The 72,089-nt window shown below is 43.5% G+C and overlaps 1 protein-coding gene across 1 annotated transcript; it reads left to right on the forward strand.

Moving 5' to 3' along the window:
* The first annotated feature begins 853 nt into the window (after positions 1 to 853).
* Sqor (sulfide quinone oxidoreductase) lies at positions 854 to 40,910 on the forward strand. The gene is made up of 10 exons (XM_051144526.1): positions 854 to 999; positions 19,990 to 20,240; positions 21,958 to 22,128; positions 26,796 to 26,849; positions 29,773 to 29,967; positions 31,107 to 31,316; positions 35,569 to 35,752; positions 38,832 to 38,899; positions 39,281 to 39,459; positions 40,605 to 40,910. Exons 2-10 carry the CDS (start codon positions 20,007 to 20,009, stop codon positions 40,660 to 40,662), a joined length of 1,353 nt encoding a protein of 450 aa, XP_051000483.1. The 5' UTR covers positions 854 to 999; positions 19,990 to 20,006; the 3' UTR covers positions 40,663 to 40,910.
* Positions 40,911 to 72,089: the final 31,179 nt, after the last annotated feature.

Raw genomic sequence — 72,089 nt, forward strand, 5'->3', positions numbered from 1 at the left:
CCACACAACAGTTAACTGTCTGTCCCAAGGCCTGAGTAAGTTTTCTGGTGACCTGCCCCTTGCTTCAACATTTCTTGGTAAAATCAATTCAGGTTTAGATAAGACCATGGCAAACTTTAAGGACCGTTCCACATTTTCAGCAACAGATGGATCAACGAAATGCAGACCACATTTTGTTTTGTTTCCAGGTTCTCTTTGCTAGACTTACCCCTCACTACAGAAAGTCAGTCACAGAGGAGGCAGTACTTCAGAGGCAGATGCCAGCATCTGGCATTACCATCAAACCCATAGTCTTTGTGGTCATGTGACCAGATGATTTTTACCAAAGATCCTTCAGAGTGAAGATAGAAAATTTGACATAAGAGACAAAAACAAAACAAAACAAAACAAAACCCAAAAATTAATAAAATGAACAAAGCTAAAACAAGTGCAACAGAAACATAGTTACACTTTTGATTTTTTTTTCCCCTTTAAGCTGGAGGCATTTGTGTGTTCTCTGAAGTTTTTAAAGCTGAGACCTTAGCAACTTTAGAGACCATATTTGTTTTAACACATGGGGCCGTGATACCTTTAGCGTGTCGACTGTAGAAGGGGCGGAACCGGTCCCTCTTGGCGCCGCTGAAAGTACAACTCCTGGGACCAGCGAGTTCCAGGGGAAAGTCGCCACGCGGCTCTGATTTGGGTTGGCCTAAGTGGAACAGCGTCTGGGCCACATCTGGGTCACGGTCCCGTGACAGGGGAGCAGCTGAGGCCCAGTAGTAAGGGCCACCCATGCCTCAGACGTCCGTGCCTACTCCCGGGTGCACGTTCCCTGCTGGGTTCCGGGTTGGGCAGCGTTTGGGGCGGCCTTTCCTGGGCGGGAGGTAGAGGGGTGGCTGTCCCCGCCCCTGCCCCCCCCCCAACCCCCGACGGCCGGGCGGGGCCCAGAGAGGCCGGAGCTCCAGAGCCACTCTAGTTTCTGCTGCGCCAGCGCTGGGGCCCACGGTGTCGCTCAGCTGGGTAAGATGCATCTCACTGATCTTGGCCTTGAGCCGCTGTCAATCCCTACAGCTCCTTTGCTGTCCCTGCTTGGTCCCTGCGCTTAAGGCTGCCTCTCTTCTTTCCCAACCCTGGCTCCGCATGGGGTCTGGAGCTCAGTTGGTGGACTCTGGAGGTTTCTCGGGAGTGGCCTGAGCCTCAGCGATGCGGAAAGGACGGCCCTGGCACTCTCCCCACCCACACCGCCAGGACCTGTGGTCTCAGTGCGTGGGAATTTCAGGCGCGCAGTTCCACTTGTTGGGCTGTCACTCAACACCGAGTGGAGCCTGACAGGGTTGAGATTGGCCATGGTCAGAGAGTCTGGGGAGGAGCCCAGGGTGCTGAGGGGTCAGTGGAGGAGCACAGGCCAGGCTGATTGGTAACTGGTACAAGATAGAAAAAGCTCTTTGGTGGAACTTTTTCATCTTTCCTTTATTTATCCGTGTTGTGTTCCACCCCAGCTTCTAGGGCTCACAGACTCAAGCTGAGACAGCGAGTTTGCCTGTGCTATAAACGCAGGGTTCTGACCCATTGTGTGTGTGTGTGTATGTGTGTGTGTGTGTGTTATCTTTGGCAGTTCTGAGTTTGGGGAGCAGCGGGGCTAAGGACTCTTCCTCAGAGATTTTTCTTTTTTTCTTTAAACTTTATTATTTTATTTCATGTGTATGGTTATTTTGCTTGCATGTATGTCTGTGCCCATGTGCGTGCCTAATGCCCACGAGACCCCTGAAACTGGAATTATAGATGGCTGTGGGCTGTCATTTGCGTGCTGGGCGTTGGAGCCCAGCCCTCTGGAAGCAAGTCCTCTGTAAGAGCTCTTAACCACAGATCCATTTCTCCAGCCCTTATCAGAAGGCTTTTAAAAGGATATATTTAAATGTAGACTATGATGAAAGAAAACAGCCACTGAAGTATTAAAAGACTATCATGTAATGTATGTTTTTTAAAGAGCAATAATCATTATAATTTTGAGATATTAGAGGATATAGAATTCAAGATAGAGGTACAGCCTGAAGTGTAAGAAAACATTTAAAAAAGTCACTAATGCTGCTAATACTGCTGTGGGTGGTTGCTTACATAATACTTATTAGAAATGTTAAATTTCAAGTAGATGTCAGTGAAGGTAAAGGCTTTTTTCTTTCATTCAAGTGAATGGGTCCTAATTTAGATAGGTACCCTGTTAGCAGAAAGAGTGCTGCCTTCAAAGTTAGGCAACTTAGCTTCTGGGGTGTAACTTCCTTGAACTACCATTGTGCCCTCTATCCTGGGCTTTTTTGGGCATCTGCTTCTCCTAAGGAGGAGAAAAAGGTCAATACCTTCCCACACGCTAAAGCACCTAACCTGTACTTGATGCAGAAGGATGCAGTATCATTTTTAGGTCTGGTCTGTTCCAATATTCACTTCCCAATATTGACCATCACCCCTGAGTCCCTAAGTCTGGCACGTCAAAGGCTTGCTAGATGACTTGGAGGTGGTCGCTTGTGATGGCATCAAGGAGACAGCTGGGGGCTTGGGAAATGACTGTTTAAAATGAATTGCTTCTTTTGAATCTGGTGGGGGCAAATCCATAAGAACATCAGGACTTGGGAGTGTGACATGCCCATGAGGGCCCTTGGGTCTGTGGTGCTTCTGGTGCCTCACCATAGAAAAGAAACCACCTTGATAAGAGAGTATAATTCCAGAAGCTTCTTTTGCCCATGTGCAGGCTTGTTAAACAGATGTGTTGTAATGCAGGAAATGTCTTGTAAAGAATGAAGACAGAACCTAGTATAAAGTGTTTCTAGGTGTGCAGTTCTTTTCCCTCTTTCCTTTTCCTCCCTGTTCCTCACCTGTCACAAAACTCCTGGACTCTGGAGACTTGGTAAACAGGAGAATGGTGGGTAATTTACGAAAAGCTGCCCAGACCAGGCCTAAAGCCAACTAAATCCCCATTATAGCCGATGGGGACTTAACGTGGAAGTGTTGGCCTTGTACTTGGTCTGTGCTTCTGTGCACATGTGTGTGTGTGACACTCGAGGTGGATGAAGGCCACCCTATTCTTCCGCTGTCTAAGCTTGGATGATTACCAGGAGACTTTTCCAATCCCTCAGATCCAAGCTCATTTTAAATCACAGAGAAAGGCCTGTAAGTACCTTTCTCTGTAAGAGAAAGAGAATTCACATCCATTTCTCTTATATTCAAATCAAATGTCTACAATCAAAGTGACCTACCCATTGTCATGTATAGCCTCTATTTTCTTGCTTATAAAATGGGGTCAATAATGCCCTTTTCAGTGATTGTTATGAGAAATGACATAAAGCATACACTACAATATCTCCCACATAGTGAACCCTCCACAAATGATTCCCCATCCCCCATGCTGTAAACCTTCCACAGATGATTCACCCTCTCCCACCCCACCGCCCGCATGCTTTTCTTGTTCTTTGGACCGTGCACTTAACTTTAGCTGCTTTCCAGAGAATCATAGTGCATAATGGTTCAGGAAATGGGATGTCCAGTTTTCATTCTGGTTATGTTGCAGGCCTAAGTGCCTGACCTTGCTCTTCTTTGCCACAGAAATTCTGAGGAGTCAGTAGACAAATATCCCTGCTGGATGTCTGCTGTGAACACCCACCTCTCCTTCCTCCTCAGTGAGAAGTGAATGCAGCGTTAGGAAGCAAGGCTCTTTTTTATTTTTATTTTTATTTTTATTTTATTTTCAAGACAGGGTTTCTTTGTGTTATCCTGGCTGTCCTGGACTTGCTTTGTAGACCAGGCTGGCCTCAAACTCACAGCGATCCACCTGCCTCCGCCTCCCGAGTGCTGGGATTAAAAGCGTGCACCACCAACACCTGGTGGAAGCAAGGGACCTTTAATCCATCTAACCCACTGCTTTTTCCTGGAGAGAAGAAAGCATGACCCATAATGGTTAAAGATGAGCCTTACCTGATGCTACCTGAAGTGTGGACCTGGGTGTCCTGTCTCCTGGCATGCCTTCAGACAAAGCTTCATTGCAAATAGGTAACTGTGCCATCAGGTCAGACACAGGAAAGATGTGAGCTGTTAAAGAACCTGACCCACCTGCTACCTGTGTGTATCTCTCATTGTGTCCTCACCATCAAAGGATTGAGTTAAGCGTCTAGACTCAAGCAACACATACATAATTTGTAACCAAAGAGACTTTTCTCACTGAGACCTTGTATGCTGGATTCCAGGCAAGGGCAAGCCAAAGTAATTGACCAGTTTGTTTACGGCGAGACTCCGCCCTTCATAGCTTTCTTGCATGTATGTTTGAACCCCAGTGTACTTTGGTCTGATGAGTAATTTTATTGTGATCCTTTTAGTGATTCAGGAAGCCAGGCGTGGTGCCTTAAACACCTATAATCCCAACATTTGGGAGATGGAGGCAGAAGGATTAGGAGTTGAATCTTTACTTTTGTATCACATTAGAAGCTTTCCTGGGCTACATGACAGCTGCCTCCTCAACCATCCATCCATCCATCCATCCATCCATCCATCGAAACAAATACCAGATTCAGGAAATTGGGGCCTAAGCTGATCCTTGCTGTGTGACTGTTAATTCACAGGAGACTTCCATTTCCAGAGAGTCTGTAGCTGGGCCATACAGGTTTGTACACACCTTGACAGGAAACCTGGCCAGAGGGCTGTTGTGCACAACGTAGCAGAAGGAGAGTCACTTGTTTTTTATTTATAGTGCACTCGACTATGAGGAGTCAAGTTCCCCTGGTAATTTAGAAACTGAGAGCAAGCTGAAAACAGGGCTTGTTTATTTTTTGTGTGTGAGCAGTCCAAACCCTTAACTTTCAGTTAGAGCCATCCAGTTCACTGATGTGCAGTTTCAGTTTTTTTTAAGGCAAAAATCTTTTCTTATGTAATTATAATTTTTGTTCTCTGCTTGGTGAAATAATCAGTTTTATCATTATAATGCCTGTTTTGATTATAAAATATCACTAAGTACTTAAGTTTGGAGGGAATTCCTCAGCAGCACAGGGGGGGTCACTGCTTCATTGCAAAGTCCTCATTAGTAATTTTTTTTTCATTTCCCCTTTTATTTTAGAGATTATAATTACACCATTTTGCCCTTTCCTTTCCTACCTCAAGCCCTTCCTTATAGCCTCAGGGCCTCTTTTGTTGCTCGTTCACTTACACACACCCACCCACCCACCCACTCACTCACATATGTGTTTGTGTGGGTGAGTGTGTGTATACATATACATAAACACTTTATATATGGTACTTTGTTTAGCTCGTGCATAGGCAGTCAGGTTGCTGAGACTTTATGAGTGTAGTTTCTGACATTGCTAGAAGACACAGTCTTACAGCAAACTCCCTGACCCTTTGACTCCTACAATCTTTCTACCTACTCTTCTGAAATGGTCTCTGAGGCTTAGGTTAGGTAGTGTTTTGTAGATGTATCCATTAGGACCCGGATCTACAACTTTGCATTTTGATTGGATGTGATTTTTTTTTTTTCTGTAGTGGTCTTCATCTGTTGCTAACAAATGATTCCTTGAGGAGGGCTGAAGACTATAATTATCTGTGGGTATAAGGACAAATGTTTAGATTATTAGGGATTATGTTGGTTTAGTAAAGTAGAGGTTATAGGTTCTCCTTTCAGACCTGACTTCACTACCAGGGAGAAGTTGGCTAAGTTGTTACAGGCTCTCTGAAGAGTTAAGGAACCCGGTGTGGCTGCAGGCCCTATAAAGAGCTGTATGAAACTGGTCCTGTTTTTATTTTTCATTATTTTGGACAGCTTAGTTTTGCTCCACAACTGGAGCTTAATATTCGTGGGTTAATATTCAAGCAAATGCTCAGATTGATTGGACCCCAAATGTAAGCCGAGCGTGACTTGCAGAACTGAGTGAAGATTGCTTCATTTCCTTTATTTGTTAACAATATAGTAATCCAGTTCCTGGATATGCAGGCAGGTGCGGCCAGCCCCACATTACTCAAGAGGAGGCGAGCCAAAAGCAGGGGCGAGGCCTGTGTGATCCCTTCTGTTTTCAAGGGGCATTGTTTCCTTCTCACACCATACCTGGGACCTTTGTTTCTCTCTGAGTGATCTCATAGGGTTGCTTCTGTCTTCTCCATTATGACCAACTGACCAAGTGGGCATAATGTCAGGGTTTGGATTCTTCCTTCCTTCTTTATTCTCCCGTATCTAGTTGTTTTCCTCCCACATCTGTCTCACATTCACATTCTTTTTTTTTTTTGTTTTTTTTTGTTTTGTTTATTTGTTTGTTTGTTTGTTTTTCTAGACAGGGTCTCTCTCTGTGTTGCCTTGGCTGTCCTGGACTCACTTTGTAGACCAAGCTGGCCTCGAACTCACATCGATCCACCTGCCTCTGCCTCCCAAGTGCTGGGATTAAAGGTGTGCGCCACCACACCCCGCTCACATTTGTTCTTTTCTTCCTGCAGTTCTGAGAGAGCCACCCAATGGATCATCACATTCCTGACTTTTGCTGTAAAAACAGACTGGCTCTTTACTCTTTCTCTGTGCCTAGCACAATGCCCGGCATAAAGTAAACACTCGAAAGTGCTGAAGTTACTAACGCATGCCAATCCATTCTCCCAGCTTCTCTGTCTAAATTCCACCCCATTAAGAACGTTCAGGGCTCTCACTGCCATTAGCAGGTCACAGAAGCTGAACTCTAAGCCAGGGCAGAGCAGATAACTAACTTGACTCACCCGGGCTGGGTGGGGCCATCGACAAGAACCTTCTGGAGGCTGGAAATGGCCACTGACTACATAGCAGCAACCAAATGTTTCCATGTGTGAATGTGGGCTTCCTGTGGTCAATAAGACCATAAGGTCACTTTTAGGAGCTACCTCTAAAATTTTCCACATTGGCAAGTAATTCGGGATTGAAGAAAACACTGTAAACTAAACAAAACAGCCTACTACAAGCATGGGCTTTGGTTGCTGCTTTGTGAACACTGGATGGCTGACAGTGGCTCTGGATTGAGCTTTGCATTAGCCAGTGTTCTATAGGGTAGCGGAACTTATAGAATATACACACACACACACACACACACACACACACACACACACACATATATGTATATTAGGCTCACTTATAGGCTAATGTCCAACTAATTCAACAATGTCGGGCTATGAATGGAAAGTCTAAGAATCCAGAAGTTGCTCAGTCCACAAGGCTGGCTGTCTCAGCTGGTCTTCCTTAGATGTTGGAATCCTGAAGAAGTCAGCTCTGCAGCCAGTGAAGGAATGGACTTGCTAGTGAGGTGACGGAGAGCAAGCAGGCAGGGAGCGAAAGCTTCCTTCTTCTAGGCCCAGCAGAAGGTGTGGCCCAGATAAAAGGTGTGTTTTCCTGCCTCAAGATCTGGATCAAAGGTGTGTGACTTTCTGCCTAAAAAGTCTAGACTGGAAGTGGATTCACCCACTTCAAACCAAGCCAAAAACAAAACAAAAACAAACAAACAAACAAAACACAAAAAACAAAAAAACAAAACAAAACAAAAAAACCAAAACCAAACCCAAAACCAAACCCAAAACCAAACCAAACCAAAACAACCCAAAAAACCAAAAGAAACCAAAAATCTCTTGCAGGTGTGCCCTCCATTTCGGGATTGTAGCTCACTCCATATATAGTCAACTTTATAGCCAAGAATAGCCAAGAACAGCCAAGAATAACCCTCAATCCTGAATGTCAGAAACATAGGCCTGCCAAGTTTCTCTCTCTCCTCCCAATGCACTCTCCCCAGGGCTGCCCTCCTTTTCATCCACAGCCGGGTGACTCCCATTCTTAGTGAGTCTCCTTTCCAATCCTCAACCTCACGTGTCTAAAACTAGCTCCAGGAGGCCCTTGATATAGCCTCTCTGTTCTGTTTCCGTAATTCCTTTCTCCTCGCTCAGCTCCCTTGTCTACTCTGAGGCCCTTTCCACTTCTCACCTACTCACTCTCTGTTTTAGCCTCGTATTTATTAGCGTTTCAGTCCCTTGTCACACACATTCATCAAACGCAGCAGACTCTTAACAGACCGGCAGGGCTGTAGCCGGGTTTCTTGTTTCCTCTGACTAATTTACCCCTTCTTGTTTGATATAGAAAAATGCTTAGTAAAACTACTCACCATGAGCAAACAAGCAAATTGTAACAGGTATTGCTACAAATGTTTCCCGAGCTCCTTTATTGTAACAGGTGTCGCTAGTCACTGGGACCAATGTCATGGGTATAACAGAGCTTATGGGAAGTGAAGCACAGTACATGTCAGCTCCCCAGCTCCCTTCTCTCCCTCAAGACAGTCCCACTTTCCTTCCACTGGAGTCTCACTACCTACCTGGCACTACCTGGGGCTTGCTTGTGGGCACTTCATTTTTTTTTTCCTTTGACACATTGATGCATCTCTTCTCTCCAGAGAAAGTGAACTTTTTGTGTGGTTTCAGATTCTGGCCTTATGTTCCAGTCTGTCACCGCTGATGTGGAGTAACTGGGCTCTTCCTGCTGTTCCCTAGGGCACTCTGCATGGTTAGGTCGACAGGCACAAAATCTGTGCTTCCTACCAAGAGAGTTAACACCAGCCTGTTCAGCTGTGTCCTTGGGAATAATTGTCAGGAAATGTTTTTACTTTAGAGAACATCTCTCCTAGACTGGTGGAAAGAGTAATGAGATGCCAGGTGGTGGTGGCGCACGCCTTTGATCCCAGCACTCGGGAGGCAGAGGCAGGTGGATCCTTGTGAGTTCGAGGCCAGCCTGGTCTATAAAGTGAGTCCAGGACAGCCAAGCCTACACAGAGAAACCCTGTCTAGAACCACCCCCCCCAAAGTAATGAGATTAGCTTCCAAAGGAAATCTAGGCCCATATCCCATCATAGACCTAACCAGGGTGCCATTTGACTTCTTTTGAAGCATAGCACTGGTGTCTGGAAATGGAAATGACAACATTTGCCTCTAGGTGAGCTGTTGTGGAGATAAGATGAGGTGTGTCGTAGTCTCCTGAAGCTGCTATAGCAAACCACAGGCTCCATGGCTGCAGGTGAACTCCACGTCTGTGTACGTGAGGTAATCGCCATGCCAATCAGCTATGGCCTCAACCCCAACGCCGGAATTTATTCTCTTACAATATGCTCTACTTCAAAAGTCCAGTACAGCTCTTACTAGGCTTAAAATCAAGGTCCCAGCAGGGCCATGTACTTTCTGGGAATCCTAAAGGAGATTCTGTTTTCTTCTCTCTTCAGCTGCTTTACATTGTCCACATCCTTGGTTTAGCATCCTTGCCCTCCTTCTCCAAAGCCAGCGACCATTTGTTCTTGTGACCAGCCTCCCATAACCACAGCTCCCTCACTGCTGGGAAAGCTGCTCCATTTTTTTTTTTTTTTTTTTTTTTTGGCTTTTTTTTGAGACAAGGTTTCTCTGTGTAGCCTTGGCTGTCCTGGACTCACTTTGTAGACCAGGCTGGCCTCGAACTCACAGAGATCCGCCTGCCTCTGCCTGGTCAGCCTGGTTTACAAAGTGAGTTCAAGACAGCCAAGGCTAGACAGAGAAACCCTGTTTCAAAAAACCAAAACCAACCAACCAATCAACCAAACAACCAAACGAAAACGAAAACAAAAACAAAACCAAACAAACCAAAAACCTGAGTGTTGGGAAGATGGTAGGTGTGTAGAATAACTAGCAAAAAGGTTTTTAAAAAGTAGTAAAACCATTAATATTTTATTTGACTCATGTATTTTGATGTTTTGTTATAAAAGTTTCTATCTTGCTAAGAATGACATAAATGTCTACCTAAATTTCCTTCCAGGACGTTTATGGACTTACTTTCAATACTTAACAATCAAACGAAACTATCTAATATTAACAAGAGAAAGCCTTTCCCCCAAGGCTGGGCCCACCTTTCTCCTGGCCGGAATTATCAGCAGCGGCCAAGCTCTTCAAGTTGATAAACTGGGGGTGAGGCCAGGACTGGGAAAAGCATCTTCCTGCCCAGCTCAGAGCCTCACTAGGTGCTCAGTGAATACTCCTGGGGCATTCGTCAGTAGCAGAGTAAGCATGACAGGGCACATTTCATGTAAGTCTGCTATTCATCACGATACTCTCAGGCACTTAGCTAAGTAAAGTGTTACTTAATGTATATGCTTTTATGCAGAGGATGGATGGCGTAAGTTACAATGTTGATTATATTTCCTCATTTCCATGGTTGAAAACGCAGCTATTGCATGATGAAGATGAGCAGAGGCTAGGTAAGAATTCCGCTGAATTCACCCATAATCTTACACCTTGCAGAGAACTCGGTCCTTAAACGTCTTTAATGAACACATCTGGATGGTGCCACTTCTTTGTCAAGGTTAAATGGAGCAAAGAGACATGAAGATTTTCCTTGGTGGAGAAGACACTGCCAAGTTAAGTTCAATAGACAAGGGAAGCGACGCCAGGTGGCATATTCTTCCAGATTAACTGTTGCTTCAAAAAGTCAAACTGTAGCTATGTTACGGAGCTGCAAAAATTTGGCCCAATCACCCATGTAATTACAACATTCTTCAGTAATATGTAATTAAATTGCCTTTTAAATGCCACCTGACAGTTCCACAGATATGTAAGGAGAAGAAGCCTAAGAAATTTTTGTTCAACATGTAAAATCTTTCATCTGACTGAGCAGTTGGCACATGCATTTTAATGTGGGTATATTAAAATGCACCCAGAGTTTGTTTTTATCAAGTGTGGCAGGCACCACAGATCGTGAGAGGACCGCTGCAAAGGAAGACATTTTTCACTCATAGTTCTCAAGAGTCCAGAGGCACGGCATGCCATGAAGGGCCGGGCGGGAAGCACCTGGGGTTTATGGAAGGCAGGAATGCAAAGAAAAAGTCTGAGTAAAAGCCTGTGTGGTGAGGGAGGCAGAAAGGCTGACTGGGTGAGGCCAGAGCACCTGTGACCGTCTTCCTTCCAAGTACTAAGCAGGCTCGACCCTGTTTAGCTTCGGAGATGAGACAGATCCGACGCGGTCAGGGTGGTAAGGCAGTAGACGAGCTGTGACTCCTTCCGTGCACTCTGGGTGCAGACTGCTTCCGGTTGTCAGGTTTCTGGTGCCCAAGCGATCGTATGGATATTGTTGACTCATGGGATGTAAAAGCCAGGCAGACAAGGTGGCTTATGGACTTACAATCTAAAGGTATGTGGGCAGGCCAGACATTCACCGTCTGACGTTAGCTGGCCTGGAATAGATGGTCTCTGCAGGAGCTAGCCAGGTCTCAAAATGTCAGTTTACCATAAACACAGAAAAAATACTGTCGCTAATACAGTAGGACTCGGAATATCTCCAGGAAGGGGAAGCAGCCAGCTGCCTTGTTTGTATCACGCCTATTGCTATGAATATCACTGCATGTGTTTTTCTATGGTACTTCAGTCAGCAAGCCAAAGACCTGGTTGACCTCTGACCTATGATGAAGTTCTAATCCAAAGACCCATCCAGGAAGCAGGAAAAGCCAGTTTCAGATGAGTCTCAGGGGCAGAAGAGCGTTCTGGTGCAGAACACTCAGGTAGCAAGTCTGTCCTGTTCACAGGTGGGTCAGCCTTTTGCTTAGACCAGCCCCTCTGACACAGGGAAGGGCAATCTATCTTACCTAGTAACCAAGTTAACTGTTCATTTCATCCACAAATGCCTTCACAGTCACCCACAGAATACAGTTTGACCAAATATCTAGGGACTCTATGGTCTGGTAAAGTGGACAAATTAAAATGACTATCACCACACCCGATGGAAAAGAAGGACGCCTTGTTGGAGGTTCTGGTGGCGTGTGTACGGTTCACCCTTGTTCATTCAAATGGTGATTTCTCCACCCCACTCTCTGGTTTCAATCAGGACACCACTTCCCAGTCCATAGGTGGCAGTGCCATTTGTGAGGTTGAGGAGGCGTGCCCTTGGTGGAGACAATGTTATCACTGGGCGCGGGTGTTGGGAGTATATAGCCTTCCCCAACTCCAATTTGCTCTCTCTGCTTCATGTTTGTACTCGAAGACCTGAGCTCTCCGCTTCCTGCTTTGGCAACCATAACTGTCTGCTGCCATGCCTTCTGTCATGATGGGCTCTCATCCCTCTGGAATTAGAAGCTCGGATAAAGTCCTTTCCAAAAACTTCCTTGGTCACAGTGTTTTATCCCAGCAGCAGAGAAGCACCTAACACAGTACTTTGTCATATGACCTAATCCCCAGGGCCCCCAGGTGATTAGGGGGGTGTGGTACACTTTGTTTTGGTTTCCTCCCTCACTGATTTGAAAAATCTTCTCTCTATGAATGTTGGTCTTGTCCTGAACTGGCTGTGTGACCTTGAGGATAGAACCACTTTCCTTTAGCCTCAGTTTTCCCAGCTAGAAAATGGGCACCATGCCCACTAGAGCACCCATCATTGTATCTGGCACATAGGAGTCTTATCTAGGGCTGTTCTGAGTCCTGGAAAAGTTTCAGGCTGGGGTGTTTCTCTTTCTGGATTGGACTGCTGGCTGCTGTGGGTGGCTGCACAGCTGCTGCAGAGGACATTCAGGAAGAGTTAGTTTTCATAGTTTTATAAAAAGAATTCATCCTAGACCTGGCCCCACTGCTTACACTGTGTGACTTTTGAAAGATTACTGCCCTCTCTGAGCCTCTATTTCTCCATTAGTTCAATGTTTTCAAAACTCCAGTGTTGACTGAGCTGTAGACTTTGCGATGAAGGATTCTGTGTTGCTAGGACTCGCATTAATATTCTCTTGCAGTTGAAACATGCCCAGAGCTTAATATTCAATGATAAAAGCCTGCCAAGACCTTACATAGTTTTGGACAACACTCTGGAACGTGAAGGTGGAGTTACTACATACAGATGAACAGGGAGGCAGGGTTACTATGTACAGTGCAACTAGGAGGCAGGAGCATTCTCTGTAGGGGAGCAGTCTTTGGTCTGTACACATCCTCGGGAATAAAGCTTCGGTGGGCATTTTCTGCACACACTCTCAACATTCGCACCCAGATCTGAAGAAGGACATCATCACTAGGGTCTCACTGGGGAAGACTGCCATTCCTACAGGGCAGAGGCATAGGCCTTCGACGTGACCATGCACGTGTCAAACAGCACACGTTCGACCAGGACTTCACTGGATCCCTACAAGAAGCCAGTGTCTGCTCTAACACACTCTTTTCTGTTTTTGTTTTGTTTTTTACCTATTCATTCAACTTTTTATTGCCAGCTTTCAAACACATACAATAAACAGGCACGTGACCACAAGGAGCACCCATGTGTATCCCTTTACTGTCTTCAAATTCTCAGCTCAAGGGCCTTCTTGTTTTATCCTGATACCCATCAATTCTTATCTCCTGTAGCATTTTCAAGGGAATTCCAGGCCATTTCAATTGTAATAATTTCAATACTATTTCTAAGAGAGAGATGCTTAGAAACTATATCAATATTTTTAATGCACCTTGTGCCAACATCTAAAGCTTGGATTTTCTTTTTTCTTTTTTTTAACACATTTTTATTGAAAGATAAAATAATTCATATTACATCTCATTTTCTATCCCATCCCATACATCCTCCCATTCCTCCCTCCCTCCCACTTTCACCCCAATCCCCATTCCCTATGACTGTGACCAAGGGAGACCTCCTCCCCCTGAATATGGTGCTAGGGTATCAAGTCTCTTCTTGGTAGTCTGCTATCCTTCCTCCGAGTGCCGGATTTTCTTCTTTTCAATGTACTTAGTAAGTTCAACTTTCACATCACATATCACTTCAGTATTTGAAACATAATCTAGGTACTTTCTATGAAAACAAAATTCTGCCATTGGGCATTTTTTTCCCCTGAATCACTGAGGAGTCAGTTTGAATGAAATCTTGCTTCTTCTTTTTTTTTTTTAATATTTATTTATTTATTATGTATACAGTGCTCTCTGCCGCAAACCTGCACACCAGAAGAGGGCATTAGATCATATTATAGATGGTTGTGAGCCACCATGTAGTTGCTGGGAATTGAACTTGGGACCTCTGGAAGAGCAGTCAGGGCTCTTAACCACTGAGCCATCTCTCTTGTTTCTTAACGAGTGGTACGGCTACCTTTGTTTGTGTTTCTGTAACAGGATACACAAGGTGGGGTAGTCTATAAAGAGCAGATTCATTTCTTAGGGTTCTGGAATCCGGGGATAGTAAGACCCGTGGGCCCAAGTATGAAGAGCACCTGCTTGTTGTACAGTGCAGAAGGCATTACGTGAGACGAACGAGCCAGAGAAGGCACACCCACTACCAGTACAAGCCTCTTCTTCTCTGTGATGGTCCCTTCATGATCTAATTGCCTATGGATGGTCCTGCTTCTCAGCTCTGTTGGACTAGGGATTAAGTTTTCAACATTTAAATCTGAGGAGCCATAGTTATATAATCACATAGAAGTGACTTTAGGCAAATTCTCTTATTGATCTGGAATCCTCAATATTCTCATTAGCAAATTGTTTACAGTGCTGTAAACCAGTAACACAAATGTCACTACCCAAATTAATTAATTAATTAATTAATTAATGTATTTATTCTTTTTACAGCCTTATTCTAGCCTCCTTTCACCTTTCCTCCCAGTCTCACCCTTATGCCCTTCCTGCCACTTTCCCCTCTCCTTTTCCTCAGAGAAGGGGGTATCAACCCACTCTGGCACCTCAAGTTACAGCAAGACTAAGCACATCCTCTCCCACTGGGGCCTGGCAAGGCAGCTCAGCTAGGGGGAAGGGAGCCAGTGGCAGGGAACAGAGTCAGGGACAGCTCTACTCCCACTGTTAGGGGACCCACATGTTAGGGACTACCAGAGGCTAGCAGCCATCATGGACCAGCCGCATCCCTCTGGGCAAACCCAGCAGTGGTGTGGTTGGCCCTGTGCCCTCCATGCACCGTTTCCTGGGCCCTAGCTCTTCCTGAAATGCTAGGGTGGGCAGCCAGCATGGACTACCAGAGTTACTGATTTTTATAAGCACTTCTGTGTTTTCCTACTAAATTCTGTCTGGAGGAAATTCTGTAGTCAAGAGATGTCCATAGCTTTAGGACTGATTTAACTATGTTCTAGAGTTTCATCACATGGACACTACATCAAGCCCTGTTGTGCTGTACCATTGTGAGTCATGTATGTGCCTTGGAACCCAGAAGTCAAGTGTCTTAGAACCTGGAACTCATGAGGATCCGGGCTACAAAGCAGTTCAGAGTAGGTTTAGCAAGTGGATAGCAAGTGCTATTTGCTCTTGTTTTCATGTTTCGTTTGGAAGCATTCAGCAAAGATGATCAGCTAAGGTTGGCCATGTGCTTATTGAAGCCCAAAGCAACGTGGGTCAGCCCAGGAAGGCTTGAGAAATTACTCAGAGTCACACAATGAACCATATATTTTTTTCCTCAAAAGCTGAAAGAGCCCAGGGTTGACTCCAAGTTTGAAGGGTTGGTGGGACTCATATCACTAATGCTGTAGATACCACTTGCTGAGATACCAGCTCAGTTTGAACTCGGCTAGGCACTCTGGCTGCTCACAACCCAGGGAGAGGCAAGCCAAGTGACGTAATACTAAAGACCTTTGGCCACAGGCAGTCTGTATTGTTTATCTAGAAAGGGCCAGCTGTGAAGAAGTTGTTGCCAGTAAGTGATGTAAGTAGAGATGTCCAGGCTGTTGACCCCTCTGCCAGGAGGGCTTTTACTGTGTCCATGTGTCTATTTCCACCTTCTGAAGGAGGCACTCAATTGATTTAGGACCAACCGAGGGATTTTTATCTAGCTTAAAAGCCATGGTACCATTTAATTGTAAGCTATATTGAATGTGCCACTTGCAAATGGAAGCTAACTTAGTCTTATTTATTGATTTGTTAAAGCGTGTGCTTTACTTTATAGGAATGCAGAGGTAAAGTGGCTGCTTCGTTCTGTAACATTGATAGTCAAGACATTTGAACTAACAGGCGCATAGGTTCCAAACTGGTATCTGGGGAGATGGAGAAGTTGTGTTAGTGTAATGCTCCGTTCTTGTCTTGTTGGCAGTGTTTTCCATTTCCCCTCTGGCGACCTCAGGGTCAGGTTTGGCTTTCCTTCCTTCCCCTTTTCTGTCTCCTAGTTAGGTCCGTGTGGCTGCCACTTCCATGACTTGTCTGGTTTAGGTCAGTATCAGAAATGCCTGTTGCCTCCTCAGTTGCGTTTCTAACACCAGACGTCTCCTTTTGCTCACAAACACCAACCCATTATTTAATACCAATGGAATATTTCAACAAATTAATTAAATATTTGTGTTAATATTAAGACTTCCCACAGACCATCTTCACAAGTGATGCCCTAGGTAACCCACGTGGTCTGATTGATTGATACCAATTCAAAACTTCCTGTGATCACCCTGCAGGGTGGATTATTGCCTAGAACTTGCCCCAGGGCTCAGAAAACTGCTCACCTGGCATTTACTGGTTTACTACAAAGGCTCAAACACAAGAGTGCCTGAATGGAAGGTATTGGGAGCACAGTGCCTCTACGTGTCTCTGGACATGCCACTGTCCTCGAGCCTTTGTGTTTGTCCCCACAGGGAAGTTCTTGGGAGTTTATCCAGAGTTTTTACTGGAGCTCACTCCCCAGCCCCATTGCTGCTCCTTCCTCCTTGTGAGTCAGGGTGGGGCCCAGAGCCTTAACCCTCTAACTGCCATCATGCTTGGCTTTTCTGGTCCCGAGTTGAGTAGGGGCACTACTGTGAATCACCCCACTGCTGCAATGCCAGAAAATGTTAAGGTTGAAGGAAGGAGCTTTGAGCTCGGAACATGGAATAAAGTCACACGTGCATGCATGTGCACACGTGTGTTCACACGTACTAGCATGCTACAGTTCTAAAATGAGATATTAAATATCTTGTTTATGGATCTTTCCACTGGCTTCTTCCTAGTCTTTGGCACTGTTTCCAGGCCTCATCTTCTTCATTCACAACGTTTGGGTGATAGTTCTGGATTTTTTGGTCCGATGTTGTGATGCTAGAATGAAAAGGATGTGGAGATTTAAAGCAGTGTTAGGGTATCAGACGTTTCCCCCTAACACATTTGTGGTTTTGGAATTGTGTATTTTAAAAGTAGAATATGGCTTTAATAGCTGGCACACTCTGCTGTTCATTAATGAAGGAAAAACAAACAAACAAACAACAACAACAACAAAAAACAACCAACAAGCTTGGGAGGGGTTGTGCTTAGATAGATTGAATCCAGAAATGTAATACAGATAAGCACTGAAAGAAAGCAGAAAGAGCTTTCTTGGCTAAGTGAGAGAAACACCTGTGCAAATTTCAAAGAACTGAGGTCAAGTCATTTAAACTGAAGTGTGTGCAAACCGAACCTTAGCTCCGACTTCTTTTGGGTTGCCTTAAAAAATAGCAAATTAAATGAAATAAAACTCTTCCCACAGAATAAAATCAGTCATCCATTATTTTAAAACCCAGAGAAAGTACTTACTGAATGTAACATTTTGGTTTTTTTTTTTTCTTTTTTAAGACAGAGTTTATCTGTGTAATAGCCCTGGCTGTCCTGGAACTCTCTTTGTAGATCAGGCTGGCCTCAAACTCACAGAGATCCGGCTACCACTGCCTCCCTAGTGCTGGGATTAAAGGCGTGTGCCACCATGCCCAGCTAGGCTATACATCATATATTTTTAATTTAAAATACATTCTCTCTTACATTGTTGGGATAACATATATTTAACATGCTATGATATAATATGTTTATTTGTATCCCAACCTTAAGCATTTGATATCGTCTTTGTACACATTAAGATTTTAAAAGATTTCATGAGTCATCGTTGTAATCGTATTTTATCCAAGCTTTTCTCAATATTTGACATTCAGAACACTCTCTGGGAGTGGTGGCACATGTCTTTAATCCCAGCACTCGGGAGGCAGAGGCAGGTGGATAGCTGTGAGTTAGAGGCCAGCCTGGTCTACAAAGTGAGTCCAGAACAGCCAAGACTGCACAGAGAAACCCTGTCTTGAAAAACTAAAAGCAAAACAAAACGAAAACAAAAACAGAACACTCTCTGTTTCTTTATATAGACCGAAGCGATCAGAAATTAACCTCTGTGGAAATAGTCAAGGACCAGGACGGCCCCGCCTGAGTGGAGTCTGTTGTTTGTCCTAGTATGGTTATCAGTATGACCCACGGACTGTTATCAGAGGGCTGGCCATTTTATGAACACATACGCTAGAGAAGTCTTTGTAATACCTTTCTCTTCTTCCGTATTAGCACTTGCTTCCTTACACACAGAAACGGAAGCGCAGGGCAGAGGCGCGCCAGGTGTTACTTCATAGAGCAGTGGAGCTGCTGCTTTTAGACCCGAGGCAATACTGTATGATCCTGCTCCACTTTCTGCGTCCCTCCGATTCGGAAGTTTGAGGAATGCCTGGCTTCACCGAAGCTCTGCAACTGAGTTAATACTTATTAAAACTGGCATCTGCTCTGTCCCCTCCCCCACCTCCTCCCCGCCCCGTCCTTCCCCATCATTTTCTCCTCTGGGATTTTCCCTTCCCCTTCTTCCTACTGGTCAGCTCAGCATTCTCTAGCACCCACCCCCCACCCCACCCTCCATCCCCACACCCACATCCTTTGTTTTTTCCAGTGTGTGGCGTGTTTGGTATAATTAAGTCATCCGCATCCAGAAGTTAGTGATGTTAGGGGCTAGGAATCTTACTCCTCAAGAGAGTGTTTGTCTTTCCATAAAGTGTTCTTGGACCCTCATTGAGCTCACAGGGCTGAAACTGATAGGGACGTTTGGGGCATCCATCCTGGTACCTAAAGTCTGGACCTATAAAGTCATCCAAGACACTGATGTCCTTCGCTCAGGCCAGTGCTATGCTTGGTGGGCACAAAGGGCAGCTCTCAAGAAGGCCCACTGGCCTCTCTCTGTGGAGGAGCTGATTGCTCAGAGTGGATGCTCAGCTTCCTAAGGGAAGAGTGTCTCTGGGAAGCACTTAAGGTGGAATTGTTTGTGAAGCCGATACAATGAAAGACTGGTTAGCAGCATGACCAGCTCCTTCATATAAAGTACAACTTTATGATGCCAGGCAGGGCTCCTTTTATAGCTTGTATTAATCATCTGCTTGAAATTGCCCAGTGTACTGAAGGCCTTTGCTTGCACAGCTAATGAGTTTGATTTAACTGTTTTTCCCTGGGTAAACAGAGCCAGGGACTTCTTCCTGCGGAGGTGGGGGTGGGGGGGTGGGAGGTGGGGTGGGGGTGGGGTGGGCTGAGGCCCTGATTGCCATGGTCAGAATGAAGAAGTCTGGGTGGCAGAAAGTCAGGCTGTCTTTCAACCGTTATTCTTACAGCAAGGTCACAGGTGCTCCTTGCAGTACGGAGTTTCACAGGTCTCCAGTTGCAGACCCATAAGCTCACCTTAGTCAGCTTAAAAGCCAAAGAAGCATTGGGATGTGCCCAAGAGAATAGAAGGCATCTGGGAGAAACAAACGGTGCCCTAGATGGACAAGGATGGGTACAGACAGATGTTTAGTGAGAGTGTGAAGGGGGAGGGGGCGCTGAGGGCTGGCTCAGTGGTTGAGCGCACCTCCTGCTTTTGTTGAGGACAGAGTTTAGTGCCCAGTGCCCATATAAAAGCTCATAACCACCCATAAAAGACTGGTAAGATGACTCAACAGGCAAAGACACTTGCTACCAAGACCTGAATAGATCCCTGGGACTCACAAGGTGGAAGGACAGAACTGACTCCGGCAAGATGTTCTCTGCCTCCACATGGGCACACAGACATGCACAAATAAATATAAGAGGGGGGAGATATGTCTTTAAAGAGCCCTAGATGGCCTGATAGCAGGTGGAAAGAAAGGGAAAGGTTAGCCATTAGGCAGCCATCAACTCACAGTTCTCAGGAAGCTGGCTTCCTGGAAGGACGACGGACTTTAGCAAAAGACAGAGGGTACCAAATGGAGCCGATCTGATGCCAGCCTCCCCTTCCTAGGGTCACAGAGTGATCTTTCCTTGGCACTCACAGTCTCCTCTGCTTCTTTTTAGCCTGCTCTAGCCTGGTGATGGCCCCTCTGGTCGCTGTTGCATCTACTCCACGTGCCCGGCTCTTTGGCTGTTTCCTTAGGCTGGGCACTCAGCAGGCTGGACCCCTCCAACTGCACACGGGAGCCTGCTGCACAGCCAAGAGCCACTATGAGGTGCTGGTACTGGGCGGGGGAAGTGGGGGAATCACCATGGCCACTCGCATGAAGAGGAAAGTGGGAGCTGCGAATGTGGCCATTGTTGAACCCAGTGAGGTAAGTGTCCCTTGGCATGGGTGAGAGTATGTATGCGCATGTATTGGGTTTTTTTAATGTCTTGTGTTTAATGCTTTTCATGGGCATAAAAACAGGAGGTAGCAAGGATCTGGGAGGAGTTTGGAGAGGGGAAAGAATATGATCAAAATATATTGTATGAAGTTCTTTTAAAATAATAACAATAAAAGCACTGGGAGAGAGTGGAGAGGGCCTGAAGTGAGGCCAGACCTCTAAGCTTTTGTGTCTCTGTAGCTCTAGCTCATTGGGGATGCCACAACAAATTACTGCAATGTGAGTAGCTTAAAACAGCAAACACATATTCTCTCTCATTCTTTTTTTTTGAGGCTACCAGTCCCAAACTACTGACAGTGTCATGCTCCCTCTGAAGGGTGGATGTGGTTTTTCTCTGCCTCCCATCCTAGGCAATAGCAGCTAGGAGCAATCCTTGTCAAGCCACGTTTGCAAGAGCATCTGCGTTCGTGGGCCTTGTCTTCATATGGTATCCTCTAAGTGTCTCTGTGTTGTGGGGATTTTCACTTTGGGATGGGCTAGGGTTAGAAAAAAAAAGTGTACCCAATCCCTAGAAAGACCCAACAAGAAACCAGAGTTTGACTGCAGAAACCAAATGAGTTTACTAGGGTTACTCCCAGGCCTCACCCTCTTAGCTTCCAAGATCAGATGGGATCCCTTGGGACAGGATGGCTGTAGGCTGGGCAGTCAGTCATTTCTGTCCTGCCCTGTGAGGAAGCACTCATGGGGACCGTTCTTGAAAGAGCTGGTCATGCTAATGTTTGCAGTGGAGGGAACTCTTGACCTGGTGTTTTGTTCCACTTTCTGTTCAAGATGGATTCAACATTGATGAGCTCCTCTTTCGGGATCATAGCCATTATTGACCTTATGGAGATAGCAAACTATTTTGTGTCACCTTTCCCACCCTCTGAGTTCCAGGCTGCTCTGGCCAGCCAAACTGGCCAGAATGCAGGAAACATTTTGGCAATATAGAGAGGTTTTGGTTTCTTGGTCCACCCAGTGAGTGGATTCTCACAAACCACTAAATTAACCTGCTCTTTGTCCTGAGCCCAGAGCTCTCACAATTAATGTAGATTAAGAATAGGTGATCTGAATTGAGGGCACTGCAAAAGACTCTGAGAATTGTGTGTTGCTTTGTGGAGAAGGGTATGGTACTTATGGACTCTTGAGAAAAGGACAGATGAACCAGAAGCATCTACAATCCTTTGTGGGCACATAGTTTGAAGATAGTGAGGTTTTGATACCCCCCAGAAATGCCAGTGAACTTTCCAGACTTTTCATAATCATCACTTTCTTTGAAGGAATCATGTTTTGCTTCTGGACCTAATTTTCCTTTCTATCTATACTCATAGATAAACATATATAAATATATATATGATCTATTTTGCATATATGTAATAATACATAATAATCAAGTAATAAACAATTTGACTAACCCAGTAGTCATTAGAGACAGCTTGTCATTTTGTTTTGTTTGTCTTGGAAGTATTCTTGGTTGGTGATGATCTTTCAGAGTTGACATATCAGAAGACACAACAGTGAGGAATTAAGCCCTCTGTAGACTTTTTTGTGCAGTGTCTAATGGTCAGGAGGGACCAACTTAGAGTCTAGTTGAAATAACTGCAACTAAGATGCTTTAGATGAGGCTCGAATGGAAACAAACCTCTGTAATAACTTTATTTCTCAGAGACATTTCTATCAGCCAATCTGGACACTAGTGGGTGCTGGTGCCAAGCAGTTGTCCTTATCCGGCCGTTCCACAGCAAGTGTGGTTCCATCTGGTGTGGAGTGGATTCAAGACAGAGTGGCAGAGCTGAACCCAAACAAGAACTGTGTCCGCATTGACAGTGGCAAGGAGGTAACCATCAGGGCTGTTGGGCTTTCTTGTCATATGGGGGTGGCATGGTCGTTCTTAAGCTGCACACCTCAGGATGGAAGATGGTACAGATGTGTTTATATTTATCTTTCTATGTTAAAAGCTGCATGAAATGGCAGTGCACAGCAAGTGGGATAGGTGGAAGGACTGAGTAGTTTTGAATTAATAAAGTAAAACAAGTATTTGATACAGTGGACCTCATTGGTTATTGTGGAGTCTTGTGACTGAATTTTTGTTGAGCAAGTGCTGTTTTTATGTATTAAAATATCAGGTGGATTTTCCCTTTCCTTTGAAATAAGCTAGTGTTTCCTAACTGACATCTGCCTTTCCATAGGAGGCAAGTATTGGGAAATATCCACCCCAGTCACAGCAGGGGCATTCTTCCAGTTAGTGGAGTCATATGACTAAGGTTTGTCCCAGCACTAAGGGGAAATGCTGCTGCCAGAGATGAGTAGTGCTTAGTACTTTTTCGAGGTTACCTTCTACACTAGAACCAGAGGTTTTTCTTTTGTTTTCTTTTTAAAATTTTTTTATTAATTTATTCTTATTACATCTCAATGGTTATCCCATTCCTTGTATCCTCCCATTCTTCCCTCCCTCCCATTTTCCCCTATTCCCCTCCCCTATGACTGTTCCTGAGGGGGACCTCCTCCCCCTGTATATGTTCATAGGGTATCCTGCTAGCCTTCCTCTGAGTGCCACGACCCAGAGGTTTTTCAACAACTGTTTCCTCCATATTTGATGGATCAGTTGAGAGTACAATGGTGAGAGTGCGGGCCCAGTAGCCAGCTGCAGTTTCATGTTTCGCTGTCTGCTGCCAGGCCCAGAACAGCAGCTGCCACTCAGTTCCCCAGGGAACTCACCCATGCCACAGGTCCATCCCAGTGTCCCCTTAGAACAGAGCCCACAATGCTTTATGTCACTGGGCATGTTATACAGAGATCTCCCTCCCCAGCCCCTCACTTTGCAGAGCACTTCTGGAGGATAAAGGTTACACTTTCTCCTTGAGGTCCTAGAACTGGTGAGGAACCCAGCAATGCTTGTGGGATGAGTGGATGCTTGTGAAAAATGGAGTTCTTATCAAAGTAGACAGATAATAAAATCCATCTCGATCTGTACCCTATGCTATCCAGAGTACCTTGACATCCTTGGTTCTGTGGGAAAGCCAACTATTGAAGGGCATAGAGAGCGACAGGAGGACTGAGACCTAAGATGATGCTCTAAAGGGGAAACACAGGAACACTGTAATGGAAAGATATTTTGCTCTACACATATCTTGTTTTTTATTTTTATTTTTTAATCACAGACTAGCTTATGGGAGGGAGGTCAGTAAGAAAGAATAAAGCCCAGCTAGAAAACAAAATGAAACAAAATGAGCCTCAAGCCTTTTGAACGAGCTTCCAAGCCAATGGACCCAACCTCCCCCCACCCCCCACTGCTAAGGAACTGCAAAGCTTGTAGACTTGACTTTTGAGCTGCTCTCTTTTCATGCAGAGAACAGCACAGACCTTGCCAGAAGGCCTAATATGGACAAGCATTCTCATTTTGTACATGGGATACGAGTGGGGACAGGGCGAGGGATCCTGACGCTAAGAACCTAGTAAATCAGCAGCTAAGCCCTTGCAAAACTCCAGGCTCACCTACTAAATAAATGTCACATAGTAATTCAGAAACAGAAGGGTGCCAACAAAGGTTCAGAGATGACGAACCAGCCTCCAGTCAGTGACTGAGCTGTGCTGACTCACAGTGAACATGCAGTCCATATCTCCCTTCCTTTGTAAATGTGCTTTACGAAGCAGTAACAACACTCCCTGAGCATGTGCCTGTGCACAGCCCTGCTCTAAGGCTTCCTGCTGCTTATTTGAGTGCTCAAAGCAGCTCAGCAAGGTAGGCATCGTTCCGTGTCACAGATGAAGAGACCGAGACATGGCTTCCTTACAAGTGTTTACCGCACACCTTCCGTGTCCTAGATGTCAGTCTGAAGACTCAACTTACAACAATTAGCAAGACGGAGAGTTTATCTCCTCCAGAAATCCAGTCTGATGGGAAAGGTATGGGTTTGAGATAAGCACGTGAGAAATCACTAAGCCACAGCAGGACAAGACCCAATCAGGTTTGTCAGGCCAAGGAAGGCTTGCCTAAAGGAATCCTTTCTAAGTTAAAGGGTGAATAGATATTATTTAGAGTTAGAGGTGGGAGCTATATGCAAATGCCACAAGGAAAGGAGGAAGCAGAAGCTAGTGTAGATATTCAGTGAAGAAATAAGGCTTGTGGCCCAGAAAGCGGACTCCCGAAGCAAGAGTGTCAGAGACCCAGTCTAGTTACAGCAGTGCCTACAAGTCCACGTTTCATCTGGTGTCTATGGCAGAAGGCAAACTAAGAATAGAATGATTTGGTAAATTGAATCATGTTTGCTAAAGAACACTGATTAATTTATGCAGTCTGAAGAAGGCTCTCGAGGGACGTGCTGCAAAAATTAAAACTTGAACTTAAACGAGCCCATCTGTGGTGAAAATTGCTAAGTGGGTAACAAGAATCATAAATCCAGAAGACTCAGTCATAGTGTTGGGGAGGGGGGATGAATTAAATCCAACAAGATCTCTCCCGTGAGACACAGCGCACTGATTTCTGATGCTCTCAGCCTAGGAAGGGCTCTGCTCCATGAAGTCCTAGTAGAACACCCTACCAACTTCTTCCCTAGTCTCAAAACAACACCCTACGCTTTCTCCAAGTTTCTGAGCCTTAGAAGTCACAAATGATAGGGGGTCAGAACACCTACTGCGACTCTTATTCTCAAGAGACATAAAACATTGATAATCCTCAGGACAGTGAACCCCACTACAGAGAACACTGAGAGATTCCTGGACCTCCAAGGAGTCTACTCAATGAGACAGGCCTGGTTGCACCAAGATGCTATGTGTGTTATCAGGGTGAGGCCTTCTGACCTATGGTCAAAATGCTGCCAGGTAAACAAGCCATGATGCTCCGTCTTATGAATGGAGAGTAATAATATACAGTTTAATCTGGTCTCCTGGAGATACAGTGAAAAAAGAAGGCAGTTCTGAGCTATCCACAGAAGAATAGAAATATAAAACCTTTAAAAAAACTTAGATGAAACATATGCACATATATTTACTTACATGTGCTTGCATGTGTTCATTTCTGCTTTTAGGTAAAAATTAAGAACAGCTTTACTCTCTTCCAGGATGGGAAGGCTGGCTTAGCAGGGGGTCATGTAGGAAGGACAGAGAGCAGTGAGCTGACCTTGAACTCAGCATGAATCATCGCTGTTTGGACTGACACTGAAAAAGACGAACACAGCACCTAGCTGTGGGAAAGCACATCCTGCTGGTTCTAGGCCATTCTGTTGTGTTCCCATCCATTCTTCTGGGGGCACTTTGTTCATGATAACATTAATAACCCAAATGGTATTCCAAGTAGAGCAAAATCTCAGGCCCTAGACCTTTTGTCATTCCCCATGTCCTTTGATGGCTGGCTTCCCTACGGAACCAAGAGTGTCAAGGCTTTGGACCCCCTCTGTGTGGGCAGAGTATACAGATAGGAAGTTTTTTTTTTTTTTTAAATTTTCTGTTAACTTTGATAAACTTTTAGAAAATGTAACTAAAGCTGTTCCTCATGTGTTTATTCATACAGCAAGCATTGCCGAGTTCCCTGCTAGGTTCTGGGACTGCAAGGAAAAGGCACACAACCTTTGTCCTCTGGGGGTGGGTGTTCTTCTGTATAACAGGCTCACCACCGTAAAGCATCATGGGCTCTGTGCTAAGGCAGCTCTGGGAGGGCCTGAAGTGAAAGGAAACCCGGGCACCCTGGAACCCATTCTCATCTGTGGCAAAGTGGGTCCTCTCTAACAACCTCTAGGCTCCCCAGATAGAGTGGAGCACTCTCAGGTCTTGGAGCCTACTGTCTTCAGCTGGGGTTTGCTCAGCTTGCTTCCCGCCCTTCTTTGTTTAATCTGAGATCAAGGGAATTCCCACCCATATCTCCTTGCTGGGCTCATGGGTCTTATTTAAGTGCTTTTTATTTGTTTAGTGTTTTTAAGGGATGTTCTTACACTTTGTATGCCTCTTACTGTTTCTCATTCAGTGCATCTTCCCCTTGGTCCTAAACACGTATGGCCATTACCATATTTATGGGTGTCATTGTCTTCCGCATGAACAATCACCATACCTATTTGAATCATTGAACATAAACAACTGTATAACATACTTTTCAGTGAGCTTTGAAGGAAGTTTCCCAACTATAATATTGGTTCAGTTCATATTACAGATCAGATTCGTATACTACCCGTAGATCTGAAAATGATCGGTTCTCTTTTGAGATTAGGAAATTTGTTCTCACCCACTACAACGTGGAAAACGAAAGCTTTGAACAAAGGGTTAACAACCTGTCATTCTCCAGTGTGTAAAGTCATAGGCACCCCAAACATACAGAGGCCAGGCATGGGAGTTTTGAAGCAGGGAGATGCGAGGCAACAGAAAAGGAGGAAGGATGGTCAATTGTAGTGTGTATCCACGCCTGCCCACCCTGTTCACCACCATCCACCCAGACACACTCACGTGGACACACGGAGGCATGGCGCTGATTTTTGAACATTGGTCTAACACTGTGTTTTCTGGTGTGTTTTGTAGATTTCCTATAAATATCTTATCATCGCTCTTGGAATCCAGCTGGACTATGAGAAGGTACGGTCTTCAGCTGTTGCTGTGCTACACCCTCCAACTTACGCAAAGACAAAATTAGGACACAGTTCTCTCTCTCTCTCTCTCTCTCTCTCTCTCTCTCTCTCTCTCTCTTACATTCATTTGTAACAGGGAAATGATAGGAAAATGGTTCTAAATCTGCCCCCACCCAGTCTAGCTTATTTCTCAGAGTTTTTTTTTAATGCCAAAAAAAAAAAAAAAGTCTTCTCTAAGATTTTGTCAGTGTTTTAGCTTTAATGTTCAGACGTCCATGCCCTAATTGTGTTTTTGGCAGAAACAAGCTCTTTCTGCACACACAGGAAGCTGGCCTTGTTATGGAAGGCTGAGCTTGCCACATTAAAAAAAAAAAAAAAAATTGGCTTTCCTTTGCAAGCCAGATCTAGCCTGTGAATTCTTAAGCAGACTGAAATGGCAGAACACAGCAGTTAGTTCATCAGACTCTGGGAGCATATTTAGGTTTTATTGTATAGAGACTTGAGCGTTCTGGGTATGAAGTGACCAACAGAACATAAATGCTACCTAGAAGTTTCTTAGCTGTGTTCTCAGCAAGCCAGGGAGTTAATTGTTCACCAAGAATTGTGAGACTCAAGTTGATTTTCCTCAAACACACTACAGTAATTCATTCGTTTTTATGATTCCCAGGAGCATGCTGGGGATTGTGGGCAAATACTTACAGCACATAAAACCTGGAGCTGACACAGGCTGCAGACGTGTGACCCCACCTCAGTAGAGGTGGCCCAGGGAAGGTCTTTGGGGGTGTGTTTATATGTGAGGAATCATGACATGCCCCAGGGTGGGGGCGGGAGGAGGAGGGTGGTGGAGATGTGTTGGGATATGCTACAGGAAGGCTGTCTAGTGGAGGGTGGAAGGAGCCAGGATTGAGAGATATTAGCGCCCTCTGGTAGGGAGGTAAGAAACAAGAGTTTTTAAAAGCAGCCATGACTACAGAATCATCCCTAGATATCGACAATGAATTTCTATTATATCTGTGATAATACTAATATTCTTTCTTGTTCTGGACTGTTCTAAATGTATCCTTTAGCAACTGTATATCTATATACTTCCTAACCAGCTTTGGTAACCTATGTATGTGAAACAGTTGTAAGTAACCTCTAAGTGTTTTTCTTTCCTCTGACCATAATTAATTCTAAAAAAAAATAAAAATAAAATAAAGACTATGGAAGTGTGCATAGATATACTGGTGGGAGAAAAAGGGAGATGCAGAGGACTGACAGTGATCCTTTACAGCTTCCGGTGAGGAAGGCATTATTTCTCCCTTCTTTTCACTCACAGATAAGGAATCTGAGGCTAAGGGAATGTAGCTTAACGGTGGCTAGCACACTGCTGGTTACTCCTCTGTTGAAAGTTCTAGAAAACTTCTCAAGTGAATGTAAAGCAAAACTGAAGGCAATCACTTGCAGATACGGGATCCCCGTGGATCCCTGGGTAGGAGCAATGTTCTCTGGCAGGCTGGGTCTCTGCTCTGTCTGTCGGATGTACAGGCCTCTCCTGTTAGATGCACACCATGTGTCTCTGGTCTTTCTCATGCCAGCTCCACTGAGTGTCTTCAGCATGGTGTCCTGCTTGTTGGTCTGTCTCTTGGGACAGATGAGATAGTCCTCGGTTTCCCAGCACACAGCCTACCTCTGTGCTACCAAAGGGCAATTCTGTTTCGTCTCCTCCCTGATATTCATGTGTCCCCTCTCCACTCCCATCTCTCTGCCCAAGAGTTTCCTAAAAGCAACACTGACTGACGAGGAAGCATAAAACACACCCCACTGCACGGAACTTCCTGGAAGGAATTGGGCTGCCCGGTTATAGCACCCTTTCTCTTAACAGTGGTGTTTAAGCACAAGGCTATTTACTCAGTTACAACCCTGTGAATGAAGTAGGAAAGGTGGGACAGAGCCCAGGCCTTAAGAATTCCAAAGTTCATGCTTTTAATGCCTTGCTTTACTTCCTCACCAAGCGTGCACAACCTGAGAGGGTAATCTCAGTCTTTTGTTATTGACATCATGGATGAGAGAGGCTCTTGGTTCTCCTTGAAGGCAGTTGTGGCTAGCTAGCATCCTGTCGTCACTCTGAAGGTGGGAGGAACTGTGTCCCAACTGCAGCCTCATGTCAGGGAGGCGGGGTGGTGGTGGGGTGGGTGGGGTGGGTTCTCCTAGGCTGAGCCCATTCTGCAGCTTGACAGGCGACCTCAGGGGCCACACTGTGGCCTGAGCTCCTCAGTCACCTGTCTGTTCCATGTGTAAGTGCAGGAGGAGCTGATGCCCCTGTGATGTCTGAGGGGCTGGAGAGATGGCAAAGAGCAAGGGCTCTGAAACACTGTGACAGGTGGTTTTTTTAAAAAAAAATATGTGTATTTGCTTTCATCTCTGATAAGTGGTAAATTTATATGTATACCAAAAAGAAATGTCATTATTTCTTTTAAATTTTGCTAATTAGGATGTATAATTGTGGTTTTCATAGTAACATCTTCCTGTGTGTTTGCACATCCTGCCCACATTAGTAGGCCCCTTCTTTCCCTTAAATATTTCTTCCTTAGGCTTTCATTCCTCTGTATTCTATTATTTCCCTTTTCCTCCATTTCCTTCTTCCTTTCCTCTTATGGTTTGCCTTCCATTTCCTGGGCATGCGTACACACACACACACACACACACACACACACACACACACACGTTTATAATATGCATCTAAAAATCTATAATATGCATATGAGAAAATATATTATTTTCTTTTCTGAGTTTGGCTTATTTTGCTAAATATAATGATTCACAGTTACGTTAATTTTTCTACAAATGTCATGATTTAATTTTTCCTTATGTCAGAGCAGAGTTTTATTATCTATCTTACACTTTATATCTATCCTTTCAAAAGCAAATCTCTGTGTGTTTGGTTGCAGATTAAAGGACTACCTGAAGGTTTTGCTTATCCCAAGATAGGGTCCAATTATTCAGTAAAGACAGTGGAGAAGACGTGGAAGGCCCTGCAGGACTTCAAGGAGGGCAATGCCATCTTCACCTTCCCAAACACTCCGGTGAAGTGTGCTGGTGCACCCCAGAAGATCATGTACCTATCAGAAGCTTACTTCAGGAAGGTGTGTCTCCTCTCAAGGGCAAGACAACAAAGGGCAGGTGCCACCAACTGAGCACCTGCCTCAAGCCCACTTTTATCCTTGTCATATGACCTTTATGTTTCTTAAAGTCTTGTTCCATGTGTTCACAGGTACACAGCTGCAAAGAGACCACTCACCATGCACACTCTCACAAAGCTATTCTCATAGATTAGAAAAGAGATTTATGTAGACTTAAAAAAATATGCTTACAACCATACTGTATACATAAAGTATTCCATTTTATTAAATAGTCCTGTGATATACTTTAAAACTGTATAAAAGTTCACTGGCAAACTATGTTACTGATAGTTTAAATACTTCAATATCTGTAGTTAAGCAATTAATTACAAATATATGTGTATACACACACACACACACACACACACACACACACACACACACACTCAATTGCTTTCACTCAGGCTCAAGATTATGAGCATTCTCTGGCTTTTGATACATGTTTTTGCAATAAATAAAATGCCAATTTTTAAGGGCAAAAATGTTCTCATAGAATTCCAGGGCTTTTGTAAAGAGGCTTTTGTTTTGTTTTGTTTTGTTTTTGTTTTTGTTTTTGTTTTTGTTTTATTTGCAATGAGGGTCAGGGAGGTTTGCCCAAAGACCTTCTATGTGAGCTCAGATGACTGCCCGTGACATACACACACCGGGCATCAGGTAGTGGGGGCTGTTTCTGCCCTTTAGTGAGACACGCACGACATTTGGTTCACTGAGGCATGGTTTGGCTGGAGCTGTGGCAGGACCCAAAGCGACTTGCGCTTCCGTTGAAAGACAGGAAGGGAGAAAGGGTGGGAGGATGACCTGAGGATTGTGGACTGTGTTCTTGGAACCCAGGACAAGGCCTGTGCTCCCCTGAGCTCTGTAAACTACCGCGGTCCCTTGAGGTGGCGAGTTAAGACACAGCTACTGTGATTGCTTCTGATGCCCAGGAAGTTCATTCCAGCTCGCAGCGGGTTGGTACAAAAAGTTCTGTCACCTTAACCTGTGATAAAACGCTGACAAGATCTCTACTGAGAGTTTTAATTCTGGTCTGGATGAAAAAAAGAAACGAGAAACAAAATGGTGGCTAGAGTAATTGTTCGGCTTGTCTCTTTCTTTTTTCTTAGACTGGAAAGCGGCCGAAGGCTAATATCATCTTCAACACAGCTCTTGGCACAATTTTTGGAGTTAAGAAGTATGCAGATGCCTTGCAGGAGATCATCCAGGAGAGGAACCTCACTGTCAACTATAAACACAACCTTATTGAAGTCCGAGCTGACAAACAGGAGGCTGTTTTTGAGAACCTGGACAAACCCGGGGAGACACATGTGATTCCAGTGAGTGGCAGGTTAAGCAGCCAGCCTGGAGCCTTATCTGACACAGAGGCCCCTCCTCCTGCACTGCTACACTGCTTGCTGGAGAAGGCTGACATCGGGGAATCCTAAGAAAGGGAACTGAAAAGGGCAAGATGGCAGAGACTGTGTCAGTAGGGAGCAAGGAAGGCTTATGTGAGCTGTGATGTGATTATTTATTTATTTTTTTTAAATGTCTTTATTTCACTTCATTTTTATTGCCTGGAGAGTTTAGGGAGTGGGTCCTCAAATGCAAGGCCCTGAATGTGGTGGCACACGCCTTTACTCCGAACACTTGGGAGGTAGAGACAGGTGGATCTCTGTGAGCTTGAGGCTAACCTGGTCTACAAAGTGAGTTTAGGACAGCCAAGGGTACACAGAGAAATCCTGTCTCGAAAAACAAAACAAAACAAAACAAAAACCAACCAACCAACTGAACAAACAAACAAACAAACAAACAAACCCAAACCAAACCAACCAACCAACCAACCAAAAAAAAAAACAAAAAACAAAACCGAAATTCTCAAACTACCCCTTGGAAAAAAACCCCAAAGAACCCCCCCCCAAACAAATGAAAAAACAAATCAACCCCCTGCAAAACCAGACCAAACTAACCAAACAATAACAACAAAATTCAAGGCTCCGTGAACGGGAAGGCAGCTGCGCCTGTCTCAAGGCAGACAGAGGTGTTTTTCATCTGTGAAAGAAACTGTCTTTACACATCTTTCACCTGCACAAACACCCAGCCCTTAAATTTCTTCCCAAGGGACTTGGCAGAGCTACCGCCTTCCTTGGAAAGATTCCAGCCTGTGTTGTGTGCTCTTGGTCTTGAGTGCCTGTGTCTTTTCCCGCAAAGTGGGAATACTGCTTTTGCGGAGGAATTAGGAAACTCACGCAAGAGATGCAGTGGTGTTGAGAACATTTGTTTATATCATTCTGGCAGGAGCTATCAGCAACAGCCTGACACGGCTCACATTGTACTCTGTAGTTAGTGACGAAGGGCTCCATAAAAAGGAATTTTGAATGAACCAAAGATTAGTCTTCTAAACATCAAAAATTTAAATGAGAACCTTTTTAGCTTAAGCTCTTTCTAAAACCCACTGCACCCATGGTTTTTGTTCTTAAACAGAATACATTAAATATTATTAAAACTGTTACCAATGGCTCAGGGGCATACTTCAAAAATCTTTTTTTTGAAGTATTCCCAGACTTAGAGAAGTTATAAAAACAGAAACAGCACAAGTAAAATTGTGTATGCCTATAGCTAAAGTAAAATTGTGTATGCCTATAGCTAGATTCCTGTACAGAATCTTACAGCAGTTGCTTTAGCTTTCTTATTTGATTTCCCTTCAATCTCTAGTTCTGTTAATTTTCCTAAATACAGGTTCCCTTCATCAAGCACTATTCTCCTTATCTCTAGATAATTTTTCTACATAAACTTCCTAAGATAAGGTTGTGTTCTTATGTAACCACTGTAGCTAACCAGGCTAGTAAATTTGGCACAGGCATGATATTTTTAGTCTACTACATACATGTATACAATTTTGTTCATCAGCCCAGCAGCTTCCTTGGCATTCTTCCATCTCTATACAGTTAGTCTGATGGCTCGTTAGCCTCTTTTAATCTGAGGGCATTTCCACAGTTTTTTGTTATCTTATGTGACTCTGACATTTTGGAACGACACAAACTTCTTCCCTGCACTTTCTCAAAACCAGAATGTTCCTCATTTCTGGTGATGAGTTTGGCTTTATGGGCATTGCATAGCAACCTGGGAGTCCAGAGGATCGTATTTGCAAGCATATGGGCTCCCCACTACTGGTTCCTCTACTTAATTACTGTTCTCTTTCTCCTTGGCTAATAAGAACGTCTTTGGAGAGAGAGTTTCAGGGCATGCGTTCTGTTCCTTAAAGTTTCAGCCAGACTTAGCGTCCACTGACGATACATATCTGCTTTGCTTTCCCTGTGATGATTACAGAAGGATTTTTTTTGGCTCCAGAATTTCATCCACAGTAAGTGGGAAGCACTTGGCATCTTATCAGCAAGTGCCTTTCCTTTTATGTTTATCAATTAATTACTCATTTTCTCCTAAATTTTTATCATTCATTAATGCTCTTATAATTATTGTTGTTGTCCAATTGTCCCAGATTTGGTCAGAAGCCCCTTCAAACTGGCTTCTGTGCCCTTGTGGCATACTTCTTTCTTCTCTCTAGCACTTTGCTGCTGTCTGCTGTCATACCTTGTTCCTGCTCATCTTGGCTTTGCCTGGCCCAGATCAGGGTCCTCACTTTAAACAACAGCTCTCATGCAGCTGTGTGCTGAGTCCACTGGAGTTTTTGTCTGGGTACTAGTCATCATTTCACACAAGTTATTGGTGATGTCGGCGTTTGCTTTCCAGTGTTTCAGCCTGTTGGAAAGTTGTGAGTTTTGGAAGGTCCTTCCATCTCCAGTTTTTTTTTTTTTTCAAGACAGGATCTCTCTGTGTAGCCTCAGCTGTCCTGGACTCACTTTGTAGACCAGGCTGTTTTGGAACTCACATTGGTCCGCCTGCCTCTGCCTCCCGAGTGCTGGGATTAAAGGCGTGCGCCACTACACCTGGCCTACTACCTCCAGCTTTTTAAAGTTGCTGGTCCTGATTTGTTTTTCTTTCCTGGAAAACAAGTGAGCAAAACTTGCAAATTTTATGCAAAGTAGAAGTGAACGGGCCGTGAGTTGGTGACTGCCCAAAGCAAACTCCTGTGTGTAAAGTGTGTGCCTGAGCAAAGGAACGTCATTTTTTTATTTTTAAAAATGTGGTTTCCAGCTGTGCTCTGGGGAGTTGAGGGAGAGGCCTGGATGAATGAGTGGATTTTTTAAAAACCAAACTCATAAATTAGGAAGATCTTTGTGTCATCCTTGAGCGATAAGATTTCAGCTCAAATATTTCAATTTGCTCTTAGCATATGAATATCAAAAAGCCCACTGAAGGCTCTTATGTAGCTGCTACCAGTGCTGGCACCACCCAGGGAGCTTTTAACATGTGCTGATTTCTGGGTGTCTATAACATGGATTTCAATTAATTGGCCTGGAGTATGGAAGGAGGGTGGCTGAAGACTGAATTTCAGCCCTAATGACTCTCAAGTTCGCCTAAGACTGAGAACAGCCATGTAAGGACTTGAATGTATCCGAAAGCCCAGCAATTGTGTGAACTGGTCTAGGTTTCTCCAAACAGACCGGGTGCCAGGGCCTCCTATTCTCAAAAGACCCCCCAATGGTATAATGATCAAGAGCAACAACCATTTTCAACAGTTGCTGGAGGTTAAATAAGCCTACCACCGACAGAGAGTTTGAATAAGTGTAAATCAGCTTTTTGATCTCTGGCCCCTCAGTGATTATTGAGTTCCAATGAAGACACTGGATACGAGGGGCTGTGGACCACCACAAGGTTGAGACGGCTTTAATACGTTAGCATTTTTGTCCCAATGAAAATGAATGTTTGAGTAAATGCGTTCTGAAGTAGACCTGACAGTACATTGCAGTTGCTACATGGAATTGTAAAATAAAATGCATAAAAGGCTTGACCTGCAAAAACTGGAAGGGTACTATATACGTAAAAGGTTGAAGGAATGAATAAAAACCTTAGCACAGGATCACCAGGACAGCTTTTGTTTGCATGTTTGGGAAAAGAAAGCCTATCTCTATGTTCAACACTCCAAATAAATCTAATGCTAGACAAGACCCCCCTTTTTCTTTTTTCTCCAAGGTGTGAGAGAATTGTATCCCTCAGGTTGCCGTCTCATGTTGGTGGCTGGCACCTTTCTTTGTGTTTTGAGAGTTGCGTCCTGTTTGGGAATGATGCTCATACCAGTTCTTAGCATAATCTTTGTAAGTTTCATAGACTGTAAACATCTCCTTCCAGGATACAACTGAGGAACCAAGCCCAGATAGTATTAAGCTGACAGTTGAGGGTCAGAGAAAGATGAGCAATATATGAATAATATATCCACAATTTTTAGCAAAAATGGTAGCACCAGGGGAGAATTTCAGAATATTAGTGAAGTATACTTCAGAATATTGGGCTCCCTCATCTTTTCTGCTGAAGGAACTTGGGCTCAGTATAGGCAGACCACAGCAACCCGAGAGGACTAGTACATAATGCTCCCTGTAGTAATTATGATGTGTACAGTGAGGAAGACAGAAAAGCTTGTGGGCTATAGACACACTGACAAGATATGCATTTGCATGCTCTTGTTTTGCATAGTATGAAATGCTTCATGTCACACCACCTATGAGCGCACCAGATGTCCTCAAGACGAGTCCTGTGGCTGATTCTGCTGGCTGGGTGGACGTGGATAAAGAGACTCTGCAGCATAAGAAATACCCGAATGTGTTTGGCATCGGGGACTGCACCAACCTTCCAACCTCAAAGACCGCTGCTGCAGTAGGTAGGAAAACCAGCTCTGATTCTTCTCTCAAACTGACGGCTCCTCAAAGTACCATAAAAGCAAGAGCAGAACTTTAGCACAAACTTTCATAATTTAATAATTCTAATAATATTCTATCTATAATGGGGGGAGGGGAAGGGGCAGAAACTTTGGCTTCCCCAAGGTGGAACCGTGTCATCAATGAAGCGAGTGTTGCGTGGAGAAGAAAGTAGCTCTTCAGGGCTTTGCAGAAATACCAAAACAATGTGTCCCCAGCTGTCACAGAGACTGTTTTCAGGGCAAGAATGACCGGAAAGAGCGTGGCACTTTCCCAGCTCTCTAACTTCTGCCCCTTTTTTGATTGCCATGCATACATGGTACTCTTGGTCCTTGATGCCAGCCAGGCAGGTTGGCTGTTTTTCTCTTGCCTAAAACACTGCGAAGCTAGGGAGGCATCTGTTTCCCTAGGAAAACACATGCAACTCAATGAAAGCTTGCAGACCAGAAAATTGTTCTGTATAGACAAGCATAGTGGAGCATGCACTGATTGGCGCACGATTAAGGCCTCGGCCTGGAAAACTAAATTCCTTTACTTAGGTGTTCTGCACTAGCGGTGATGGGAGAATTGCCTTTTAGATTCTGTCCTCTACAGAGGGGAGCTGTCTTCGGCGGAGGCCATAAAACATGGAGCTCCCTGCTGATGGGGTGGTAGTGCTTCCTGTGAATTGCACACCTTTCTGTGAGACCTACCAAACGTCGTTTTCCTTATCAATGATATCTATTTCTCATCTTTTTAATTTCAAAAATCTCAACTAATGTAAAATTCGAAAAAAATGCTTATTTGATTTATTAGCCTTTATACTTTTTTTTTGAGTCATTTGAAAGTAGTTGAGGCATCATGATAATTTGCCTTAAATAATTTTACCTGCCTTTCCTAGAAATTACATATTCCTCCACATTTACAGGACCAACGTTTAACACGACTTTTAATCTTTCATAATTAAACCATCTCACGTGTATATTTTCTAAAAGCATCCTTTGTAGCTTGTGAGGGTAGTTTGCCTTGTCTTTGGTTAAGGTGGGACATGCTTGCTGTGTTTTTCCACCACAAAAACATATTTTAAAAATGTGATTACATTTATTTATCTGTTTAAGGCCATGCACTCCTTAGCATTCACTCTCTCCATCCAGCATGTGGATTCCGGGGATTGAACTCAGTTCTTTATTCTTGGTGGCAAGCACCTTTGCCTGCTGAGTCATTAGCACTTTTTTTCGGGGGCGGGGGGGCGGGGTAATTGATGGATAGTGTGTGAGGCAATGTTTTTAATTTACACCCATACTACATGCACTTCTGTGCTGGAAATACCTGTTATAAGAGGTCAGACTGCTTGGCTTTTAGCCTATTCCAGACAAAGAAATATTAGCTCAATGCTTCCGCTACAGTTTTAAGTACGACTGAACAAGAGTTACTAAGTGAAGCATCACTCCTAGCCCTGCCATCCTTCTGGCCGGCAACTCCACTTCTCAGCCATGCAAACAGCATCCCCATTGCTTTTACATCTGCCTTTTTACAAACTGCGTTTGCTTCAGAGCTCACTGGAAAGCCTCACGCAGACTAGAGTTGTTTTCACTCATCTTATTTTACGGCACTGCAGTGAATGCTCATCGTTGTCACCTCACATGAATATTTGCTGTGTCTTTAGTGTCTAAGTGACAATGACTCCAGCTTTCCCTAAGCATTTCTCCCTATCCCAAGCTCCCTGAATGTCTCATGCAGTGCCTGCAGCATATCCCTGCTTGGGCTTACTTGCCTTCCAGCCTCTGTCTAGACCACTGTGAGCCATGTTGGATGTGGCTTCTCCATGGCTTATGCCTCTTTCTTAGCTTCTCTGCCAAAAGACTCGGGCAAAACAAGGAGATTGCAATAGAGGGAAGAAACACAGCTAGAGTCTGCCCACACCCACACCCTCTTTCAACCTTGCTGTTGGATGTGACTGCTTCCAGGCCAGTCTTTCTGCAGTGGCACCAAGAGCCAGGTTCACTCCTTTGCCATTGAGCTTGGCACTCTGTGCCAGGGGTCTCCTCATGTATTCTCAGCGTAGTTTCCAAGCTCTTTATACCCTCAGTGATATTGAATTCCCTAAATGGGGCAGAATCTTTGCAGATGTTTCTTTGTCAGTAATGGAGACAACCATTTAATAGTTTCATTCAGTTGTTCACTTTTAGAGCAAACAAAACCGTCTTATTTTATTTGAGTGCCAGTAAACTACAGATTTCAGGCAAAATTTGTCTGTGGCCTGTCTTTGAATAGCTGGTTAAGAGTGTTTTTTTTTTTTTTTTTTTTTTTTTTTTTTGCAGGTGAACATTTGTTCAGTTCAATGGTATCCCAATGTTCTACTGCTGAGAACTAGTAGACCTACATAATAAATATTCTTTGAGTTGTCTCAATAAAGTTGTTTCAATGAAAACATTTCCAGTTTTGTGGAAATGTTTTTTCTCTCTACTCTTGTCATCTCTCTCTCTCTCTCTCTCTCTCTCCTTCCATATATACATTCACAAATACATCTGTAAACACACACACACACACAATCTATCATCTATCTATCTATCTATCTATCTATCTATCCTATCTATCAATCAATCAATCAATCAATCAATCAATCAATCAACCAATCAATCATCTATCTATCTGGTTTAGCCTCAGCCAGGCAATACTATAGAGAAGAAAGTCCAGTATGTGTCTTAGTGGATATGGCTGGGGTTACCAATCTAGGATGTGAACAGAAATACAAGGTGCCATGACAAAACTGATAGCTGCCAACCCCCAGGATTAGGGGGAATGGAATTTGGGTAGGGCTACCCTTACCATCATGTTAGAGAGACCTGGGTCATTAATTTCAAACTAATAGTTATAGCTGTGTCTTTGATGAGTTGAGGGGCACCTTCTGATGGTCAGAACTTCAAGTAAAAGGAAGCGCCATGCCCTACTCACAGTCTAGAGGGGTGCAGATGGAATCATCACTAATTTGTTTATATTAGTGTTATATAAAAATGAATTTTCATGGAAAACTTGATGCTCAGACTTCCCATTCTCTTATAGCTGCCCAGTCAGGAATCCTTGATAGAACAATTTCTCTGATTATGAAGAATCAAACACCCACAAAAAAGGTTTGTATGTCTGTATGAACTGCTGCTTCACTTATTGCTTTCCTTTCTGCATGAAGGTAGTGCTCTTCCATAATTCTGGCACTTTTTTATTGGTTTATTCAATACGAGGACTTTAATTTTTGTATTTAGTATTATTTTCATTACATAACTTTCATTTTTATGGTCCACCCCCCACTAGAACACACACACACACACACACACATACACACACACACACACACACACACACACAGAGAGAGAGAGAGAGAGAGAGAGAGAGAGAGAGAGAGAGAGAGAGAGAGAGAGAGAGAAATTACAGCCACTCAGAAAATAACAAATTATAAAGTTTTTTATTTAATGCCATGGCAGAAAGTACTTTCTTGCTCATTCTCACAATTTCAGTATGATGGCTACACCTCGTGTCCACTGGTGACTGGCTACAACCGTGTGATTCTTGCCGAGTTTGACTACACAGCTCAGCCCCTGGAAACCTTCCCCTTCGATCAGAGTAAAGAACGACTTTCCATGTACCTCATGAAAGCTGACATGATGCCTTTCCTGTATTGGAATATGATGCTAAGGTGCGTGTCTCATCTGGTGCCTGTGCAGTGGGCACCAGCTTGTGCAGCAGGGGCAGGGGGTGCTATTTCAGAGGGTCCCTCCAGCTTCCACCCAGAGCAGGACTTACTAATGAGGCCTACTCCACTGTGCCACTTCTCAAGAATTCGTGGCAGTCCTTGGGAAAGAGGGCTGCCCTAGGTAAGGGGAAAGTTCACAATATTTCCCACTTGTCAGGGGAGGTGCCCACGCTTCTCCTCATTATTGGGAGGAACCAAGTCTTCTGTTTCCATTCTCTAATCTTTTTGTTTTGTTTTGTTTTGTTTTTAGATAAATTAGGTAAATAAGAACGCTAATGATAATACTGTAATAAAAATCCTTTCCACATGCCAAGTACTTTCTCATTTGCTACCTTCCTTTGGTTGTATTATGTTTGAGAAAATTAATAGTAATGAAGAGAAGAGAGATACACTCCAGTTCTGACCTACTTTTGAATAGTGTTCCTAGCAATTATTAGCCAAGCAAGTCAATAAGACGATGTTTAGTTTATTTTCTGAAAAATGAAATTAACATTACGGGGAGATAATATACTCAGAGACAGGCAATGGTAGGTATTCAATTAGTAGACAAATTAGTAACTCCTCCTCCTTGGCTTAAAAAAAATGTATTGCTTGACTTTCCTAGACCCATATGAGATTGATAAATCAGGATATCTACAGCAGTGATCCTCAGCCAGCATGACTTGGGGGACATTTGTCAGGATTTGGAAACATTTTTGCTTGTCAGAAAGATGCTGTTGAGATCCAGTGAGCAGAGGTGTAGGATACTTCAGTGACAGGGCAGTCTCCATGGTAGGAACCAGCAGGTCCTAAGTGTCAGTAAGGCTGAGAGACTCTGCTCTCCTTTGAGGTCACGAGGTGAAGCAAAGCAGATAGCAGTGTGCACATAACAGCAGTGTTACGGGTGTCTGCCGAGTTGATTTGGCATGTTTGGCTCACACAGCAAGCTCGGGGTGAAGGCTAGGACTCAAGGCAAGGTGTCTCAGTCACAAGATCCTTTTCACCTCAGCAGACATGTCTTGCCTTTCATGCTGATGAGCATGCCCAGTTGACTGCTTGTCACCTCACCTCCTTTGTCTCCACCACCTCTCTGTGCTGGTTTCTTACAGAGGCTACTGGGGAGGTCCAGCCTTTTTGCGAAAGCTGTTTCATCTGGGCATGAGTTAAAGATGGCTTGGAGCCTGCTCTTCTTGGATGGCTTCTGGACGGACATGGCAGTTGCTGATTGACGGTGGCGCACCTGAAGGACTCAGAGCCTCGCTCTGGAAGGAGTTTCTTACTGGAGATGGTGCCCTTTCAAGACCTCTGAGTAACTCTCATGCGGACAGCCCAGAATGGGCTTGATTCCTTGGAAATATTAAAATGAAATAACAGACTTCTATTTTCTAAATAAAACTCGATCATTGTTTGACTTGTATGAGGAAATATCTTGACTAGTAGGAATGGGAGGCTTGTAGCACTTGGGAGAAGAAGCTGGTGTCGGGGGTGACAGCATTCTTGTCCACCTGGTGTGTTCAACTTACAGCTGGCATTGCTTTACAGAGCCTGAGTCACTGAACAGAGTGATCCCTGGACAGCATTTCAAAATCTATGTCGCAGTTCCACACACTGCTGCTTAGAACTCCTGCTGCAGGAGATGGCACAGAGATCTGAGAGCCCAGATGCCGCTCCAACTGGGTGCCTCAACACTGTTTGAGCTGAGTCTGCGCTTTTCCAGCCAGTGGCAGGCACTGTGGCTTACTAATCTCTGCCAATTCCTTTGGAGACAGGCTCTGTTACTGCACAGTTTTGGCTTTGAGAGCTCCATCAGTTTGGCTGAATCTAAGGCTACCCCTTTCTCTCTCTTTAGGGGTACCACCAACATTACAGTCTGCAGGTCCACCTTACCCTCTTCACCTTCCTTCTCTAAGCTGCAGGGCCGTTTCCTCTCCCGAATTTCTTAAGTGAATTCTTTCATGGCACCCATGTTTCCCAGAGAACTTTGCAATGGGGACAGTTCCAGTTTTCGTGAAACTCAATAGCAGCTCCAAAATAATTTGCTCCCAATCAGTTGATTGTAGAAGTTTACTTTTAGTCAGTCTAGAGTCCCCCCAAACCCAACCCCCGAGACAGGGTTTCTCTGTGTAGCCTTGGCTGTACTGGACTCGCTTTGTAGATCAGGCTGGCCTTGAACTCACAGTGATTCATCTGCCTGTGCCTCCCTGAGTGCTGGGATTACAGGTGTTCGCTATGCCCCCGCAACCTCCCCCAGCTCAGTCTAGAATTTTAAAGACATGTATATTTCATAGTCACAAATGCCTTTGATTTTATAGCACTTTAGAATTCAAACCCTTTTATGTGTTACCAAGTCTCTCTGGACTCCTGGAGTTCTCCTTATGACTCTAGAAACCCTATTCAGACATTAATTCATTAAACAATTATTTACCGGAACACTTACTAACTGCTAAGTACTATTTTCAGCCTGGGGGACACAGTGAAGAACCAGGATGATGAGGACTCAGCTCTCATCCTTGTGGCCCTTGTGATAGCTTCTTTCCTGGGCTGCCAGGGAGCTTGCTAAGTTAGACTTGGCTTGGCTTGGGAGGACGCTTTCCTTCTGACTCTGTGGGAGAGGCAAACACCACCCTAGCAGCAGGCCCTCAGCTGATGGAAGAGGAGGGCTTTCCCTGGGGTTGACCAGACATCTGTGACTTTCTTGCTTAATAATTGTCCTAGCCCAGATGTCGGTGGCAGTTCTTTCACTGACCAGGATGCCCCCGTTGGGACAATAACCGGTGACTATTGGTCAGCATCCTGCTCTCAGACTGGCCAAGTCATGCTACTTGAGGAGCTCATATGGGGCTGGCCACTTGCCTTCCTGTGCTGCGCACAAAACCATCAGAAGCGATTGTGCTGTTAAGGTCTCTAGCTGGTTGGAGAAGCCTTGTGCCCTCCTGGAATCCCTGCAGCCCGCCTGTGCCCTCTTGCAGGATTGTGAGTCCACTGCATATGCTCCCTCTCTTCAGGCTGCTGGAAGACCTGGGAATAATCCAGAGGGATTGGCTCCCCAGATGTGGCAAGAAGTGCTGTTAAGAATGGGGCATGACCTAAAAACGTCTTAACCCCCTAAGCAACTAAGCTTAATTGTAAAACTAAACTATCTGGTCCTCAACCCTATCAGAGACTTGAGAAGGAATGGAATTAATTATCTGAGTATACAGAGGGTGCAGGTTAGCAGCTTCCCAAATGAGGAGATGACAGTGACAGTTTGCCACCTGAGCAGTCATCCAAAACTCTCTATAATGTTGGAGATGTTTTAAGTTGATAATGACAAGTTATGATAGATATTGATTTACATTCAGAATTTTAGATGCATCAAGAAAGGAAAGATGTTTTCTTTAAGGCTCCCAAATAAAAATAGCCAAAACACTAAGAATGTAACATTTATATAATTCCTGATTGTTTCATGGTTCTTCTTGCTGTAGGTAGTTTATTGTACATATGTGCAATAATATAAATGTATATGTAAAAATAAAAATATTTAATAAAAACCCTATGAATAAAAATGGACAGAAATGATAGCTTAAAAAAATAAAAAGAATGGGGCATGAGGTGGTGGTGGCACATGCCTTCCTAGCCTTCCGAGGCTGAGACAGTTGGATCTCTGAGTTCGAGGCCAGCAGCCTGGTCTACAGAGTTAATTCTAGGACAGACAGGGCTACACAAAGAAACACTGTCAAAAAACAAAACAAATCAAAACATCAAAAAACCCTGTACAGACTCAACACAGCCTCCTACATCTGCTCGTGCTAATGCTATCTGAATAAATCCTCCAGTCAGGGAACTGCTTTAGAGACCATGTACAGGAGTGTAATTTATTGCCACTGCTGTGGGAGCAGTGACCCCATTGGCCCGCACACGGGTCTCCACCTTTCAAGCTGGAGAAGATAACAACTGGTGCTCCATTCCAGGAAAGCTTAGCTTTGAAACTGCCTCACTTCTTTCACAAGTATGGGGCTGGTCAACGGAGAGGGCATTTTTTTTTTTTTTTTTGAGTTGTCTTGAAATCAGGAGTAGGGTGCAGGCAGGGGAGCTTGAGGCTTGGCATGGGGCAGGGGTGCAGGAAGAGGAGCTTGGGGCTTGGCAGGGAGCCAGGGCCCAGTTTTCTCTAAGGGCAGTGCCTCTGGGTCACAGGGTCTGCTGGTGGACAAGTGCCTCAGAAACACTCCCTCAGAGTCCAGAAGTGACAGGGCTGGGCCTGCTGAACCGGGCATCCTTTTTGCCTTCAGTTGCTTTTACCTTCGAGATTCTTCTTGCTGGTTTCCTAGAACTGGAGTTACAGATGGTTACGAGCCATAGTGTGGGTCCTGGGAGTAGAACTCGGGTCCTATCCATCCTGGGTAGGTTGTGTGTAAAGGGGTCAGAACTAGGACCCAGTTTAGGGAGCACTGGGATATATAGGGAGGAGGCTGGGCTTAAGTCAGCTAGGGAAGGCCAAGGTTTAATATTCAGATTTTTTCTTTTGTATAATGCATGTGAAAGTTCTCATATTTAAATCTCATAGAAAATGTAAAGAGCAGAGACAAGAGGATTAAAAGTGATCACTTTACCCAACATCAGGTAATGACAGCAAACAGCAGGTAGGTGTCTCTCTTTTAGTTTAATATTAAAAATAATGTTCAGACCCAACAGGTTATATTTAGAGATCCATATGTTTATACATGTACATTGTGAATTCCATAGCGATTAATGGAAGAGGAGGCCATGAATTTGAAGGCCAGTGGGGAGGGCTACATGGGAGGCTTTGAAGGGAGAAGAGGGAAGGGAGAAATGATGCAATTAAATTATAATCTCAAAATAAAGTTCAAAACAAATTACTGTTCTTTTTGAGGAAAGTGGCTTTTGTAATGCAATATGTAAAAGCAGTCCATGCTATTAAAAATGTATTGGAGAGCTCTGATCTGATTTAATTATTTTATTTTCCCTGTAGTTCTGGGAATCGAATCCAAGGCCTTGTGCACATCAACTAAACACTCTACCACACGGAGCCACATCCCCAGCTCTCTGATCTGATTTTTTTCCTTTGTGCTTAAGACCATAGGGCTTTCATTCAATATAGACTTATTTTGATCATCTCAGGGAAGAAGACAAATTATTTGGGTAAGATGAGGCTTGCTGATTATGTCTATAAAAATCAGATCTATCTAGTTTGCTTAACTGCCAGGTAGCTAAGGAAAGTGCTTGTCCACATGGTGGAAGAATTTAAGGTCAGTACTACGCACTAGGAATATCCCGTGAGGTTGAGAAGAGGGGAGATAGAGACAATTTTCTATCCCAATATTGATTAGTTTTTTTCACATTTGCAAATATGTTTCTCTGTGTGGTTGTGAGCATGATGGCACACATCTGGAGGTCAGAGGACAACTTGCTGGAATCAGTTTTTTTCTTTCTGCCATGTGGGTCCTGGAGATCAAACTCAGGTGGGCAAGCTTGGCAACAAGCATCTCTACTCACTGAGTCATCTGATCAGTGTAGCCACTAAACTTCTCTTTGGACCCATGCGAGCATGCCCTGGCACACATGTGCGCATGCTTGCTCTTCTGTGTACTCTGCCTCTCTCTCCACCCACTACCCCAGGAGCCCATCTTGTGTGCTGTGTATCAGTGGTCTTTTCTGGCGCCTGTTTTCCGGTTGGTTTTGATGTCTAGGTGATGATAAGAGGAGTGGGAATGAGGAAAGAGGGAAAACAAGTTGGCCCTGTATTCCTCAGATTCCACCCTCGCAGGCTGTCTTGACTCCATAATAAGGTAAAAACAAGAATTAAGACTATACGTTTATGAAGTCTTATAGCAATTTTATAAAGACTTTCACCTGTTGAATCTAATGATTTAAACAAATTGAGCTTGCATTTGGTGTGTTTTCCAATCTCATAAAAAAAGATTTATTTATTATTTGTATAGCATCCTGCCCAGAAGAGGGCGCTAGATCTCATCATAGATGGTTGTGAGCCACCAAGTGGTTTCTGGGAATTAAACTCAGGACCTTTGGAAGAACATCTAGTGCTCTCACCCTCTGAGCCATCTCTCCAACCCCCCCCCCCCCAAGTCTCATTGTTATAATTATCTTATTGTACTTTATAAGAAGTCATTAAGAACAAAATGAACAGAAACCCCACAAACCTGGTCCTTTAGCCTAGACTGTTGGCCAAGCCTTGCTGTGGGTCCTGGTACCTGCTCCCTGCCTTCTGATGGGCTGGGATAATGGCACACCCTGAGTGACAGCATTGTGCCCTTGCCTGTGTCTCCCTGCTTCTGTCATGGTGCATTGGCCATCTTGAACTGCTCCTTATCTGCCCCTTATTGGGACCTAATTGTCAACCCAAGGCAAGGTAGTGATGCTGAGAGAATGTATGGAAGGGTGACAAGAGATCATGGAACCATAAGTGAGTGTGCACTAGGAAAGGGGGGGGGGTGAAGGGAGGGAGAAAACAAACTAGCTAAGGCCATGTCACCAAGCCAGCAGGGGGCATTCACAGATGATACATACTTGGGTAAGGTGTCACAACAGCAGGACTCTAGAAACCACTGTATGGCTGGCTTAAGCAGAAAACTTAAATACTTTTGCAGTTGTGAAATTATGACCCATGAGGCACACACAGTCCATAACCTATTTTTAAAAAGTAAATAAAAATGTCTTGGAATGTCATTTTGTTTATGTGGTGATTACAGGCATGCCTACACTATATGGGCATAGCTGGGTGGTGATGACAAAGCCCACGTGTGGTCTGCAAATCCTGAAATATGTATAGCTTAGCTCTGGAGAAAAAGTTCAAGGACTCCTGGCTTGTGGAAAGAAAGTGAGTAAGAACTCTGTAAAGGGAAACCTGGAAAGCTGTTGGTTTTCAGGAGGTTGGGGAGGTGCAGAAATTGCCAGGATTCTGCCGCCCTCCCCCTAATCCTGGCTGTTGACTACATCAAAGTAGGCAATTGCAAAGCCTGGGGGATAGCCTAACTCTTATCATTCTTGCCTGGTGTGGATGCCCTCACAGGCATTCTCAATGAAATTGGATATGTGTGTGTGGCACTTCAGGTGATGAAGAGATGGGACAGAAAGCCTTCTTTCCCCCTGTAGGTCCTCTTCATGCGCTGATCAGATGTAGCTTTGATGATCTGCACCGTTTGCCCCTTTCCTTAAGCAATCGTGGAGGAGGGTTTCTCAGCTGGTTTTGAGTGAGGCTCCAAGGCCCGAGAATGGGGCTCATCTCCAATGAGAGATGCGTTAACAAGGATAGGAAGCTACTGATGACCTGTCTGCTCAGTTATATCTGTGCTTGCTTTTTCCTTTGTTCTGCAGTTATGGATTGTATGGGTCCCGGTTGGCTGCTGGAGGCTCTCAGGTAATTAAGCTGGGAGCCAGCCTTGGAGGAGGTGGGAAGTGCTTATAGTCTCAGGGAAGCATCCTGTGGACCTTATATGGCATGCTTCTGGGCAGGCAGAAGGAGCGAGGCATCTCCAGGGAGGTTGGAGTTCTTCCTCATGGCACCTTGCTCCCAGGCATCACCTTTTGATAATACTTGGTCACAGAGGCTCTTGGTGGGCTTTCTGCCCAGACCAGTGATACAATGGTAGAAAGAGGAGGAGAAGGAGGAGGAGGAGGAGAGGTCAGCACCCTTTCTGTTGCCTAGCAGAGAGCACTCCCTGCAGAAACTGGAGGGCCTGCCTCAGAAATTTGCCTGGCCATTATTCCTCCTGATCCACCTTCACGAACTCTGCCTAGCAATGCCCGAGTGGCCAGATATAGGCCATGTCAAGCTCTTCGTCTCACCTGTTTTTATTGGTTGACTAGTCACAGGAGACCCCAGCCCACATCCCCAGTGCCCCCTCCCCACAATGCACAGGGACCTGTGTCCCCAGATGTGCAACGTGGTTTTGTTTTTTCACCTTTCAGCTGCCAGGATGCTCTGTCCCTTCTTGCAGCAAGATCCCACTTATTGTCTTCCAAGAGCTAATTATAGGCAAGAAAGATGTCTTTGTCTACATCCTCAGGGCATCATCCTTTAAAGTGCTACTCATCTTAATCCCAGAGCATGGGCTTTGCTTCTCTACAACTGCTCCTTGCACAAATGAGTGTGTAAATGGGATGACGCAACGGGTAGTGATCACAGCCACACAAATGGTGGTGGTGTTCAGGGCTGTCTTTGTTCACTGAAGCCTCAACCCAACTAGCACAGATGTCTAATTTCTCTCCCGTTATAAGAGACGATGTTTGGGAGATAAGGTGATAACTCTGTAAGATAGAGTTGTGCACAGGGCAACAGTGGGAACAAACCTAACCTGTTAAACAGGACTGTTTAGATGCATCCTGCTGGTGCTGGAAGGAGAGCAATGCCATTTCCTGAGAAGCTGAGCTTGCTTGGTCTTAATCACAGTGAGGCATGATTGACCGTCAAGCATTTTGAGTCGTACATATAATTTCTTATCTCATTCTTGGGACTTCAGTGAGGAAAGCCTGTGTTTTACAGAGAATCCCTGGCTGAAAGGGAGTAACTTGCCCAGGTCACGTGACTAGGAAGTGACAAGGGCAGGTCAGAGATATGCAACCAGTCTCTCTATTGGGCTAAAGGCTTTGCCTTTCCACTAGAGTGCCTTTGACGAGTGTAAATGGCACACAAAGGCCTTTTCTTTCTCCTCCTTTCCTCGTTAGCTTGTTTAATTCAAAGGACTAGCTGCACCGAGAGCTGGATGGGGCCTTTCTAGAACTGGAAATTATGCCACTTCCATTCTAAGAGGGAACCAAACTGTTCAATTTAAGAGTCTTGTAGAAGTCTGTGCTGTTTGCTATCATACTAAAAAGAATAAGGTGAATGCTGAGGGGGGCATTGTAAGCTGTGGTTGGCAGGTCACATTTTGTGTGTGTGTGTGTGTGTGTGTGTGTGTGTGTGTGTGTGTGTACACGTACAAGTCTACACAGTTAACTAGAGTATCCCCTAGGCCTATTCTGGGTTCTCCCTGGGATTGATAACACTTCTCCCCAAAGCCTCTTTCTCCTCCACATATTTGCTCCCCATGTGCGTCCCTAGCACTGTCTGTCTAAATTTATTCACTCTCCAAAGAGTATCAGCCTTGGCCTCTTCTCGTGATTCTGTCTGTGACTAGTCACTCTCCACACTGATGAGCAGGTCATTGAAAGTGATGGCTCTCACACTTTCTTTTTTTTATTATTTGTTAATTTTTTTCATACAGTATATTTTGATCATATTCTTTACCAACCCCCATCTCCTCCCACTCAACTTCATTCTCTCTCTTTAAAACAAAACAAAAACAAAAATTAAAATCAAACAAACAAAAGACCAACAAGGAAAAAAAAAAAAAGATAATGAAACAAAAAGCCCATGAAAACAAAACAGAACATTGATTGTTCCACCATATTTTAGGCATTTGGAGGACAAAGCCCCCATCTCCCTGTGGTGTAGAAGCCTTGTCGGTGCCTGGGTTGGGTGATAAAGCTGGTGACTTCATATCCATGCTTCTAGACTTGGTAGCACACCCCAACAAGCTTTTCAAAACACAGCTTCCCAGATGTTCTGTCTAGCTTGATTTGCTCAAAGCTGCGTAATACGAGCAGGTGGCTGCCGACCACGTGCATCCATCTCTGCACTGATGCCGCATATCATTCTGCTCCTCTGCTCATATTATGAGGACAGGGGAGGGGTCACCTTGTCACTTGGAGGAAAGCTTAGGTCTGTTGGTAGGGCCAGCTCTGCCTTGTTCTTAAGTGTCTCTGATGGCTGCTGCTGAGGAAATCCATCCACCGTGAGGAGAGCTGGGAGGGAAGCTATGAGCCATATCATTCCACATCTGTTCTGTATGCAGAAGGTGGGGCTGGAGAACCTGTGTGTGTCTAAACACTCTCAAGGTGAGCTGGTGCTCTCCCAGGTTTGGAAGGCCCCTAGGGTGGAAGGTGGATGCAACACAGAAGCAGAAGGAGCCAGGAGTGAGTCCTGGAGTAGCAGCATCACATCACCACCAGGGTGTGGCTCTTCACCTCTGACTTGTTCACTTACTCTTTCCTCATTCTTGGCATAAGTGTATGAACTATTTCTGAATGTGTTAATATATGTAAGGCATGTAAAATAGTGTCTGAATTTCATAAGCGTATTGTAAAACATTAGCCATGTTTATGCAAATGATATTGTCATTGTTAACAGAATTGCAAAGCAGCTGTTAAAGTGATGTGAGATCCAAGGATGCATCTGATCTTTTGTATCCATTGGCTTTTCCAGATCCCTGGTGGAAAGCCCACTTCCTTCTCCTGCTCTTTTAGTGTCTGAAAGTTACAAAAAACTGCAAACATAATATAGCAGAAATAGCAACGTTACTCAGATTACCTATTGGAACATTTTATTTAATGCCATGTACAGTATGGCTATAGGGGGTTGGACCAGATTAGAGCAATGAAGGAATGAAGGAAGAAAAGACAAACACAGGCAAATACACAGACAGAAATCTCAGATTGGGTAGTGTGGGCTCTTTCCTGGAGAACCTCGGTACCCCGGAAGCTCAGAGTGTTCAGTTTATAGAGTTAACAGAGAGAGGTTACTGAGCACAGAAGAACAAGGAGGCAGGGTTATGACATACAGATACACAAGGGCTTATGGCAGAGAGTTGGAGCAAGGAGCCTGGTTTAGCTAATATCTGTAGGGGAGAAGTCTCCAGCCTGTAAACATCCAGGGAGGAAAGGGTCATGGTGGACACTTTCTGTACATACTGCTGCATCCACACACAGAACAGAAGGATTTGCCTTTTCCCTCTGAGTTCTTGGCATGGCCATGCCTATGTCAACAGCATACATTCATTCACTCAGGGACTCCTCCACTCCCTGCAATTTATCTTTCTTCCTTTTCCTCTATAAATTTATAGTTATATGTGTTTATATTTTGAATATTTAAACTATACTAGGACTACCCAATACTAATTAGGGATGTTCTTTTGTAGAATCACAATGTGGTTGTCAACCTCAGAAATTTACTGACCTATCTTATCTGGCCCATTGTCCATGTTCTGGCCTATCAGTCGATCCAGGATGCCCTTCACAGCACCACTCCAGTACAGAGTCCAGTTTATGGCTTGTTTCACTTAGACATCGAGGTTACAGCTTCATTTCTTCTCCAACATTTCCATAGACTCTCTTTGTCTTTTGTGACATTGACACTTCTAGTCTTTACATTGATTGAGTGTATGTACATGTGTGTGTGTGTGCATGTGTGTGTGCATTCATACACACAGGTGGAGGGAGATCAGAAGACAACCTTCTAGGGTTGATTCTTTCCTTCAACCATGTGGGTTCCAGAGAACAGACTCAAGTCATCAAACTTGGTAGCAAGTGCCCTTACCTGCTGAGTTATCTGGCTGATCCCATAGTGACATCTTTGAAGGATACATGATTTCACCCCCTTTTAAAACTAATTATAAAAGCACTATTTTTTTTTTTTTACACAAGGTGTATCTACTCATCCTGAGCTGGACTACTTGCATTTCTCATGCCTCAGGATCTGGAGTAGTGTAATTACAGGCATATGCCACCACAACTGACTGTCCCCTAATTTTAAAATAGGTACTTAGAGTTTGTTGTAGGTTCTTATTGTGTCCTTGGGCACTAAACACTGTTGTCTGGGGTCCCATTGGGCAGGGACTTCATTTCTGCTTATACATAATGATGAATCCATAACTGCTTTTACTCACTCCCTGGCTTGGCTCCAGAAGGGAAGTTAGGGAAACCAGAGTGGGAACAAGGCTACAACCATCAGGAAATCTTGAGAATTGAGTTGTGCAAACCATCTAACTGCACAAGAAGTACAATGAGAAGTCAAGTCACTAAAACCAACCTGATCAATGCCATCCCAGGGTTAGTGAACCAGCTTTGCATTTCTGCTTTGTGAACAATGACATTCACTAGCTGTATTATGATATATATATATATATATATATATATATATATATATATATATATATATATATATATAGTTGGAGTGGCAGAGAACATTGAGTTAAGGCCCCATAGTAATCATCAGAGCTGGAGTTGGAGCCCAAGCCTGAATGAATACCTGTGGTGCTCTATAGGGGAGCACTTCTATAGGAAATTCAACTGCTCATTTGAGGACAAAGACTTTTATCTACTTCAGTGAAGCCCTGGATAAACACTGACTGTCCAGAGTTACCACCTCCTTTGTCTCTCTTTAGTCCTCACTCTTGATAAACCACTGTAAAACGTCTTGGGTTCAGACACTGGTTACTTCTGGAAGAACTACTTAAACCAACTTCACAGTCTATGTCCCACTATTTGTGACCTTTCTGGTTGCCATAGCTATATTTGCTGATCTCAGCTCAAGAACTTGTCCTTGGATGGCCGTACTATATTGAAAGTGGGTTCCAGAAAAGTAAATGGCAGCCAGGTGGTAGTGGCGCATGCCTTTAATCCCAGCACTTGGGAGGCAGAGGCAGGTGGATCACTGTGAGTTCGACATCAGCCTGGTCTACAAAGCGAGTCCAGGATAGTCAAAGCTACACAGAGAAACCCTGTCTTGAAAAACCACCACCACCACCAACAACAACAACAATAACAACAAAGAAAAAAAAAAAAAAAAAAAAAGAAAAAAGAAAAAGAAAAAAGAGAAAAGAAAAGTGAATGGCATGGGTGAAAATGCAGAGGTGGAAAGTAGAGGATTAGCCTCTAAACAGAAGGTCACAGAACCCACTCCTTGGATTGTGAAGGCCAGGATAGGCCTGCTCCAAACTGTATGTGTACAAAATCCTAGAATTTTCCTTCATGCATGAGAGAGGCTTCTGTGGTCGAGAGAATATCAGAGTGTGTGGTTTATATGTGTGTGAGCACAATTTTGATTCTCTGCCTGCAAAGGTAAACCATCATTTTAATTATTATTTATTTAGTGCTACTCTGAGGTCCCAGCCCTGCCATTCCATCATGATAACAAAACAATGATACACTAATACTAGCAATCATAATGATAATTGCTTGTTTCACTGGAGTGCTATGGGGGTGAATGAGGGAGATTATGGTTCCCAAAGTGCTTTGGAATTCAGAAAGAGCTCTCCTTGTGCTGGCATGCTGCTAGGATCTGCTGTTATCACTACTAACCAGACACGGGGACTTGGTCACCATGAAGGATTCACCCTCTTATGACAGAAAGAGAAGCAGACCCAGCCTTAGCATTTTCTTCCTCTCTTTGGAAGAGACAACTAGCTGGTAATGTGGGTTGACCACGTGAGAAGCGATTTCATACACTATCTTAAGCAATTAAAATAAAACCTTGTTATTATATACAGTTATTATTACTCATTTCTAATGGGATATTTTAGGGCAAACTGTAGCATGATGCTGCAATCTTTTTATATATACCGGTTACACGTTCCTGAGAAGGGCAATTTTCTAAATAACCACTGTACAGTTTTCCAAATAAAACAATAAACAATGTTGGTGCGTTTTTAATCTGTTGGGTGATGCTGCGCCGGGGGAAACATGAGCAAAGGTCTATTTACTCCGGATAGAAACCAAAGACAGACTAAAGTAAGGATGCCATGAAGGTCCACCCAGTGAGTTTTATTCAGGTTACTTACAGGAATACGAGTGTGGGGTTACTTACAGGAGCAGAAACGACTCAGAGAGCCACATCACCAAAAGGCCACTCCGGGATAGGTGACACATAGCTCATGAAAGCCGGAAACGTGGCATTCATTGCACAACCTGCAAGCTCAACAGGATGGAGAGTTGTCCTCCTGGAAGCTCCACGGCTCTCTGCCTCTTCCAGGCAACTCAGCTGGTCTGAGAGCGTCTTTCATCAGCACTTAGTGTTCATATAGGCTTGAGGAGGGAGGGTCCCAGTGGATCTGGTCAGTACCAGGGACGTCCTGAAGCATTTGCACTGCTTACTTCCTTTAACAAGCAGGATGGAACGTTTACTTTGTTTTAGAACTCTCCACATCTTAATGATCTCTGCTCCAGACTCCACACAACCAGCTAGTCTTCAGATCTGTAGACGCAACTGTCCAACAATGCCATAGTTGCCAGTCTGGTGTAAGACCTAGCCTAGCACCACACTTCACTGCTTAGTTGTCACATCTCCTTACTTTCCTTTACCCTGGAACGCCTCGTCAGCATTTCCCAGTCTTGCATCATTTAGAGAAGCTTAGAGTGCTTGGCCCTTCATCCTGAAGGACCACCTGGGTCTGTCAGATATAATATATCCTTCTGGCTAGACGCTAGCTGTGCATTCTTAAGAGTTCGTAGATATGACACTGTGCTCACAATGGAAGGCGGGAAATGCCAGCTCCTCCCTCGATTCTCACCTTGGCATTTGGTTTCTGTCACATTTCTTCATGGAAGTCACTTTTCTTTAAAACCCCCACTGTGATTAGTATTTTGTGGGGAGCTGTTGGAGTTCCTCAGAATTCTAGTCCCAAGCGCTATCAATTATTGGTGACTTCCTTTATGATGGCTTCCGGATAGTGGCTTCCTGTTCCCATCATCCAGTCTGCATTTGTTAGTCAGCACTCATGGGGAGGACTCACTTCCCCTTTATCTGTTGAGTAGCCTGTTCCTTCAGTGTCTCCGGAAGTTTTGCTTCTATCCAATGCATTGCAAAGCCATCACTATCTTTGTTTTCTTTAAAGTTTAACGTGTCAAGTTTGGTTCGTGGTACCCCTTCCATGCTGGTTTTGGGTCCTTTTGACAGGTGTCCATTAATCCGTGGACACTTCCGTCCTTTCAGACCCAGGATATTCTAGACTTACGCTCATTAACATGTTCATATCTCTAAGACCTCAGAATTTCCCTTCATTCCGTGATGTGACCCGTCACCACCGGCATGTGACATAGAGTAACTGCTTTTTTTACACCCAGTCATCTCTCCCCTCAAAACACATCCCACACAATCAAGCTGTGAAGGTCTTGGCACAGCCACTACAATTATCTGCTGAAGAGCCTGAAGAAAGCAGGATTTATCCCCGCCTTCCTGTCTGGCATCAGGGAATCCTTCCATCCTTCTAGGCTGTCTATGCCTCTTGTGTTTCTTGGAGGATGTTCTAAGCACTCTGCTTCCTCCCGCGTTTGTCTAGAAACTACAGTGTGCCATCCCCCGAGCCAGGCATTGAGAAGAGCAGTGAGCATTACAACAGCAGTAAGATCCTGCTATTGTGTAGCTGGCCTTGGGGGAGAGAAAGTGAACAGATACATGTAAATGAGGAGAGGGTGAGTGTTGGGGCACGCTAGGGAGCTGGAGCAGAGCGGGGTGTGATGGTGCCCGGGCCTCTGACTGGTGTGTGTGCGGGTCTGTGGGCACTGTTCTGCACAGGACACAGCTAGTGCTTTTCGTCACCCCTTCTGTCAGCCGTGTGATTATTCTCCATCGCCGTTAGAGCTTGAAGCTGAGGTCGGATTTCCTGCTCACTATGAAGTCTTCTTTGACTCAGTCAGACACAGCAAGCTTTTTCCTTCTTTTCAGCAGGTAAAGATTGGTAGACAACATGGGTCTGTGCATTGGAGCTTGATTATAGTGAAGTGACAGGATAAAGCTTGGCAGTGTAAGTTCTGAAAGGCAGGGATTCCCTCTTTGGGTTCCTTTCTTTCTTCTGACCTTCCCTCGCCCTCTGTGTCTAATAGTAGATGCTTGATCGGTTTGACAAAAAAAAAAAAAAAAAAAAAAAAAAAAAAAAAAAAAAAAAAAAAAAAGCAAGCCTGGTGAGGTCAATCTTCAGACAGAGGAGGAACTGGTGAGAAGGTCACTGTAAAGTCCTTTCAGACCCCTTGGCTGTCACCACACCCAACTCCACCCTCTCCAAGGTCGAGGATTTTGGTAATTTCAGTGACGGCAGATGACCGACCTTGTTAAACATCATATTTCAATGTCAAATGCCCTTGGCAATCACGTCTGATTGATTGTACACCTGGGTGACTTGCTGAAACAGGTCTTGGAAGAAAACCCACCATGTTTTTAGAAGCTGTTAATTGAAAACAAACACCACAAACTATATAATCCATCAGGCATACAACCAATCAGCGACAAGCCCTTCTTCTTGCTGTGTTCTCCGCACCTAAGCATGCCCAAATAAACAATATCCGCTAACCTTAAAAAGAGGCTAGACCCTCTCTGCTCTCCAGGGTGGTGATGAGTTGCGCCTAGAGAGCTGTAGGTGGCGCTGTGGGCTCGGTGCTCGGTGTTCCGCTCATTTTTTTAAGATTTCCAGGGGAAAGACATGGCATCTGGCACCTTTTCAGTTAAATTTCATCCTATCTTGCTCAGCTTCTGCAGATCAAGTCTGAGAAACAGATTAGCCGATTTCTGACCCTAAACGGAAGGTCAGCCGTTCTGTGCTCAAATGTAGCATTTCACCGCAGGCTGGATCATGTCCTGGCCTGGGCTTTGGAAATCTGCCCATAGGCTGTGAAAATGACCCCAAGGTGTTTCTTAGAGCTTTTCTGTGCCTGGGAGTTCCTTTTAGACTTTTATACCTGAAAGCACAAACCATAGTAGCATCGCGTCCTAGGCCTGTATATATGAGGGGGCGGGTTAGGGTGGGGGGCCTAGGGACTGCCTTGTTGGCTTCAAGGCTGCTCGCTATTTTAGATCATTTCTGAACCCAGCATTGGTGTTAAAGCGGGCACCTGCTTGAATGAGGCCTTATTACCCCTACCTGGTCCCCAAGTCTCTGGGAACTGTTCTCTGTTGCCGAGGCTCTGTGGCTGAAGTGTAGATCCACTTAATAGCAGAAAATTGGGCGCTAACCGTATCATTTGTCAGCCACGCTGTGGGATTTCCGATTCCTTAATTAAAGTTGCGTGCTTCAGATTTCATAAAATGAATCTGTGTTTTATGTTCATAGACTGTGAACATGTAGAACGGAGAGAATGGAACCTTAATGACCTCCCAGACTGATACAATTCAAATTCCCTAAACACGTTTACTAAAGGCATGCCCGACTCTCAGTGTCTCTTAGATTTTCTTGTATTGAAGGGAATGAAATGACACTTCCCATCACATTTCTATAACGAAGTTATTAGGGTTGAATTTATTTTTGTCGGCCCCCTCCCCCCCCCCCCCCCCCCCCCCCCCCCGCCCCAATGCACTGTTTTCAGATGAGAGCTTTTGTTTGCTTACTGATGACCAGTAGATGGCTCTGTGGCATTTCTTGAGTTGGCACACTTTAGTCTGGTGCCTCTTAATATATGAGAGTAATTTACTTTCCCCCTGGCCTGTGGGGAAATCTTGAGCTGTTCCATTCAGCCCCACGGATGAGGAGAACGGATGATGAGGGTTCTTTTTCTTCCTGAGTTGTTAGGAAATTGTGTGTGTGTGTGTGTGTGTGTGTGTGTGTGTGTGTGTGTCTTACTGGAGAAGCCAGATAATGACCAACTATGGGCACGAGACCTTTGGGATGGGCAGTATGCAGTGTGCGGTGTGCTATGTGTACTGTGGTGGCTACTGCTGGCCAGAGATCTGACCCAGATGCCAGAAGGAAACGGCGACCAAGCGTGGCTCCCGAACACCAGCTGTTGGAGCTCCTACTCCAGTGGGAAGGAATGGGGCCTTCATAGCTAACTCAGTCTCCATTTATCTCCCCGGAGCTGGGGATCATTGCCCAAACGCAGGAGAAGGAGGTGGACACACCTCTGGATGCGGTCTCCTGTGTCGCAGTCTGCACCGTGCCTCCAAATGAGTGCCGGTTATCAAATTCTCCCTTTACATTTCTTTGTTCTGCCTTTCCTATCACTCACTGTAGGATGGAGGGAGGGGAACTCTCTCTCTCTCTCTCTCTCTCTCTCTCTCTCTCTCTCTCTCTCTCTCTCTCTCTTGCTGTGTGTGTGGTCACATGTGTTAGTCTCTGTCTTCTTTTGAGGCTGAGATGGCGAGTAATTTCCCATGCCCTGTTTTTCTCTCCTTCTAGGCACACGTGGAGATGAAGGGTTTTAAAACCTCTTATAAATTAGGTGGGCTTGTTCTAGTCAGTGAAATTTAAATAGGACCCCAGAATGCTGTGAACCGAATTGCTTCCTCCTTGCTGAAGTTGAACTCTTAGCACCCAATGGGACTGTATTTGGGGAGGAAGCCTTTGCAGAGGAAATGGAGGTTAAACAAGGTTGTAACAAGTGGGGGTTCTCGTCCAATATGCCTGATGCCATTACAAGAGGAGGGTGAAACCCTAGGGGTATATACACGCAGAGAAAGGGACAGAGGGGACAGAGAAAGGAAGGACAGCCATCTGTAAGCCAAAGAGAGAGGCCTTAGCAGAAATCAAATCTGCAAACACCTTGATCTTGAACTTCCGGCTTCTAGGACTGTGTGCAATCAGTTTCTATTGCTGAGTCACCGAGCCCTCAGGACTCTGTTGTGCTGGCTAGTACAGGCTGATATATAAGCAGAGATTTTGAAAGTGTAAGCCATCCATTCTCTCTTCAGCCTGCTCACCTTCACTGGTATGTTCCTGAGGATGTTGCTAAAAGGTGGAGAGGCTAGCCCAAATAATTTGTCTTAGGTCAAGCCACTGGTATTTCTGATTCAGTTTTGCTGCAGTATGCTCCTCTGACATTAATCAGGCCGACCAATCCAACCTGAACTTTGCCTCTTGAAGGCAAAAGCCAAGCATCTGGCCATTTGGATTTTTACAGTTGTGTGGGATGAATCCTCTTGTCGGTGATGGATGTCTCATACCTAGATAAGGGAGTCGGGTCGGTGTATAAGATAACTGGAACCGTGGAGATGAATAAGGTTGGTTAATTGATCACAATATTGTTCCGCTGTAACTACATAAGGCTCCAGAGGATTGCAGAGGTTTCATTTGGTTTCACACTGAGCTCTCTCATCTCACAGCACTGCTGAGCTGGTTCATGTGGGCATGGGAAGGAAGGTGAACCTCTGGCTTTTCTCTCTTTGATAAGAGTAACTGCATTTTTATATGTGTAGGGTTTTGTGTATAATTTAATTAGATGCATGACTGTGTTGCTGAAAAAATTTTAAACTCACACTTATGATTTCACAGCTAAAGAAATACAAAATTGAAAACATATTTATTTATTTGTGTGTGTGGATTTAATTTTTGTGAATGTATATATGAAACTCCTGGAGCCTGAAGTTTAGTCTGATTCAGGCAAATCTTTTCTTACTGATGGGTACATGGCCATAAGCCTTGCTTCGAGTCAGTTTCTTTATTTTCTAGCCAGTCTGTAAAATATCTGTGGGTGCCGGATACATGGCTTGGTGGTTAAAACAAAACAAAACAGAAAACAAAAAGTGTTACTCTGGATGAGGACCCAGGCTTGATTCCCAGCACACACGTGGTGGTTCACAACCATCTGTAACTCAGTCCTAGCATCCCTTATGACTTTCATGGTCAGTAGACACACACACGGTGCACATATATACATGCAGGCAAAACACTCACACACGTAAAATTAAATTTTTTTAAAAGAAAGAAAAATTATGTCAGGAAGCTGTCAATAAAATTTCAGATCAAAATAAAAACCATGAATTACAAGTCATGATAATTTAACAAACAAGGCTTAAGATCAAGGATAAAAAATATAAACTAATGCAGTAAAAGGTTAACTACATCAAAGTGAAAGAGATAACAGATTAGGAGGCTAACAGACTAAAACTCACAGGGGAAAATGGTAAAAAGACATAGAAGGTGGTTTGAAGATGAAGTGCAGGATTAAGGCATTAAGAATGCTCTTTTTGAGTGTTAATACTTTGAAAAAGAGGATTACAAAAATACTTTAAAAAGAAAAGAAGTTTGAATGCATAGGAATAGATAATACCAAAAAAAAAAAAAAAAAAAAAAAAAAAAAGGTGGGGGGGGGAAGGAAGTTGAAATTGCCACAAACCAAGACAATAAAAAGTCTCAGTAACAACAGAAACAAAAATTAAAATTCTAGATAGAAACCTCTGAATGTTTCCCTGGTAAATAAATACTCAATAAAAACTTATCTCTCTGGTACTAACTCAAGTGCCTCCTGGGTCCCTCTGCTGGAGATCTTATTAAAGCAACAAGGTTAGCCTTGAGAAAGGAGGGTATACTGTGAAAGGCCCTGCTCAGCCATCATCAGAGAAACTTCCTCTTGCAGCAGGTGGGAACAAACACAGAGACCTACCTACAGCCAGACATTATGTGGAGAGAGAGAGAAGGGGGAGGGGGAGGGGGATGGAGAGGGGGAGGGAGAGGGAGAGGGGGAGGGGGAGGGGGAGGGAGAGGAACACACAGCTGTAAACAAGATACCTCCATTAAATTCCTGCCCTCAGGGAAACTTGCAGAAGACAAGGCAGAAGGGGTTGGGGAGACTGGGGAACCAGAGGACACTAGGAGAACAAAGCCCTCTAAAACAACTGTGCAAAGTTCATATGAACTCACAGAGACTGAAGCATCAAGCACAGGGCCTACAGGGGTCTGCACCAGGCCTTCAGTTTAGCACTTTTATGGGACTCCTGAAAGTGTGAAGGAGTGGTTCTGATTCCTGTGACACCTCCCCCTCTCGCTTTTACTGTGAGCTTGCCTTGTCCAGCTTTGATATGATGGCTTTTGTTTCATCTTATTACATTTCTTTTTGTTTTGTTGTTATCTCCTAGAAACCTATTTTTTTCTTTCTCTCTTTTTTTTTTTTTTTTTTTTTAAATGAGAGACAGAAAAGGAGTAGATCTGGGAGTGGGGAAGAACTGAAAGTAGAGGGGGAGGAAATGGTACTCGGATTATATTGTATGAAAAAAGAATCTATGTTTAGTAAAAGGAGAAAAATAAGTGTGTGTGTGTGGGGGGGGCGTGGAGAGCCCAATGGAGGTTTAAGTTAGTGTATCCGAACCTTTCCCCTTGAGTTCCGGAACTGCAGCAGGAGGCAGCAAGGTGAGGAAGGAAAGCGGCTGCTAGTAAAGGAGTTGAAATGAAGGGGCAGAGGAGATCGGGGAAGGAGGTCGCAGAACTCCAGGGTTCTTCTAGAGTGGAGCAGGGCTAAAGGGATCCCGCAAAGAGCATGCGTCAAGTTATCCAATAAGTGGGCCAGCGAGATTCTGAGGTGCTGGGAGAGGGATAGACATGTGCGCGGTACTGAGGAGGTTTGCTAACTTTCCATTTGTAGGGAAACATGTCCCACAAATCTCATGAAGATAAAGCCACCAACCAATGAGGAAGCAGAGCATTTTGTGGCACTCACTGATGCCAGGACTTAACTGAATTAGAGATGCCAGGCACTTCGTGATCGTCGGTTGGCCATGTTTGCCTAGCCTAGCCCTGTCCTCCCGCCTCTAGGTATGGAGTACTCCCTGTTCCATGGCCTCTGAGACACTTCTGTGGTTAGGTCTCTAATTATTCCTGACTGTTCACTTCTCCCTTTGGCTTCATGGCATCTTCTGCCATTGGTAGTCAGTTCTCACGTACTGGATTTTCTGCAGCATCACTGGAAAATTTAATATTACTTATCTCATTCCGAGGTTTTGATATAGACATGAAGAATTTTTATGTATTTCTTGGTAACTGAGGACAGGGCTATTTATTTATTTATTTATTTATTTATTTATTTTTAGGAGTGCAGGTTTGCTGCTCGTAGAGGCTGGGAGGTAAGGCCATTCAGTGCTCACTCTTTGGTTTTGGTTATGATTTAAAGATACCCATGTAACTTAAAAACAAATGGTGAAAAATTTGGGATGTAAGAGTAATTAGGAAGCATACAGATTTGAGACTCGGGATGCTCCATAGTATTAAAAAGAGTTGAACTGGGAACGCCACTGCCAAATGCACATTGTGCTGGCGTATTAGACAATAGATATAAAATAGTCCTATGTGCCTGAAAAGCCGTTCTGAGGCAATAGCTGCTGGCAACTCTTCTGCAGGTAATTACACCACCAATGCTCACCCATCTGTTTAGTGGATGGCCTATCTGCGATGCTTAACGATGATGATTTGTTTCTGGTTGGATGTGCTCGGTAGTCAGCTATCTCACATTTTATGAGTGAGACTGTTGGGAGAGATGTGACTGCAAGGGCTTTCTCAAAGCGTGCCCTCCTCAGGAATAGCTCAACACCCTGCGCATGATGCAGCATCCATTTCTGCTAGGGAGAAAGAGTCGAGACCATCACTTTGAATACCAATTAAGTGGCTCAAAATGCCTGGTAAATGCATCGATCCCAGACAATCTGGCTCCGTAAGGGGAAAAAAAAAAAAAAAAAAAAAAAAGCCTTTGATTACTATGGGAGCTTAAATGCCATGATAGATGACTGGCTGGCAAAGGTGCCAGGGTGCTTAGGAGTTATTAAAAACAAGAGTAAATGACCTCTTTTGGGCCAATTGTGAAGAGCATGTCTCCTTAGGAAAGAGTAGAAAAGCTAGGGTGGGTTTTTCAGAGAGAGAGAGAGCGTGGGGGGGTGTGTGGAGGGGAGGGTTAGACTAGATTTTTTTAAAGAAAATAAATCTAAATTATAGAACAATAGTTATATAATTAGTCCTTGCTTTAGGTAACATTTGAATGTCTTGAACTTATTCTTTTTTCTTGTCTTTCCTTCCTTTCTTTTTTCCTACTCCCTTCTTTCTCCTTTTTTCTTTCCTTCCTTTGAGACAGGCTGGCTTCAAGCTTATCCTGTATTCTATAGGTGGACAATGAACTGGAGATCCTCCTATCACTACCTCAAAGTGCTGAGATCATAGGTATGTGCCCCGTACAGGGCTGTGTCTAATTTTATTTTTCATTGCTGGGGACTGAACCCAGGGCTTTGTCTATATATGCTGAGCAAGTGTTCTGCCACTGAACTACAACCCCAACCCCATTTTAATTTTTCTTTCAAGACAGGGTCTTGCTATGCTGCTCAGCCTGGCCTCAAACTTGTGATCCTCTTGCCTCATCTCCTGAATAGATGAGATTATTGGTATGTATGTATGTACGTATGTATGTATGTATGTATGTATGTATGTATGTATGTATGTATGCTACCAAGTATACTTTCTTAATGATATTTAGATTGTTTTCTTTTTCTACCCCTTCACCCTCCCTTCTCTGCTTTTGTGAAATTACTTTTTCAGGGATATTACTTAGTAAGAATTTAAAAGAATGAAAAAAAAAACCCTACCATTTTCTTTCCTGTTTCTGCTTTGCCCGTGTGTGTGTGTGTGTGTGTGTGTGTGTGTGTGTGTGTGTGTGTGTGTTGTATACACATGTGTATATCTGTAGCATAACTCTATTAGGATGCACCAGATATTCATAAGAAATATTTGGAGTGGAATCAGCCCCACAGAAGCAAGAAAGCTAGCCCTTCTGGAATAGGCCTCTGAGCACAGCATCCCCCCAAGAAGGTTGCTGCTGTTTCTGGGGACGGAGTGGGAAAGTGCATTAAGATGAATTGCTCTTGATACCATCCACTCTGAGCTTCCTCTAAGGTGACTCCAACCAGTCTCAGCTCCTGGGATTTGTACTACCGTATAGCTCTTTCATTGAAATGTGGGCTGGACCTAGTGGCTTCCCTCAAATTAACAATATGGAAGAACAGTGAGGTGCCAGCTTTGAGGTTGGCTGGCAGAATGACCATGGCTTTCTTTATTACTTGATTTCTTGTTCTTCTCCCTCCCCCAGGAATAAAGAAGACATTTTATTTCTTTAAAATATTTTAAAATTTATTTTTTAATTTATATATTTACTTCACACCCGATCATTGCCCCCTTCATCCTCTCCTCTGAGTCCCCTTTTCCCACTCTCTTCTCCCTATCTTCCCTCCTCTTGTCCCCAGAAAAGGGGAGGCTTTCCTCACCAACCCATCCCAGCACATCAAACTGCACCAGGACTGAGCTCATCCTCATCCACTGAGGCCAAGGCAGGCAGCCCTTAAGGGCAAAGTGATCAAAAGCAGGTAACAGAGTCCACGCCATAGACAGCACCTGCTCAACTTACTAGGGGACTCACATGAAAATCAATTTGCCCATTGGTTACATATATGAAAGGCCTTGGTCCAGTCCATGCATGCTCTATGGTTGGTGCTTCCATCTCTATAAGCCCCCTTGGGTCTAGGTTAGTTGACTTTGCTGGTATTCTTGTGGCATTCTTGTCACCTCTGGGTCCTTCTATCCTTCCTTGCCACTCTTCCGCAAGACTCCCAGACCTCAACCCAATGCTTGGTTGTGAGTCTCAGCATCTGATTCAATCAGCTGTTGGTTGGTTAACTTAGGCTCCTGTCTGTAAACACAGCAGAGTATCGATAATGGTGTCAGGGGTTGGCTTTCTCCCATAGGTGGGTCTCAGGTTGGGTCAGGCATTGGTTGGATATTCCTCAGTCTCTATCTTTATCTCTGCACATCTTGTCAGCATAGTAAGTCCTGCCTGGCTAGAAGGCGGCCTCCTCAGTCTCCTGTTCCCTGCTTCTAGGAGGCTCAGGTAGAGACATCCCCATATCCTCCCTGCAGCAGGTCTCCAGCTTGTTTCCGTTTCCCTTTTCTCTCCAAGCCCTCTAACCCCCCCTTCTACTTTCCCCACATCTGACCTCCACCCCCCCCCCGTGTTTCACTCCCCACACTCTCTCCTATCCAGCTCCCTCCCTCTCTATTTCCACTTCCACTGTTTATTTCATTTCTCCATCTGACTTAGATTCAAGGAGGGCCTCCCTTGGGTCCTTCTTGTTACTTAGCTTCTTTGGGTCTGTGAATTGTAGTGTGGTTATCTTGTAATAAATGGCTAATAACTACTTATAAGCGAGTACATGCCATGCATGTATTTCTGGGTCTGGGTTACCTTGCTCAGGATTATTCTTTCTAGTTCTGTCCATTTTCCTACAAATTTCATGATTTCCTTGTTTTTAAAAGCTGCATAATATTCCATTGTGTAAATATACCACAGTTTCTTTATCCATTCTTAGGTTGGGGGACATCTGGGTTGTTTCCAGTTTCTGGCTATTATGAATAAAGCTGCTATAAACTTAGTTGAACATCTTTTGGGTATATACCTAGGTCCTGAGTAGCAGTGTTTCCAATTTTCTGAGAAAGGGCCACATTGATTTCCAAAGTGGTTGTATAGGTTTGCACTCCCACCAGCAATGGAGGAGTATTCTCTTTTCTCCACATCCTTGCTAGCATGTCACTTGAGTTTTTAATCTTAGCCATTGTGAGAGGTGTAAGATGGAATCTCAGTCATTTTGATTTGCATTTCCCTCATGACTAATGACACTGAACGTTTCTTTAAGTGCTTCTCTGCTATTTGAAGTTCCTCTGTTGAGAATTCTGTTTAGCTCTGTATCTCATTTTTTAATTGGATAATTTGGTTCGTTGGTGTTTATTTTCTTGAGTTCCTTATATCTCTTGGATATTAGCCCTTTGTCGGATGTAGGGTTGGTGAAAATCTCTTCCCAGTTTGCAGGCTGCTGTTGTGTTCTATTAACAATGTCCTTTGCCTTACAGAAGCTTTCGTTTTCATGAAGTCCCATTTGTTAATAGCTGATCTTAGAGCCTGAGCTGTTGGTGTTTTGTTCAGGAAGTTGTCTCTTGTGCCAATGAGTTCAAGGTTCTTCCTCCTTTCTCTTATAATAGATTTAGTTGTCTGGTTTTATGTTGATGTCTTTGACCCATTTGAACTAGGGTTTTGTGCATGGTGATAAATATGGATCTAATTGTATTTTTCTACATGTAGACATTTTATTAGACCAGCACCACTTGTTGAAGATGGTTTCTAAAAAGAAATAGCAAAAGCTATTGTATTATTTTGGCTTCTTTTTTAAAAATCAAGTGTCTGTAGGTATGTGGGTTTATTTCTGGATCTTCAATTTGATTCTATTGATCAACCAGTCTGTTTCTATGCCAATACCATCCAGGCTTTTTATTTCTATTGCTCTGTAGTACAGATTGAAGTCATGGATGGAGATACCTCCAGAAATTTTTTTATTGTATAGGATTGTTTTAGCTAATTTGGGTTTTTTGTTTTTCCATATGAAGTTTAGAATTGTTCTTTCAAGGTCTGTGAAGAATTGTGTCAGTATTTTGATGGGAATTGCATTGAATCTATAGATTGCTTTTGGTAAGATGGCCATTTTTACTGTTAATTCTACTGATCCATGAGCATGGGAGATCTTTCCAACTTCTGATATATTCTTTAATTCCATTTTTCAAAGACTTGAAATTATTGACATACAGGTCTTTGAGTTGTTTGGTTAGAGTTACACAAAGATACTTTATATTATTTGTGGCTGTTGTGAAGTGTGTTGTTTACTCTAATTTCTTTCTCAACCCATTTGTCATTTCTGTATAGGAGGACTACTGATTTTTTTGAATTAATTTTCTATCCAGCCAATTTTCTGAAGGTGTTTATCAGCTGCTGGAATTCTCTGGTATAATTTTGGGGATCACCAATATACATTATCATATCATCTGCGAATAGGGATACTTCAACTTCTTCCTCTCCAATTTGTATCCTCTTGCTCTCCTTTAGTAGTCGTATTGTTCTAGTTAGAAATTCAAGTTCTATATTGAAGACATATGGGAAGAGTGGGCAGCCTTGTCTTGTCCCTGGTTTTAGTGGAATTGCTTTGAGTTTCTCTCCATTTATTTTGACGTTGGCTATTGGCTTATTGTATATAGCCTATATTATGTTTAGGTATGGGCAATGTATCCTTGATCTCTCCAAGACTTTTGGGTGTTCAATTTTGTCAAAGGCCTTTTCTACATTTAATGAGATGATCATGTGATTTTTTTTCTTTCAGTTTGTTTATGTGGTGGATTAAATTGATGGAGTTTTGTATGTTGAACCATCCTTGCATCCCCGGGATGAAGCCTATTTGATCATGGTGGGTTATGTATTTGATGTGTTCTTGCATTCAGTTTGTGAGGACTTTATTGAGTATTTTTGTGTCAATGCTCATGAGGGAGATTGGTCTGAAATTTTCTTCCTTTGTTGGGTCTTTGTGGTTTAGGTACCAGGGTGACTAAGGCCTCATAGAATGAGTTTGGCAATATTCTTTCTGTTTCATTTTGTGGAATAGTTTGAGGAGTATCAGTATTAGCTCTTCTTCGAAAGTCTGGTAGAATTCTGTCCTAACACTATCTTGCCCTGGGCTTTTTTTGCTTGGTAGACTGTTGATGACTGCTTCTATTTCCTTATGGGTTATAGGATTGTTTAAACTGTTTCCTTCATCCTGATTTAACTTTGGTAAATTAATTATATCAAGAAAATCATCCATTTCATTAGATTTTCCAATTTTGTGGAGTACAGACTTTTGAAGTAAGATCTAATTGTTCTTTGGATTTCTTCAGTGTCTATTGATAAGGACCCCTTTTTCATTTCTGATTTTTAAAATTTTGGATACTGTCTCTCTGTGTTTTAGTTAGTTTGGCTAGGCAATTTTTTATTTTGTTGATTTTCTCAAAGAAGCAGCTCTCAGTTTCATTTATTCTTTGTATCATTCTTTTTGTTTCCAAGTTTTTTATTTCAGTCCTGAGTTTGATTATTTCCTGCCATATACTCCTCTTGGGTGTGTTTGCTTCCATTTGTTCTAGTGCTTTTAGGTGTGCTTTTAAATTGCTAGTATAAGAACTTTTCAATTTCTTTATGAGGGCACTTTGTGCTTAAACTTTCTCCTTACCACTGTTTTTATTGTGTTCCATAAGTTTAGGTATATTGTCCCTTCATTTTCATTGAATTACAGAAAGTCTTTAATATCTTTCTTTCTTTCCTACCTGATCCAATGGTCATTGAGTAGAGAATTATTAACTTTCCATGAGTTTGTAGGTTTTCTCTTATTTCTGTTATTGTTGAAATCTGGCTTTATTTCACGATAATCTGATAAGATACAAGGAGTTATTTCAATTTTCTTGTATCTGTTGAGGCTTGCTTTCTGATCAAGTATATGGTTAATTTTAGAGAAGGTTCCATGAGGTGCTGAGAATAATGTATATTTTTCTGTTTGGGTGAAATGTTCTGTAAATATGTTAGGTCCTTGAGATTCATGACATCTATTAGTTTAATCATTTCTATCTTTAATTTCTGTCTTGATGACCTGTCCTTTGGTGAGAGTGTGGTGTTAAGATCTCCCATTATTAATGTTTGGAGTTTGATGTGTGATTTAAGCTTTAGTATTGTTTCTTTTACAAATGTGGGTGTCCTTGTACTTGGGGTGTGTATATTCAGAATTGAGATGTCATTTTGGTGGATTTTTTCCTTTGATGAGTATGAAATGTCCTTCCTCATCTCTTTTGATTAAATTTGGCTGAAAATCCATTTATTAGATATTAGGATGGCTACTCCTGCTTGCTTCTTGGATCTGTTTGCTTGGACATCCTTTTTTCAGCCCTTTACTCTGATGTAATGACTATCTTTGTTGCTGAGGTGTGTTTCTTGTATGTAGCAGAATGAATGGCCTTGTTTATGCATTCTGTTCAATTAGTCTGTGCTTTTTATTGGGGAATTGAGTCTATTGATGTTGAGAGATATTAATGACCAGTGATTGCTAGCTCTTGCTATTTTGATAATGGTTGTAGTGTGTTTGTGTGTGTTTCTTCTTTTGGTTTAGTTGCAGTAGAATTATTTATTTCCTGTGCTTTCTTGGGTATAAAACCTAAAAGAAATGGGATAAACTTCTTGATATGTATGATATACTAAAGTTAAACCAAGATGTAATAAATAATACAAACAGACTTGTCATCACTAGTGAAATAGAAGCAGTAATTAAAAAATCTCCCAACTGAAAGGAACCCAGGACCTGATGGATTCAGCACAGGATTCTACTAGACCTTCAAAAAATAACTAATACCAACACTCCTTAAATTATTCCTTAAAGTAGGAACTGATTGGAAATTTCCAAATTCTTTTCATGAAGCCACTATTACCTTGATCAATATCTGTTATGGACATAGATGTAAAAGTTTTCAATACAACCCTTGCAAACTAAATTCAAGAACATAACAAAAAGTTACCTAGCATGAAAAAAAAATTAGCTTCATCCCAGAGATGCAGGGATGGTTCATCATACATACTGACAAACTCAATCCACCACATGAACGTAAGAACTGACAAAAACCTCATGAACATCTCAGATGCAGAAAGGCCTTTGACACAATCCAACATCTTTTCATGATAAAAGTCCTGGAGAGGCAAAGGATATAAGGGGCATACTTCAGCATAATAAAGACAATTTATAGAAAACTCATAGCCAACATCACCTAAATGTGGAGAAACTCAAAGAATTTCTACTAAAATAAGGAACAAGACAAGGACAGATCACTCTTCCACACATATTTGTTATAGTAGTTGACATCTTAGTTACAGTGACAAGACAGGTGAAGAAGACTAAGGGGTACATATAAGCAAAGAAGGAGTCAAAGTAACTTTACTTAAGATGATATGAGTGTATACATAAGTGACCCTAAAAATTCCACCAGAAAACTTCTACAGCTGCTAAACACTTTCAGTAAGGAATCAGGATATAATAGTAACACACAAAAATAAGTAACTTTCCTATACACAAATGATAAACATACCGAGGAAAAGCCAGGTAAACAGAACCTTTCACAGTAGCCTCAGAAAAATCCCTTGGGATAACTGTAACCAAGCATGTGAAAGACTTGTATTATAAAAACTTTAAGACATTAAGGAACGAAATTGAAGAAGACACAAGAAGATGGAAATACCTCTCATGCTTACAGGTATGTAGGGTTAATATTGTGAAAATGAACATCCTTCCAAAAGGTTAAGGAAGTCTTAGGAGGTAAAGCCTTGCTGGAGGAAGTATGTCACTGGGGATGGGTTTTGAAATTTATAGCTGAACTTCACTCCCTGTCCTCTCTATTTCCTGTGTGTAGATAAAATGTGACCTTTCTGCTTCCTGCTTCCATGCATTCCCCACCATTATACACTCTATCTCTCTGAAGTCATAAGCCAAAATAAATCATTCTTTTCTTAACTTGCCTTTTGTCAGTGATATTATCACAACGACAGAAAGATAAGTACTACACTGAGGAACCGTAGGCCTTGACCCAGCAACCCTCAAGGAATCATATGCAACAGTCTTGGGAGTGAGCTTGGAAGTGGATCCTTCTTCAGCCCAAATGATGTGCCTTGTAAGAGACCCTAAGCAAGAGAAGTCAGCTAAGCCCATTCCTGGATTCTCGACTCATGGAAATTGTGAGGTAATAAATGTGTGAGTTTTTCACCTTGGCAACATTTGGATCAATTTGTCATATGGTAGGAGGTAACTAATGCACAGTCTTACTTCCTCATCTTCCCTGAAGAGTTGCTGCAAAGATTTAGTAGAGTTGTGGGCCCTGGCCTTCCCCCTCATGTTAGTGTTTATAGAAATATAAGCTAATGTGACTTTTATATATAACTTTTATATGGGTGTGAATTCATCTTTGGACAGTTTTACTGTTTAATATTTACTCCTTATGTGAATCTGATAGCTAACAACTTTCATGTCCTCATCCATGGTCTTGTGTCCCTTGAGTTCTGAGATGACAGAATGTTTACAGAGAAGCATATGAAACACACTGTAGGTAACAGATTTTATCAAGAGCTACTGACATTAATAGACCGTCTTTACTGTCAACATAGCCTGCTTATTTTGCAGCTCACAGGACTTTGAACACATGCAAGTTTGATGTGACATCTCATTAATTTGCACATGGTCCTGGCCATATTAGGACACTCATAATCCCCTTTGATTTGACATCTATCCACTTAGACACCCAGAAACAAGCCATCCCAGATGCTGCTTTGATCAATAATGTGGAGAGCAGACTCAGACAGAATGATGTACTGGGACATTCCACCCCAGTGTCAGCACTGCCATGGTATCCATGTAGAAGAACTATTTCTAGAATTAGTTCTCAGGAAATGGACAAGGTGCAACAGTGGGGTTCTTTAAATAGAGATGTTTGTGGCTTTACCTTCTTTGAGTCAAAGGGATCTGCAACATGAGACACTGTGGAGTGGGGAAATAAAAAAGAGATGCCTTGGTATGTATATGGATCAGCACTAAGATTTTGGAATCATCATTTGCTAGCATGGGAACTGGGCACCTATCTGATGTTCTTGGTCTGTCTTCTCATGTTTACAATGGGGATAACAACATCTAACCCAAACCTAACAATTCTATCTTGATTTGTTTATTAATAAACATATGTAACATGCCTAACCCATGTATGTTAGTCAGTAAAGAGGAGCATTTCCTGTGAATCCCTGCTATGGGTATCTTAAGGTCTATTATAGTACCTGATAAAGACTGCCTTGGTTCTTCAGTTAATAATAAACACAAAGGGGAGTGGATGCAACAGTCATAGCCCTTCAGGCCTTCCTTGAGAGGATGTGTTGCATTTCTGGTTTAAGTTCTACGGTAGCTCTGAGATCTTAACAGAATCAGCACCCCATGGTGCTGATACACCAAGATCAGTGTCAACCTCAGCCCTCTGGACATTCTGATAATGACTTTGGTTTTGAGTGTAGTTCAAGCTCCTCTAATAGCTCAGATGCGATGGTAGGGTGACATGAATTTTCTTAAGGACAGTGGCTACCCACAGGCTCTTCCCAGAAGCTCCAGATGAAGAAGAAAAGGATTGATTTGCTATACTTCCAGAGGGAAAAATGGTGATGTTTTTCTTTGGTGATGGTCCTGGATGGAGTTTGGGTAAAACAAAGGCGAATGGTTACAGAAGAAAGGAGAGAGGTCAGTGTAAACCATGACCCATGGTGACGAATTCTTGATGATGGCAAGGATGACGGTACATCAAGATCAATGTCTGTTGTCAGATTATTGTCCTGTGCACCACATAGTGCTACTCCAGTTCATTAGGGGAGTCTTTCCACACAGCTCCTGTGTGATGGAGATGGGTTGAGGAAAGCAAAGAGAAGCAACTCAGGTTTGTGAGGACACATGGAAGAGAATGGAGTGACTTCATTGATATTTTACTGGTAATCTAGAAACAACATAAGGGATACACTGGAGGTGGAAGAGAGTGAAATTAGACACCAATTGGGAAGGTGTTACAAGGCTCCAGGTTGGAAATATAACTGATAAATTCAAATTTAAGGATAAGAATGATGATGAGGAGATGGATTGCTCAGTGGTTAAGAGCACTTGTTGCTCTTGAAGAGAGCTGGATTTTATCCATAGCACACACACACTAGGGAGGCTCAAAACCATTTTTAATTCCAGTTTCAGAGGATCTGATGCCCCCTTCTGACCTTCTCAGGCACCAGGTACATACTAAGTATGCATACACACATGGAGGAAAACACTCTTACACATTAAATAAATAGAATATATTAAAAAGAATAATAATGATGTACAATTGTTAAAATGATTAGATACTTTCTGATGTGTATAAAAGTTGCAACAATCATACAAAAAAACTACGTATACTTCATCCAGAATCATCAATTTGTATCTTGCCATCCTGACTCTACCTCTCTCTCAATTTACCCTTTTAACATGTTTTGTATAGAATTGTATCACTATGAAAGAAGAAATGCAAAAACCAACTGAGCCACAAAACCTTTGGTGTACAGTGATGTCCTATCTGTGAGATACGCTAGGGCAGTGGTAGCACAAAACTTGTGTGAGTAACCAACCAATATCTTATTTGACAGAAGACCCACAGGATGAG

The sequence above is a fragment of the Acomys russatus genome, chromosome 4 (genome assembly GCF_903995435.1).
Source record: "Acomys russatus chromosome 4, mAcoRus1.1, whole genome shotgun sequence".
NCBI lineage: Eukaryota > Metazoa > Chordata > Mammalia > Rodentia > Muridae > Acomys > Acomys russatus.

Bases quoted from the DNA above. Each gene is read 5' to 3' on its own strand.
- Sqor (XM_051144526.1), top strand. From the start codon at position 20,007: ATGGCCCCTCTGGTCGCTGTTGCATCTACTCCACGTGCCCGGCTCTTT. The intron at 20,241-21,957 runs GTAAGTGTCCCT...TTTATTTCTCAG, and splicing joins CCATTGTTGAACCCAGTGAG to AGACATTTCTATCAGCCAAT. The intron at 39,460-40,604 runs GTGCGTGTCTCA...GGTTTCTTACAG, and splicing joins TATTGGAATATGATGCTAAG to AGGCTACTGGGGAGGTCCAG.